Below are 72,089 nucleotides of genomic sequence, written 5' to 3'. Positions count from 1 at the left end.
CACCGGGTCCGCCACCTCCAGATGTTTTTCTCTCGGTCTTCACACTGTGAGGTGGATCTTCATGCCCTCTCAGCGGCGGCCCAGAGGCAAGAGGAAGTGAGGTAGGGTCCCTCCCCCACACCCTGGGCCCAGCCCCCCTCATGCTGCCTTCTCACAGAGCACCCACCTCCACTCTCAGCTCCCAGCCGAGGGGCGTTGCATGTCTTTCCTGAGCAAGCCTGACTTACGCGCTCGGCATTTTGCTGTTCTTAATTCATTGGCTCCCAAACCTAACACACATACTCTTTTATTTCTGGAGACGGGCTATCTTAAAGAAAATCGCAGGTATTTTTACTGCTAATTACTTAGTACACATCTCAAAAAAAGGGAATTCTTTTGACATAATCACCATGCCAATGATCCTTAATAAAATAAAAAATAAATAAAATTTTTTTAAAATAATAAAATAAAAAATATTTCCTTGATAACATCTAATATCTAGACTATTTTCAAGTTTCCTTATTTATCCAAATATGGCATTTTGCAGTTTGTTTGAATCAGGATTTTTTCATGTCTCTTAATTGTACATATTTGTTATATCCCTTAAGTCTCTTTTTCATCTGAAATTGTCCCGTTTCTCCCATGCTGTTATCTTTCTGGAGTCACTGGGCCTATAAAGTGCCACGTTCTGGCCTTACCTGACTGCTCTCTTGGTGTCTGTCCAAGAACCCGTAACTCCATCCTCTGTCCGGTCCACAGACTGGAGGTCGAATGCAAAGACCTCATTAAATGTATGTTACTTTTTCTTTTCTTTTTGCAGGAATATTTCATTCCTTGTGCTGTGTACTTCACATTACATCATGCCAGAATTTATATAATACCCACGTGTGACACTTTCGTGGATCCTGATCTTGATCTGTGGGTTCGAGTGAGAGTTTATGCTTGGAAGGGTCCGGGCCTTGGTGGCTTTTATATTTTAGGAAAGAAAATGGATATACTTTCCCACGTCAACATTTGAAACTTTGTAATGACACATATCTCCTTAAATAAAATTAAGACAAATGACATACAGGGAGAAAATGTTTTCAAAATATAGACAAACTAATTACCTAGCATGTAAATAACTACCACAAAAAGACAAAGAAACACAAGTAATGACCAGCAACTAAAAAGAAAGAAAAACAACTAATAGAAAAATAAGCAGAGGATCCAACGGTATATTCATAGAAAGGAAAAAAAATCAATAAAAATATGAAAAGGGCTCAATGTCAATAATAATCAGCAAACGAATTAAAGTATTAAGATACTATTTTTACCTTATCATATTGGTAAATTGTAATCGTTTGATAATAATCATTCATTCATTTATTTAACAAATATTTTGTGTCCCAAACCTGTGCCAGGCCTAATTTTAGGCATAGCTGAGAACAAAGTAAGTATCCTATCCTTGAGAAAATTGTATTACTGAGCAGGCAATAGTCAATAAGTAAGTAAACAAATAAGAGAACAACTTAATTTCAGATGGTGACATCCCTACAAATAAATAAACAGCATCCCTTAGTAGATGGAGTGGGGATCAGGTGAAGTGTTCAGGGAAGCCCTCTCAGGACAAAGATGAGCGACTCAGACATCCCTGGTCCAGTGAGTGTCTGCAGGTGGGGATGGGGTTGGCTGGGCAGAGCTTTCCAGAGTAAAGAGCTGGACAAAGATCCAAGGACTAGAAGGAGTTTGCCTTTTTGGAGGAGTAAGAGGCCGGTGTGTCTGGAGCATTGTGAATGGTGCAGTGTGCACCGTATTAAATCATGTCACAATTTACATAATACATCTGTTTGTCAATAGCAAGGTTAAAAGTAAAGTTCCAAAAGCAGGATGGGATGTAATTAGGTAAGGATTAAGACTGCCATTTTGAGAAGATTGGGTTTGACTCCAGGCAGGCACTACGAGAATCCCAGAGAACTCTGAAACAGAGGAGAGAGACGATATGATCTGATTTTTTTTTTTTTAAGTTTCTTCTGTGATTTCAGGAGAAGGCATTGTGGATGAAAGAAGAATGGAAGCAGGAAGACCATTCAGGAGCTGATGAAGAGCAGATGGGCAGAGGTCGAAATTTGGAGGTAGAGTCTCAGGTCTTGCCAATAGACTGGATAAATAAGTGAAATAAAAGGAGGAACTGAAGATGGCTCTGGGTTTTGGCTTGAGCACCTTGGTGGATGGTGGTGCCATTGACTAAAATAAGGACAAAAAGGGGGAGGGGAGCAAATCTCCTCGGAGTGGTTCGAACGTGACTGCTGGCTGATAGGAGCCCGTGAAGACATCTTCAGGGGAGGGAAATAATCAGATTGGCATTTTTGAAGGATGGTTTGGAGAAGGATGATCTTAGGATGGGCTTGGAGGTGAGTGTAGGGGCTCTTGCAACAGTCCAAGGGCTTCAATAGTGAGACTCAAAGCCAAGGTCAAGGGAATGGTGGAGAAGAAGGGACAGTTTCTAGAGAAATGAATAAGGTAGAACATAGAAGTCCATGTGGACTAGTTGGATGGTGGGGGGAAGGGGACAGGAGGTAAGTAAAGTATCTACGAAGACTCCCAGATTTTTAACTTGAGTGAAAGTGTGAAAAGGGTATCATCCAACTAATAGAAACATTAAGGAGAATGGAGAACAAATGTCTTGCTCTCGACGAAGCTGTAAGTTCCTCAAGGATTGGGCCCAAGTCCCAGTGGTGTCCAGTATGTGACCCAGGGCTAGTCTCACAGAAGGTGAGTTGAAATAGCAAATTAAAACAACGACGGTCACAGCAAGAGCATTGAAACCACTGGATCATTTCCTGATAATAAACTTTATTAACGTGCTTCCATATTCCCACTTGCTACTTGAAAAACACTGAAAAAGAAATTTGATTTATTGAGGGTGAAGTGGAAGATGAGAGCAGCAGGGTAGAACTGCTTTACTTTTGTTCATAAACAATGGTTATAAAAATAAGGACAGTGGCCGGCCCGGTGTCGCAGCGGTTAAGTGTGCACGTTCTGCTTCTCCGTGGCCCGCGCTTCGCCGGTTCAGATCCCGGGTGCGGACATGGCACCGCTTGGCACGCCATGCTGTGGTAGGCATCCCACATATAAAGTGGAGGAAGATGGGCACGGATGTTAGCTCAGGGCCAGGCTTCCTCAGCAAAAAAAGGGAAGGACTGGCAGTAGTTAGCTCAGGGCTAATTTTCCTCAAGAAAAAAAAAACTTAAAAAATGAGGACATACTTGCAAAGAACTGTGGATGTGTAAGATGAAGAATATATGGTTCGGCAAGCGGCTGGGTCAGAAAGTAAAAGAGGGTCCTCTACAACAGCCCATCCTTGGTGCTGGCTTGAAGACACATAGATGAGTTTCAATAAGCTAAGCCCAGTCATTTGTTAATAACATCAAAATACCAGCATTTACAAAGAATATGCATTGGGGATGTTCAGGCACACAGGTATTCAACCCATAATACTGCAAGCAACATTATTGAATTGAATACAAGTTATATTCATTTCCATTCTTTTTTAGCATTACTAAGAGTATTTTTAATAGACTGATGTGTTTTGTTTTTTATAATTCTTATCCAAAACTTCTATCTGGGGAATTACTTAATTTCCTTTTACTCTAATAAGTGGATGAATGAAACTCAGATTGTCATTTCCCTCCAGCAATTCTTCCTTACAGATTGCTGAGAAATATTTCAGAAAGTCACGCTTACACAATCTTGAATACCAGCTTTAGAAATTATTAATTCAACAAATCCAAATAAACTTCCAATCAGGAGGAATTGAAGTGATTTCATAATGTGTCGAAATATTGACCCTTGTTCTTCAACTTTTGGGTTGAAGCAAGATAAGGAAATTCCAACCAGGAATTAAAATCCCAGCGCTGTGACCATTACACGTTGTGACTTACATAATAGTACAGATGGACGTGGAAATCGTGAGCATCATTAATCTGTCTTGTAATAGTCCTCCTCTCTTACACCTCAGCTGGGGGAATCTGTCTTACTCTCTATTACCAGTGACTATTCTTTCCCTCTTTGTAGTCAGGAGTATTAATTATATGATACTCTGTTTTCACTCTCATTTGTATTCTGACGACATTAAAAATCGGATGCTGCAATTCTTAGTGACAAACCACATAGCTCAGTGTGCCACCCCATCCCACAGAGAGGCTCCACCAGATGCCAAAACACTGCCAGTGTGGCTTTCTTTTGTGACTGGGGTAGATGTTTAACAGGTGGTGTATTTTTTCTTGAACTTGCATTCCTGCCTTCTACACCTCCTGGGTATAAGAGGATTTATACAGCAGTGTTTCTCTATGCTGTATTCTAAGATCAGATTGAGCAGAATCACCTGGATTTCTCCTTTGTTTTCTGCGGGACTTTCCAGGTCCTAACAATAAGCTGCTGCTCCTTTGTCTCTCTGACATTTAGACTTACAGGTTGTAGCATTTCCCAAATGTGTTTTGCTTGTTTTAACCCAGAATTTCATGTGACCAGTACCTATTTTTTTCTCTAATACCTGACACGTCCCAGGAAGCACACTTTCTCCAGTATGAACAAGATCTAGATAAGGAATAGCCATATCTTTATTAAGAAAAAGTCATGGGTTTACTTGTTTTGCTTTCTGAAATGTAAGTATCAATCATTAATCAATTGATCCATCCATAGAGAGACACACATTTCCTACAAAGGGTCCCTGCGAGTTCACTTATTCATGTCTGTATCTCCTGAGACAAGGCAAGGATAGAAAAAAAGGAATGATTTTCTAAAGAAAGGAAATAAGTAGGCAGAAACACTCCAGCATAGTCAAAGCCACCTTTCTGTCACAGTAATAAAGACATTTATTAGAGAGGGCAAGTTCATAGGAGTAAGTACATTAAGAATAAATTATCCAGAGTAAGGCAATTTTTTAGCAATCTCATCCAACTCTCACTGTAAAGATGGGGGAACAGAGGAAAAGAGCAAACGAAGCTAAGAGGCGGCGTTCCTGAGACTGGAGCGCAAGCCTCCTAATTTCTAGCCCATGTTTTTCCCATGCACAGATCTTCCCCCCTCGTAGTTTGACTAGAGCTGACCCTGGTTCAAAAAAAAAAGGTTTTGGTATCAAGATAAAGCCGCGAACCTGAGTGAACAGCCTCAGGAGCAAAGGAGGGGAATGAATGACCACCCTCGGCCAAGAGTAAATGGGAGGGAGGGTGAGGTGACCTGAGCCAAACTGCGCATGTAACACAAGGCGTGTCCTGAATGGCAGCCAAGTCCCCATGAGGCCACCAGGCTTACAGATCATCTGATCATTTTTTTCAAATAATTCAGCTAGTAACCATGTGTCGTTTCTCCTTCCTTCTCCAGTACCTGCCTGTACATTTATTTCAGCAAAAGGCTTTATTCCCCACTTGGAAGTAAATCAGGTACACTTTAAATTCCAAATTCTAATGGCAGATAGTTGTTTAGAAAGATTTGAATCTAGATGTTCCTCACTTGTTGCTGTGGAGAAAGTCAGAAAATGCAGACTTCTTGTCACACAGAGCTGTAGTTGTAGTTTTAGAACTGCTTACAATGCCAGTGTAGGGTCAAAATGATTTTTGGATAAATATGATGAAAGTTCTTCAGAGAAAGTTCTTCGACTGCATATAATGGGTAGCATGGTAAAACGTTTGTACCTCCTAGGCAGCATGTACGAACCACGAAAAAGTTGCAAAGAGAAGTCACAGAAGAAGTAGGAATGTAAGCGAGGCGGGCAGCTCGACTTGTATGAGGTCCAAGACACGTTGCTGCCCCACCACCTAGACCCTTACAGATTCAGTGAATGCCCCTCCACTCCCAACCTGGGCCTGCATCCCATTGCTTGAGGACTTTGGTTGCCGGAGTGAGTTAGTGCTTCCCGAAGGTGCTAAGTCTGGAATTGCTGGGGAGTTAATACTCCTTGGAGCAGCCCTTGACCAATCACTGAGGGAGCTGGTGGGTAAAAACACCCAGCCCCCTAGCTCCTTGGTGGGATGACTTTTAGACGGGTTTTCTACAATGGCTCTTAGGGGTTCCCAGCAGGATTAAGCTCCGGTTGCCCACAGCAGTGACTGGCTTGATGACACGCCCTTTCCTAACTGCCTTCCTGTCTCACTGCCCCCACTCCCTCACCGGTGTTTCCTGGGACCACGCCCCCACCTCCCAAATAAACTATTGCACTTGAATCCTTGCTTTTGGTCTGCTTCTAGGGGAACCCAAATCAGACCATATGACTTGACCCACATTTCTCCTTAGATCAGCTCAGAGCAGGGTGAGTAGGAAGGGGTGGGGCGCACCATGAAGGACAGAGTTCTTGCCCAGCACGCTCTCACTAATGAGTTTTCTGAGTTCCAGTGGGTGAATGTGACCCACTTCTGCATCCCTTCCAACTCGGCCCATCCGCTGCCAGGAGCAGAGAGCTTCGGGGTAAACATGACATTTTCCTCATGCTCAGCAAGACAGGAAGTTCATTAAATTTGGTATAAATCTTTGCCTTTAAAGTGCCAGTTCGTGATTTATTTTCTCCTTCTGTTTAGATGTTTTAGAGCGTAGGTGCCAACCTCTGGAATCCAATCCAAAACCCCAAGCGAAGTCCTGTTGATAAATCAACAAAAGCCCTGTTTGCACAACGCAAGCCAAATGCAAATCCCCTCTCCTTGAGAGCGAGGCTAATGATCATTTTTCAGTGTTATAAAAGGTGCCATGTCAAAGCATCTTACTAATTCTCACCTTGGCTTCTAAAAAACATCCTCTGCTGCCTTCCTTCAAAGAAAATCCACAGATAAATAAAACTTCTGAAGGCACACCATGGCGGCAAACACATCTGAGGGGAAGAAAAATTGCTTCAGGATGCAGCTGGCGGGCATATTCCCCACTTATCTCCATACTGCATTGGGGCGGCACAGTTCATCCGTATGTGCTTCTTCACCTACCAAGGAGTTTTAACATGCTTCTTAACACGGGATCTTAGAGAAACCTAAATAGCATTGCTTAGACATTGTTAACTTCTGTTTCTTATTAGCTGAGGCTTGAGCGTATGAATGAATCCATCTGATCCTTTATTTCCTCATCTTTGGATTGCTAAAAGGATTAAATGCATTCGCTTGTTGGTTCCTTCATCCAAGAAATGTTTGTTGAGCATCTACTCTGTGCCAGACATGGACTAGGCTTGGGAATATACAGGTGAACCAAACAGTTATGGCCAACAGAAAGAAGGCCAGTGGCAATGAAGCAGTGAAAACGGAGAGACGGAGGAAAAAATGAGGCTGACAATTTGGCATGAGCCAAACTACATCAGGTCTCAAAGCCTGTGAAAGAGAGTTTGGTCTTTGTAAAAAGAGCTGTTGGAAACCATGAAAGGGTTTTAAACAGAGGAATGAGTGGCGTCAGAATAAATTAGGAAACAGGAGGAGAATGGATGAGACAGGAGATGACAACATAAGGCACCTAGACGGGGATCTGGCCCAGCCCAGGGGTCAACAGATGTCCATTCCTGCCACTCCGCTCTGCTCAGAGGCGAGAGTTGACATCCTGCCCTCAGCCTCCTCCTCTAAGGCGATACTACCTGGTAACTGTTAAGCTGTCACCTACCTCCATGATCCAATTACCCACAGGGGGCAAAGGTCATTTATTCTTTGGGAGGAGGAAATTGGGAATTAAGTTTTATGAGCTAACGTAGAAAAGGCCTCTGTTTGACAAGAATCATCATAAAGTTGTTACACCTTTCATATCAATGCAGGTAGTGAAGCGCAAAAGAGGTTATGGGATTCTAGAAGTCATATTATATGATCAAAGACAGCTCACATGGCTGGGCAAGAGTGAAAGATATACACCTTCATAATATAAGGCATGTGTCCTTGAAAAGTTCTTGGTAAGTTGGTTACATCCATTTTTGGTAAACAGAATTAAGTACTTGAAAGAACAAGGGCAGTTAATTAGGTAAAGGTATTGTTTATCAAATTTTGCGATTATGTAAGTTATAAGAATTGGTTATAAGAGTTTAGCTTGGAAAACGTTGGAATATAGAAATTTGTAAAGATAAAAGCATCTAAAAAATTGAATGTGGCTGAACAAAGAGATTTCTGTTGAGCTCATATCTTTAAAATACACAAAACGTGGACAGAGACAAAAACAGAACTATGTCACCATCAAAGGATTTCAAGGAAACCAGAAGACTAACTATCGATGATACTTTCAAACACAAGAATTCTAAGGGCTGCCGGAGGCTTTATGTGCTATATTTAGATTAAGAACAAGGAAGTGATGAGACTGTTACTGGGTACAGATTTAATAATCTATCAAGAAGAACGATCTCACAATTGGAAATATGAAAGAGAGAATCAAAATCTAGAATTGACAAAGCACTAAGAAATTATCCGGTCTTTAAAATGGGAAATGAACGAACCGGCAGATGAAACCACAGAGCTAACCTTGGTAATGGAAGAAACAAAACAAAACGTCAACCATGAGAATTGTCAGAAGGCTAGAGAGAAGCAAATGTTGCCATATTTTTTGAAGACGTATTAGGCTGTATTCTGGAAATGATGAACAAGGGAATTTGTGGTTGATCCCTAGGAAAATTCTAGAATGAAAATTTAAACTCTTAATAAGGAGTGAGACTTAGGGGCCAAAATAAGTTCACTACAAACATGTCCTTCCACATGGCTACTGATTCCGTTTCTCGTTGTGTCACCAAAGAGGGAGATGAGGACCACACAGTTGAGCCACTGGGTTCCTATCAGGGCGACATGGACAATCACCGACAAAAAGAGAATTGTGCCAGGTACCTCTAAATCAGAAAGGTTCGTTGCTGATGTAAAATGAAGGTGAATTCCTCATGTGTCCAATCACGGTCAGGTACTCCATCCACTCTGCATGCAGGTTTTCATCCTGGATTTTCTTTGAGTGTGAGTGCAAAAATCTGCTTATAAGGTCCTTCTGCAAATTAGATAGTGCGTAGTAAGGAGTTGCTAATCTGTGACTTGTTAGACAAATGCCATTTCATATCATTATTCTTATTAACGTTTGGTGCTATCCTTTCTAATAGGTGGACTGTAAGTTACTATCATTTTCTGGCTAGAGGTAAAGGTTTAGTGACGTGTAGGAGAGCAGTTGTGTTTGGAACTAGCTAAGTGATGATCATCCCATAGTCCCAGACCCATCCTGCCAGGGGAATGCAGTTAAAGCTCCGCAAGGGACGTGAAGGAAAGCACCCATCCCTTTTGCAAGAGTTTTAGCTTGGCCAGGAAACTGGCAAGTTTGGCTTTGACATGGACAGTGGAGCCTGCATTCTTATCCAGCGAGCTCCATTCCAACATGGCCCCGGAGAAGCTCTGCACGGCAGAGCCCTTACATCATCCGTACCATATGTACACTTGGTCAGGCTGTGTAAACTTTGACATGTGGGTGTCAATCTTTCTCATATTTGCAGATGGCTTTATCAGAGCGTGATTAGTTTCCAGAACAAATTTGAGCAAAAGAAAACATTACCTACAGTATGTAAGCCAACAGACCAGCTAGTTTTCAGCTTTGTCTATTTACATGGGCACTGGATGTTTTGCTAAGGCTCTCTAAAACTGATGGTAATTGAACAGTGCCAGTGTGTTAGTGGAAGCTGATGAGTTGTAAAGGTTTTATAAACAACCAGGGTGGATTTGGCCACAGCCTTTCTAGTAATGTTTGTTAATCTCCCTGAGCAAGTGTGCACCTAACACAATGTAAATACTCCAGAATTTGGAGGTGTCAATAGTGTAACTTTTACTGTTTGTAAAATCATTCTTTGATATCATCAGTAAGTTTACTGAATGTCCCATAGCCAAATATAATAAAACCTTAAGTAAGCGCTTGAAGAGAAATAAGGGAAAACATGTGTTTTATTTTTACCCCACTGCATGTTTGTTAAAGGATCACTGTAGACCGATAAATACAGTGGTGATTGTGCCTGTGTGTAGATTTCTGTTTGGCTTCCCGTGAAAGGTAGTTTTATTCCACCCTGAAAAGGAAAAGTATCTGTTTAAAATTATTAGATGACTTAGTTTATGTATTTTGCTGAGAAAGACTTATTGCAGAACCTCCAGGGAAAATCTTTATTGTCCTCAAATTATTAACATGTAAGAGAAAGTTTCTCTAAGATTTATCTCAGGTAGAATTGAGGGTGTGGGTTTAACCAGCAATAGCTTTGTTCAGGTAATGAAATTCCCATGCATATACCTGTTTGTGGGCGTGGCTGTGCTTTCAAATTATGCCAGATAATGTCTGATGAGGCCTCCCATTATTTCTGAGCACCTTTGTGAACCGCTAGAGGGCCTAGCCATTTGCAAGGGTTTCCTGGACAAGGAGGAAAAATCCTTCTGAATATCAGAGAAAAATCTTTGAAAGATTTTTCCCTTTTGTTTTTTTTTTTAGCTGAAAAAGCTTATTGACGCCCCCCACTCCCTGTTGTTGATATCCATGAAAACTTTGGGAGTAAGCAATGCCCCAGGGTGCATTGGACAAGACCATAGGCCTTGGGGTTAACAACCAGCCCCTCTGGCCGCAGTATTGATGGATGGCAGAGGAAATGAAGCGGCGGTGACATTTTAAAGAGGAATTTGTGAACCACGGATATGAGCATGACTGGCGCAGCGTAGCGGCACATAAAATCAATACAAATAACCCAAACCTTAATACCTTGATCCAGGGAAGAGGCTAGCTTTCTCAGACACTCAGAGGGGAGCGGCCCTAGGCCACCTGCGCTGGGCATGCTATTGACTTGCTCGGGAGAGGCATTAAGCCAACCACAATTAGGAGGCCTTTCTTTTTTTTTTAGGTATTTCTTTTTCCAGAGATAATTTTCTGGGGAAATGTGTGTCAGAGTAAAAAACATCTTTAAAAAGCATCCTTCCAGCAACATTGATCTTGCCACGTTGTCATTGCAAAGACTAGGCGTGCTTCTCTCCACATTTTACAAGTTGTCTCTGGTTTTGAATCTGCTGACATAATCTGAAGACTTCCAGTGCCTTCCCCTCATGTGGTTCCTAAAGGCTAGAATGAGCCTCCCACTTTGTGAGCTCACAATTGCGCTCTTATCTTTCACTGTGGGAAGGAAGTCATTTTCCTTTCTTTGAGATGCAAAATTCTTACGTGCATAACTAAGTTTGTGCAGCTAGCCAAAATATCAGTGGGAGATAAAACTCGGTGTTATAAAAGGTAGGACTCTATTGATTTCGATGTTAAATTTTCCCTCTTTGCATAATTACATTTATGGGAATGGGCTAAAAAGAGCCCTGTGGCCAATTTATTTTGAAAAAGCTATTTAGAAGAATATCCTTTCTATTTCTTGTTTTACTTCCTTTTGATATACTATGGCAAAGAATGACTTCATTTTTCAAAAATATGAAAATTCAGAGTTAACAGTGTTTTAGATTTCTGAAAGTGTGTGGGATGAGCACATGAAATATGAGTGGGGGCAAGCACATCTTTTTAGTTGTTTTTCTTGTGTGTAGCCCTTGTTAGGTTCTGTTTGGAGGGAATTAGAAGACACAGTAGGCTCTAGATATCCGTGTGTAGACGACTCCTAATGTCAGAGTGGAAAACTGAATATCCCCCGAAATCATTCCATCCGTTGTTTCTCACTAGATGTCTGAGTGACTGAGCAGCCTCATTTACAATAAGCAAAGAAGTGGCTGAGTAAAATAGGGTGATCTTTAAATAGTAGGGTACTAAATCTCTCACAAAATAGAAAAAATGAAACTCTGAGAATTTGTTTTCTTGATCATGTTATTTAACGCTTGGAAGGAAAGCAAATAACTGATTTCCTTGGCCTGTGTGAGTAAAAGGATAAGATGGCAGATTCCTCTCCCATTATTAATTATTTACTTTTTTAAAGGGTAACGCTCTGCCTTTTAATTACGTGGGATGTGGGGTGCCTGGGCACAAGAGGCATCTGTCCGTGACACGTCTCCCTGAACTGCGAGGAGATGGAAGACAAATGGTCCACACCCTTGGGTATGGCTTGGTCTTAGGGACAAGTGCCTCCCAGCCCCAGCCTGAATTGGAGCTCCTCCCCTGCCCCTGTCAGCCCTAGACAGGCAAGTGTGAAAGTCTTAAAACTGAAAGCTCTGGGGAGAAAAAGCACCTGGGTTCTGACACCTGCTGATCCTGTGCAAAGGCGCGTGTGAACCCGGAGCCCTGCAAAGTGAAAGTCACTGTGGCGCGGAGCCGCGTTTCTTAATGTGTGTACAGAGTAACTCTGCTTGTTTGTAGGTCCTTAGTAGAAGGGTGTCTCATGTTGACTTTTTGAGGCTAAAATTGTTTGAATTTTCTATCCCGACTCTAAGCCACCTTACAGAGGGCTCTTTTTTCTGTGCTGTTTGTACATTCATTACCTTTCAGAATGTCTTGGAGTAGTCAACAGGTCAACGGTTCTCCCTTCATCCACCCATTGTCAAGTAGAGTGGGGCCAGGATGCCCCGGGGGCAGCATAGGCAGTGGCCTGCAGCTTGCCCTGGTCATAAATATTCGGAGCCTGGGGGCAATTATCCCCACACATTGTGCAGCCCCACAAATCCTTAGTTAAAGCCAAATCAGATACCCGGAGGAAAACACATGGCCCAAGACGTGTGTATGAGAGTGCATTCCAGTAAGATAAATGGCATAAGGCTCTGATGTTCTGGTGGATAAATTGTTGTGAAGAAAGAAAGGAATAGAAATAGAAATAAAAAGAAATAGAGCCTCTCCGTATTTGTATGAATGTGCATGTGGATGTGGGTTTTCTGGAGCCTGAACAAAACTCCTAAAAGCCACGCTGTGCTTTTCTTTAGTTCAAGCTACAGTGAAGGGATTTGTGATTCTCTTCTCAGGGGAAGAAGAAAATCATTTCATTCCAGCCACCTTGTTTCCAGTCTTCGTGCATGAAGAAATGAAGCCATGTCTCGGTTCCTTTTGCTCAGGATGCAGGTGGGAAAGGCGCGGGGACAGCGGGTGTATCCACCTGCTCCTTGACACAAGGGGAATGGTGCCTTGTTCCTGCAGGCAAGTGAGTTAGAGAAGGCTCGGAATGACGATGTTGCCGGCTTACATTGAGCGAGTGCCCTCCTGGTAGCTGTGACCTTAAGGAGCATCCCCTTCTCTCAGCGCTCTTGCTCTTGACGAGGCTCCTGAGAGCCCCTTGCTGCATCAGTTAAAAGGCCAAGTGAGTTTCAGCCTATTTCTTCATAGAAACATTCTGGAACAAGGTCCCGGTGCATTTCAGCCTTTGTTTTGTGTGGGAGAGAGTGTGTCTCTTCGTGAGGGTTTTCAGTTTGAAACTAGACTGGCTTATCTTTTATGCTCTCTTGACACAGAAGTATGTCTGGCAAAGAAATAGTTTCTCTGTGGAGGATGTCAAGCCCCCTAGCGGTGCATGGAGTAGAGTCTGCATGCCCCAGGATAAGAGACATTAGACACAGGAGCCAGGGGAGGGAGGCAACCTAAGGAGCACCAAGGAGCTAAGGAGCTGTCTCCAGGATGAAGGCAGAAACCCGAGCCATCGCTAGAACCCTTTCTTCAGGAGGGAGACCTTCCTTGTGGGCAGGAGGCAGAGCACAGCCTTGGAAGCAGGGGCTGTGTGGGGCACCCTGTCAGCCCACAGCTGGAGCTTACGGTATTCGGGGCAAGATCCACAAGACCCATCTGGACACAGACTTTGAGGCTCAGGATTTGGTGTTGAAAGAACTGGGTTTGAATCCCCAGCCTCAAACGTCCCGTGAGCAAGGACTTGGACAAGTCACGTGGGCTCCATGAATCTCCTCCCTGAAACCTCCTTCCTTATCAGGCAGCGGCCACTGTCAGCGAGCTAAAGGGTGTGAAAGCAAATTATGAATTTCCAAGTTCAGGAAAAAGCATAAAGATTTGATATTTAGGCAAGAAGACCAGCTATCAAATATGTTATCTGCTATTGGAAGGAGTTAAAAAGAAAATATTTGGTTAAGAAAAGGTACAAGGTAAGAAGGACCAAAGCCATTTTTCCCAGAAGTTTTTCTGCGTCTCATTATGGAGTCTCTCACTGAGAAAGAGCTCCCTGTGGCTGGAGGAAACTGCGGGCACTTGCTGCAGCTTCTAGATCAGCCAGTCTCTCAAGGCAGTTTGGGGTAGCAGAAAGGAGCACCTGCCCCCCGCCTCGTAAACAACGCTGGGACTAGTGTCACTTGTGCTGGCTGGGTTCTCAGGGAAGTAGACATGGAAAGGAAGTTAGGAATGCAAAACATGGGGGACAACAGTGTAAAAGGAAAAGAAGAGGAAGCCAGGTTGGGGCCACCAGACCTGGCTGCAGACCTGGAAGAGACTGCGCCGTTAGCAGACTCGCACAGTGCACAGGAGTGGCTAGGCCTCTTGCTCTGGCATTGGCCAACAGCCACCCTGCAGGAGCTCGAAAGCTGAGGTGTATCTGCAAGCTGTGAGCTACCCCAACCCTCCGAGCTGGACAGAGAGCCCTGACCTGAAGGGGAACCTGAGCGGCCATCTCTGTATCTGCCGCGCTGGCAAACACGCCCTCCTTGATCATCATCCCTTGAGACTCACAGAGATGAGCACTCCGGAGAAGAACTTCTGCTGAGGACGTGATTCGTTACTATGTTTTCACTGCCTTGTGTATTAGCATGTGCATGACAGGAGGCTTTTTAAGAGTCGGATCAGATGGATCTGATGAACTCTGGAAAAACTGTCAGGATTCTTTTCTACCCTGTGAGGATTATGTAATCTATTGTGCAGTTTCCTTTTTCGCCTGGATGCCTGCAATCTGAGAACCACAGGGAATGCTAGCCTGGTTTTGATAAAGAATATCCATGACCTCTTTATTCTGCGTGACTTTTGAACTCGTGTTTAATGTTTTATTCCCTATGTTTTGTGTTTAGCAACCATAAATGCTTTCTTGGAAGTATAGAGATATAAAATATAAATACAGATGAGCATATAGATATCTGTTGTTCCCACAAATCATCAAGGTAATTCTGCTCTGTTTGAATACATTTTCTGGTCCGGTCAATTCTGCCTTTTGTTTTGCTTTCCCCATCTCCCCCTCCCCCTTGCACACTCTGTCAGGCAGTGTCTGCCTTGTCGTCCTCACTCTCACTTTACGCCATCCCACTCTGTGAAGTTTAGTTCAGTTCTTGGATGCACCACCACACAGGGAAACAGCAGCCCTTCTCAGCACGTTCTGTGCACAGTGTCTCTCTGGACCCGCCGCCATAGCACACACGGGCTCTGCCGCGGAGACGCAGCTTCTCCTTCGGGCCCCACCACACACGAGCGGGCCCTCAGGGCAATCAGAACCTCGATTTCTTGTCTGTGAAATGAGGCTGAGAACACCTTCCTCTCAGAGTGGTAAGAGAGCATAGGCAGAGCTCTGTGTGCCCAGGAGACCCTCACTTCCCATTCTCAGGAACTCCATGGTAGTTAGGGCCACATTACGACAGAACACACGAAACCAGCATCTCCCCGGGGTGTTCCTAGAGACCAGGCATATAGGTATGTGCTGTTTCCTATCTCCCAGCTCCTTGAATGATGGGCGGTGGTTTTTCCACTTTGCTTATATGTCCCTTGGTACCTGACAGTGCTAACAAGAGCTTTATGTCATTGATCATAATGACGATTAAACCCCATTGAGGTTGTCCTTTCATCAAAACCTTTGTCTGAGCAGAAAGAGTCGCGTGCTGCTCTTAGCCCTCAGATGTCCACCCAGATAGATGTCTTAAGGAAGCCAAACTAACAATTATCACTGTCACCTCTTACCTTATTAACAGCAAAGTTAAAGTCAGTATAGTCATGCTACGGAGGACCTCCCTTTTCTAAACAATGTGGCCGTGGGGCCACATCATGGTGTCCCCAGAGGTACATGGTTGGGAGACATCTCTGTTCTCCTTTATTGATGGAAGACGGTAAACTGGTCTTTTAGGCACAGAGAAAGATCCACCCACCTCTGTGGCTGGCCCGGCTGAGTGGTAACACTGAACTAGAAAACCGGCTTCCCAGGGCGACATACTTGACCCACGTTTTCAGCACGTAGATACACACACCCCCAGACGCTTCACTGGAACATTTGCTGGCAATATGTGCACGGCACCAAAGATACCCCCAACTCCCTGCCGCTCACCCCTCAACCCTACCTGGCCCTCCTGGCCCGCTCCAAATACCCCTGCGACAATCCACGTGTCTGCTCCAAAGACAGATCCTGTGGCTCCTTGGAGTATCGCAAGTGGCTTGTGCACCCCAGGGAGCACGCAAGCAGATCCACTGGAGTGGGAAGAAATATTAACACTTATATTCATAATTATGTTTGTCTCATTAAAAATCAAATTTGTATGCATTTTATACTATTCCTGATATAATGATATACTTGTATATGTATATAGTACATGCAATAGATAAATAAATGCATTTACGTGTGTTTGGAAGCATGCTTTTCTTGCAACTTATGGAGTACTTGGCCAAAAACTGTTTGAGACAAGCACCACGCCGAAGACCTCCTCTGGATACAAATTTCCATCACTCATTCATGCACAAACTCAGTGATTCTCAAATTTGTACTTTGGAAAGGGGCAAACAGTGCTGCCGCTTTGCAAAGTGCAAGGCTAGGCTTAACTCACCAGCTTGATATAATCAAAGCTGACTTTTGCTTGGCTCTGTGTGCATTTGGGTTTCTTCTCGCCTCTGCTCTACCTGCACAAATAACGTTGGTTTGGATGAGGCATGGATATTGGCTTTGATCTTCAGGAGGAGCACGTTTCACTTCCAATTGATTACCTCGTTCTGGAATGTATGCCACACGCTGCTGCTACCCACACTCTGAGCTGCAGCGATCACATAGGCTAAGGTCAGTAGTGTCTCCAAACCCCAGAACATAGGTCAAATCATGTTAAATCCCTATCTGACACCCCAGGGAGTCCAGAGCCCTCCTGATAGTTCCAGAGGCTCCTGAAAGGCTCGCGCTCTTAAGGGTGATTGCCTCCAGGCTCCAGCTCCAACTCCTCCTGTTTGTTTTCAGATTTCTAGCCAACGTTGTGATAAGTCTCCTTTGTCTATGTCCATTTTTCAAAACTCAGTCACATAGAGCATTTGTTACTGAATTAGACTGCAGTGAATATCTGAGCATCTAAATGAAGGGGGGTCATACTGTGCCCAACACCAGGCAAATTACAGTAATATTTTAGCCATTCCTCCTCTACTATCACTGATTTTCATGGTCCTGTCCGCCATATGGTAGCCAGCTTGCTGCCATCTTATTATTCAACATCATCTTATTCTTCTCTTGTATGTTGTCCTGGAAATCCACATTCTCCTCATTCTATTATAAGGAAGTATAATAGTATAAGGAAATGGAATAGTTTCCAGCTGTGAACTGCACATGCCATCAAATTTGGCAGAAGAGAACCAGTAGAATTTCCATTTAATCCAATGAACTTAACTGGAGATAGTTGTGGGATGAATGACCATTTCTCCTATTCTACGAGTACTTAACATAGATAATCATACTACTTGATTTGAAAGCCCTTCTTGTCCTGAAATATACCCCTTCCTACACCACCCTCAAGCTGAGTTAGCCAATATGCAAATTCAGCACGTGCTTAGGTACCAGCAATGGTGGGGTATCAACATTTAAAAAAATGATTTGATATTTGACAGTATTTAAAAGCATCTGTGGATGCTTTCCAGGCCCCAGGGGGGTTGGAGTTGGGCACATTTGTGCTATTACACAAGGGGCTCTTTGGATTTGCAAACACCCACTCCCGCACTCCCAGGGCCAAAGGAAGCCCAGTGGAGTCCGTGGTCCCAGAATGCCCCTGAGCAGGCAGGACAGGGTGAAGTCCAGTGGCTCATCTCTGCTCAGGTGTGTGTCGTCCACCCACACCCTCCCCAATGTCCCTCACACACACGGCTCCCTTACCTTCCTCTTTACCTCAGAAGAGGTTTATGACTTTTTGTTTTATTCTATTTTTGTCTATGTGAATTTTCTACAAGGAAATTTTCCTGCGAGAACATTTCTTTTCTTGGTCAAAATGAAATGAAGCAATAAGTTATGTTTAAAGTGAGACTACATTGAGAGGTCACATGGCAGGCTTTCCCAGGTCCGGGGTTGGAGGCCTGTTGATTTCTCTGTTAGCTTGTATATGATTTTTAAAAATTGAATTAGTTGTTGCATTTAGCAATCAAGACATTTTGCCCATGTAGCTGACGTGCCAGCTTCTCCTGAAAGCTCCTGGGAGGTCGGTCAGCCCCACCCAGCTCTCCAGGTCCAGCAGCCAGGCCTGGGTGGGTCGACTGTGCGGTGACACTGTCACCTGGCGTGGGGGCATTTCGGATATGTAACAAAGGGTATGGGGCCGATTTCATCATCCACCTCCTTAGGGCAGGGGACCACCTGCCCTTCTGCAAGATGCCCCCGTGGGAGCGAGAGGGAGGCTCACGGTGGACCCGGCAGGCCTGCTTGCTTTCCAGCGAGCAGGAGGCTGTTGCAGGGAGGAGGGAGCTCGCTGGGCCAGCGCAAGGGGACAGACAGACAGCGGGATGGTAAAGGAGTTTTGCCAGATCCCTTAGGAGCAGGCCTGGTGGGTGGGCCTGATCCGTTTAAATAAGAATCCAACGCCTCAGTGCCTATCAAAAGCCAAGCCAGCCTCAAGGCCCTTTTCAGGTCTGTGGATCTCCAGTCCGAATCCAGGACCCTCCTCAGGATTAGATGAAACTGAAACCTGCTGCATAAACACAGGCACAAAAAATCAGTGGGCGTCGTTCACCTGGCGTCAATCAGCAAGTGTTTCTCGTCTGGACAGCTTACTGTAGGGAGGGAGCCTGAGCGCTCTGGAACAAAGGCAAGGAGAGAAGGAAAGAAAATCGCAACAGAAAAGAGAATCTTCACCTTGCAAGCTCAGGAAGGAAATTAAACGAAGGGAAACAGTTCTCAACAGGAAGATAAATCCAAAGTCAGGCCAGAGGGTCAGAGGGTCTTGTGGTGGCGTTCACAGTAGGCTCTCCTTTTAATCCAACGTGACAAGATGCTCCACTTACTGAGCTGTCTCTGTGGCACACGCTGTGCTGAACATGCCATTCATTCATTCACTCTTTCCTTCACCTATCCGTTCATTCATTCAACCACCTATTCCAAGTGCTAGGGAGACAATGATGAACAAGGCAAAGCCCCTGCTAACTGACAGAGAACACAAACAAGCGAACCCAGGAATAGATCATGCTAGAGAGTGATCATGCTATGGGGAAAATCAAACCCAGAGAGGGGACAAAGGCTGCTGCAGGTCAGCAGGTCGGAGGAGTCCGGTCTGAGCAGAAGGCACTGGGGCCGCACTCTGAAAGCAGGAGCCATCAGGGGATGACCTGGGACAGGATGCTCCAGAGGAAGGAACAGTAGGTGCAAAGGCCCTGTGGTGAACCTCCACTTGGTGCATTTGAGGGGCAGGTTGGAGGCCAGTGGGCTGACCTGCACATGGAGTTCTGCCCATGAAAATCTAGTGCACAGGAGCACCGAGTGGTCAGGATGCCAACCCTTCATCTGAAACCAGAGTACTGTTTTGCTCTAGACCAAAAGACTGCTGGTTTTTAAGCCAAGTCCCTGTTGCTCCTAAAATGCCCATCACTTTTCCCAGGGTTTTGACAGATAAAGACACATATAAACCCTGAGCCAGGTGCGCGTGCATGGATGGGGGACGCTAAAGAAATACTAGACTGAGTTCTCACCTGAAACCAGTCACAGAGCTTTCCCCAGCAGCCCAGGAGAGCTGTCGGTGGAAGACTGAGTTCAGGAAGACGAGAGTGGCGCTCTGCTGTCCAGATCAGGTATCATCCAGCTTTGTTGTTGTCATCCTAGCGAACCATCTGAGTCCCTAAGCCCGTGCTCTCTAAACTGCCCCCTCTGCCAGGGATGCTCTGCGGAAGGCATCCTCTGAGTCCCTCTGGGATGTGCCAGGGCCAGGGAGTATCCCTTCTTGCATGCTTGTGCGACATCTTCCAACTCCAACAACCTGGGAGACTCGGGGTCTCAGATCTCAGGCCCCCCACGGAGCAGTCTGAGTTCCAGGAAGTCAGCACCTCAGGATCAGTCTCAGGCATGACCAATGGCTGTTGGAGGATGGAGACCACAACTGCAGCTCCCCAGGTGGGACTACTCTGAGGCCCTCCACAGGATGGGAGCCCAGGTTATCCAGTGCGTCATGAGCTGGTGATGACAAACCCCCTGTGGGCTGCCTTCCCTTCCCTTCCCTGTCTCATTTCCCTACCCTTCCTGGCACTTCCCAGGATCACCTCTCAAATAAACATCTTGCCCTCATTTCCATGTTCTAGAGTTTAGTTCTAGGGAAACCAAACCTCGGGCTCTGCATAAAGTGCTAACCAACATTCATTCTTTGGGACTCAACTTAGAAGTTCCCTCTTCCCAAGGAAAGAATCCTCCCAGGGAAAGAATCTTTCCTTGATCTTCTCGCCCCCACCTCCTTCCCACAAGATGCAAGTTTAAGTCAGGAGTCTTTTTGACAGGATCTCTTTTATTTTGAGGAAGATTAGCCCTGAGCTAACATCTGCCTCCACTCCTCTTCTTTTTGCTGAGGAAGATTGGCCCTTAGTTAACATCCATGTCCATCTTCCTCTATTTTATATGTGGGACGCCTGCCACAGCATGGCTTGATAAGTGGTAAATAGGTCCACACCCAGGATCCGAACCGGTAGACCCTGGGCTGCCAAAGCGCAATGTGTGAACTTAATCACTGAGCCACCAGGCCAGCCCCTGACAGGCTCTCTTAAGCCAGGGAAGAAGCTCAATGTTGCTCATTAACAAATTAAAATGACGCATCTCTAGATAACAAGCAAATGGCCTGAATGAGGCCTGAGACCACCCCTCCACGCTCCCAGGATCTCCTGCAAAAGCATCTCTCCAGCTCCGACCTGCCCTGCCCTCACCTTCTGATCAGGATTGTCCTTCCTTTGGAGGACATATTGATTAGTGCTCTCTGGGGACAATTCTATTGACAATTTGGCTCTTCTCAGAAAAGCACAGCAAAAACAAATTTTCAGATTTACGCCAGCCTCCATTGCTCAATACTAGCTGTTTTTCCTGGAAATATCTGTTGAGGAGGGGATGTTAATTACCAACAGGGATCATTTCCCCAACGACAGCAGACACATGGACCCCAGCACATGATGGACAGTGAACTCCAACCTGTAAGGGTCAACCCCTGTGTTTCAGCATTTGGCCCTGTCCAAGATGAAGATGTTTCCCTTCCTGCAGGGACTTCTGCTGGCTAAGCGGCCTCCCCACATTTAAAGTTTCTAAGCAAAGCAGCAGTAAGTAACATTTCTACAATTCAAAGAACAAAAGTACTTAAAATAGATCTTCATTGGTCTGAACTTGAAGTTATTTCACCTGCAAATAACTCAGATTAATTTCGTGGCCTGAACCCAAAGTAAATGGACTTGTGTTCACTGTATTTTGAGGTAAATGTGTCTCCTGCAAATACGCACTAGTTCTGTGGTTGCAAAGAGCTAATAAGCTGTTCAGGGATTTATTAGTCATTTTCTGAAAACATCACTGCTGGGAGGTCCATCTACTGAGCAGTGCAAGCCTGCTTCCCCGGAAACAAAACCACATGAACAGACAGACCTAGTTCCTGGAAACAAACTAGAACAAGAAAAAGTGTTCCACAATGAAAATCTGAAGTATAGCTTCCGGGGTCTTTGGGAAAAAAAGATGCCCCACAGCCAGATTGCTCAAGACCATTGGAAAAGCACTGTTAGCGTTCTGCTAAATGTTGACGGGGGTACAGACACTCTAGGCGAGAAAAGAACTGGAAAAGTAACTTGCCAAGTCCTTTCAATGAGTAGTAACTCCATACGGAACTTCCTACGTCAATGAAGACGTGAGATGAAGCCAACAGGAGCCTGAGCAGACGGAGGTTTGCTGGTTTCATGGCACACAGATGCATGCGATGAGACGCCAGTGTTCCGAGGCAGGATGGATGGACCGCCCATGAATTTGGTTCTCTTTAGCTTCATGACGCTACTTCAGACAAATCTCAATAGTGGGGTTGGTAATTGAGCCCTGTGCGCTGTGAGCACACACGTCTACACACAGTCACAAAAGTTGAGAAACAATAGTCCAAAGATGGGAGGGAGAGCAAATGTAAAGGAGAGGAACGGGCGTATAGTGCTGGGCCCATTGTGTGGGGCCAGGGCTGGGCCAAAGCTGCAGACCGCTGTACATGAGTCCCCGGCAGCTGCTCAGAGAGCAGCTGTCTCACACAAAGCAAGCTCATATTAAAGGCACTGTGTTTACAGTACAATTATATTTACCTTTAATGTCTTCTGGGCACTATTCATTTGCTCCATTGTTGCCCAGCAAACATTTTATTTTGTATAGCGAGGGGCTGATTCTTCATTCTGTCCATGCTGAGCCTCGATAAACTCTTTCTGAATTATGAAAACTGGCACAGGTACTGGGTCAACTTCTGACAGACTTTGCCCTGACATTTTATAAACTGTTGGGTAAATGAGGTGAGAAGGCTAACGAACTTGGGCTCTTTCCCATCTGATTCCATGTCTCATTTTAGTAAATAAAGCACCAAGCAGAGTTCAAGTTTTGTGTGGTAGAAAGAGAAACTGAGCCAAGCAGTGGTAGAGAGATCTTCACAGCTCCAGGCTGCCTAGCCCTGCCCTTAGGAAGGATCACAACGGAATAAACCCTCCCTTATCTAACAAGGGAATTTTATAAGCATTTTATAAGCATAAAAATATGACAGGTTTTCTGCAACTATCCTCTAAGAAACTACCATTTATTGGGCTTTGGTGTAGCATCAGAAAAGAATATCCACAATTATCTGAAAAGGCTGTTGAAACACCCCTTCCTTCCCCAACAACAATCTGTAGAAGAGCAACTTTTCTTCATTTACTTCAACCCAAATAACACCACACGACAGACTGCAGAGGCAGACACGAGCATCAAGGTGTCTTTATTAAGCCAGACATCAAGGAGGTCTGCAAAAATGTAAAAAATGCCATTCTTCTCCTTAAGTGTTTTTGTTCAGGAAAATTTATTTTTACTGAAAATATGTCACTCATGTTAACATTTAATGAGTTTATTATTGTTATTTCAAGACTAATCAATCAATAAATATTTTTATATTTTCCCAATTTCAATAGATGTAGCCCACATAAATAAAAGATCTTGGGGTCTTTAATAACTTTTAAGAATGTAGAGAGTCTCCAAGATTAGAGTTCAAGAACTGCTGATATCTAAGTTCTCATGCAACTTAGCTGTATGGTGAAAGGTGGAACCTTTGGTCTACCAAGATGTCTTTGTCGGTTCCACTCACAGAAAACTCAAGATCTTTTTTTTTTTAATGCTTTTTGGTGAGGGAGATTGGCCCTGAGCTAACATCTGTTGCCAATCTTCCTCTTTTCTTTTTTTTTTCTCCCCAAAGCACAGGTACATAGTTGTATATCCTAGTGTGAGTCATTCTAGTCCTCCTATGTGGGTTGCCACCAGAGAATGACATGATGACTCATGTCTAGGTCAGCACCCAGGACTGGAACCAGTGAACCCGAGGCTGCTGAGGTGGAGTATGTGAACTTAACCACTCAGCCACGGGGCTGGCCCCAAGAGTCAAGATGTTAAAGGCATCTTTGAGGAGTCCTGAAAAGGTTTCCACACCAGTCTGTCAGCCGAGTTCCAAGCTTAGTCCCTTGACTGAAAGCTCGTCCATGGGCTCAGCCAAGTCTGCACAGTGGTGCAAACGCTTGGTCTTACTAACACTTCTCCTAAGCAGCCCCCTCTCCTTTTAAGGAAGGGACTTCTAAGATTAGGTGTTTGCATCAGGGAGGGGCAGGTACATGTCAAGTCCCAAGGACATGCTTCTTGTGTGGTCCATCTCTTCACACAGGATTTCTCTAACACCACAGACAGACAAGAGCTACCCAAAGAAGCAGACACAAAGCAAGTCAAACAGCCCCCAGCCCCGCTCTGCAGGAACTAATGAAGAAACGAAACCATGGCAAGATTTGCCTCTTAGATGCTATCTGCGTCTCTTTGGATTCCTTGAGTTGGGTGATCCAGAGCTGGAGGACGGCTGGCAGGATGCGCCATGCCCGCTACTGTCACATCCTGCAGGATGCAGCACCCTATCTGTTCGCTCATCTACAAAGACTAGAGTGATCACACCACTTACTCCCCCCACTGACTCCCAAATTATTAAAGGACCAGTGCTTTCAATCCATCTATCATCTTCTAGGCCTGTTGCTGCTGCTTCCTGGAGTACGACAAAGTTTCCACATATCATTTTCTATGTCTAATGTGGATAAAGAGCAGAGGTTCTTGAGAGATCCCCCAATGCAGAAGAGATGCTCGACCTTAGAAACTCCAGAGCAGTTAATAATCATAACCTGAAAACACAGGCTTGTCAACGGTGGCTGTTGGAGTTGGTCAACTTTGCCAAGACCAAGTATTCCATTCCTCAAACTTGGTAATGCCAAGCAGCTTCTTCCCTGAGGCAGTCTCACTTCAAAACGCTCACCTAGAAAACGGCTAAAGAACACTGTCGAGTAGAAGATGACACCCACCGTACCTTATGATTCCCGCAGCATCCCCGGCAGTCTCTTTGGCATCAGATCATAAGCAACATCTTCAGAGCACTTTGCTGCCTGGATTCTCAACCAAAGTCTGCATGCTACTATCTACAGGATGTTTTATTGTATTTCAGGTTTGCATGTTTATAAAGCATTTAAATTACGTAAAATGATACAGATGATTTGCTGATTTCTTAAAAAGATAAAACTAAAAAGACAGCATTTCTCTTCCTCATACCACAATGCTTCACCAATCATACCTTTTTTCTTTTTTAATTTAGTCAGGCTTTTATGTATCACTTCAACAAAATTCAAAGGATCTTCCAAGTGATGGGATGGAGGAATTTCAAAGAAATATGTCAAAGTGCAAGTCATGGAAAACATCACAATCAATAAATATAAAAAGATGTTATGTGAGGTGGCTAGTTTCTTTTTAATGCATCGACCTTTTGCAGATGATTTTTAAAAAAGAGATTCAGTAACGTATCCAATGTCATACTTAATTTTTCCAAGAACCACACAAAAAAACTATTGGAAGATGTCTCCCCCCTGCTAGGCCCCAAATGGATATTCTAAAATATTAACTTCTTTCTCTTTTCTCTGAACTCAGATCCTGGTCATCTTCCACCAAATTTCCCTTTCTTTCCTTCTGTCCTTGGTTGTCACGTAGAATTGAGTATTTATGATGAAATAGACCCGCTGACTCAGTCACAGAGAAGAAGGCTGAAGAGCACTTCTGGCTCCAAGTGAGCGCAGTGGACGGACGCACCCCAGCTCCTGGGGATTGTGCTTAAAGGGGCACACCTGCCTCAGGTGGGTAAGGAGAACTCCATTTCTCTGCAGGGAACTGCCATAAATCAGAAAAAGATAAAAGCATTTAAAAACAACAAAGCAGGCAACAGTTTTTCAGTAATTGAGCCCAGTTTTAGAAAACAAGAAATGTCTGTGTCAGTCCCTGTCTTTCAAACATTATTCTCTGTTTGGTTAAGCTATACAAACACCAGGACTCTGATGTAAGGAAGGCTTTTCTTTTGGTACGTTGTACATAAATGTCTTTAATCTTTTGAGTTAGGAATTTATTGGCTGAGTCTTCATGGGTAAATTCAGTAAAGCTCTGAACTGTTTCCTCTGAAAAAAAAAAAAAACAGAGCAGGGAGAAGGCAGAGAAGGTCAGCGAGGCTCAAACCAGAAAACCAGCCCCCCACACCAGAAAAGAAAAAAAAAAAGGCATTTTCCTGGCACAGAAGAATAGGTGAGAGTCCTGCTGACCTTTAGCCAGCTTAACTTTGGGGCCCAGGTGACTGCCTGGGGTCAGGTCAGGGCAAAGGGACCTCAGGTGAGCTTAGCAGTTGCAACTGAAGGTTCTTGGAATTTCAACAGCAACACAAACAAAACAAACCACAACACCATGGGTAAGCTTCACAGTTGTGCTCTGGCCACTTGCTCTGGTTCTTCTTGCCTTTTGCCCTTTCTACAGTGCCTTGGCCAAGCCCGCTCCCCAGCCCAGCAGTTCCCCCAAGGTCAACCCATGAACTGGGATCAGCTGACTCTGCACATTCGTGGGCTGTGGAGAACAGGCAAAAGTGCTTTCTTTGTGAGCTGCTTGGGAGACAGAGGGCGTCAGGAGCAGAGAGGCTGCTGCCTCTGGCTTCACTTCTGCTGCCTCTGCCCCATTCCTGCTCACAGCCCGTCCCTACATCGGTGTTTCCAGGTCCTGGAAAAGATTTCCCGCAGAACGGTTGCAGAAGGCAGTTGGATCTGTGACAGTTTTACTTGCTTTAACAAGGAGGGTGCGATTCTACAGCTGAAAGCATATAAAAAGGTCTTACTCTCATCTCCCAGGACTCTTCGGATTTACATTTTTTCTGGGAATTTTCAAAGGGTTAACTCTCTGAGAGAAACCAAAGGATTTTTAGAAAGTGGGTACATTAGTTTGCTAGGGCTGCTGTAACAAGAGCCACACACTGGGGCTTAAACAATAGAAATTTAGCGCCCCACCCTTTGGAGGCCAGAGGCCTGAGACCCGGGGGCGGCAGGGCCGGTCCTTCTGAGGGCCGGCAGGGGCGTACCGATTCCTCGCCTCCCTCCTGACTTATGTAGCTCGCTCGCTGGCCGTCTTTGGCGTTCCTTAGCTTGTAGGGGGGTGCCCCTTCTCCACCTCCGTGCGAACACGGGGATCTCCCAGTGTGTTGTCATATTGGATTAGCCCTCAGCTCACCTTAACAAAATACGTCTGCAATGACCCATTTCCGAGTAAGATCACATTCTGAGGTCCTGGGCGTTAGGACACCAACATATGAACTTGAGGGACACAATCCAACCCTTCAGCCCACAACAGTGGGTATGCCGGTGCGTTGGCGTGTGTGCACAGTGACTCGGCTCCCTTACCAGACGGCCAATTATAGATGGAACCGGAGCAGGGACTCCGTGTGCATCGGTGAACGGGGTGTTGGCTGGGGACCGCAGTGACAGCTGTCCCGGTTTGCCTCAGACCCAGAGGGCTCCGGAACGTGTCACTTCCAGCGCTAAAGCCGTGGAAGCCCCGCCCGCAGCAGGCCGCGCTCATCACCCCGGCAGTGCCTGGAACGAAAACACCCACGAAAATCAGCCATTCCGGCCGTATTCACAGTTCCACCGTCAAACCTGGGCCTGGGGCTGCAGAAAGACTCGCAACTCCTCGGGCTGAGAGGCCCCTGGAAGGCAGGCCTAGGGCCTGGAGAGGGCGGCTCGCGTCTACGCAGTCCCTCCCACAGGACACGTCGGGCACGCGCACACGCTGCTCAGCGGAACCGGTGAACAGAAAGATTCCTCCCTGGGCGCTTTCAGAGAAAGGGACAAGAGGTTTTTTTTAAAGAGTCATAATTTAGAAAAAAATGAATTATGTTTAAAGAGAGTTAAACATTCATAGAGTGATGTATAGAAAATAGAGAGGAAAGTACAGACAGACTGATGTAAAGTTATTTCAACGTTTATCAAGGTAGAGAATTATGCAGGACTTATCAGGAATTACATGTAAAGAAAGACCTTCCCGTTTGTATGGAGAGGATCATAGAAACATATACGGGGGATTTAGAAAATGATGTTGACAACTGCATAAATTGTACACAGGCAATCACAGAGCAGCACAGAGATAAAGGCGCCCTGAAAGCTAAGGGGCCTTGCGGGAGAGAGTTATGTCAGGCTTCGTAAATGTTGACGAGGTCGAGTGAACGAACGAGCGGAGGAGGGAAGGAATGGCTAACTCCATTCACATGCCCGTTCAGGACGGTGGGTCTGATTTACCCGGGGCCTGGGCCGCTTGAACCCTGGAGGTAGGAAGCCTGGGTCTGAACCCTCCCCTGTGGCCAGCTGGGGCTTGGACCCAGGACCCTCGGAGGCGCTGGGTAGCATGTGCCTCTGCCACTGAGGACAGGAGCGGTGCTCACCCGACTGGCGCTGTGCTGGCCGAGCTGCTCTGCCGGCAGGGAGGTTGACTGTTACCGCCCCCTCTTCCAGGTTCTACGTTCAGGGGTCATTAGAAGCTTCCTCAGAGCTGAGCCTGAGACAAGGACTCCGTGCCTGTAACTATTCGAGAGGTGACCCCAGGAAGCTGGAGTGTGGGCGTGAGCCCAGAGAGACAGAAAAGGAGGAAAAGTAATAAAAGGTATGCCACTGAGCTGGGACTGCTGCGGGCTGCCAGGCTCAGCCCACAGGGACCCCAGGAGGAACCCTGTGGATTGTGCCCCAGATCCATCCTGCCAAGACGGGGAGGCTGGGCCCTTTCCCACAGATCCTCCTCCATTGTTAGAGGGCTGTCTGCAGCACTAGCTCCCCCAGACTTGGGGCTTCCTGCCCATGGCTGAGTGAAAAAGTCCCCGGGACCCCCAAACAGCCAAGCCCTAGGGAGACGGGCCTAGTTCCAAGGGCCCCTCCAGCCCTCTCCCATCCCTGCAGCCCTGATTCCAGTTCCACGTCTCTGGGGAAGGACTGTGCCACTCCTCCACCTTCTCCATCCCTTGTGCTCCCCCGTGGCCCTCCGCCCCCTCGCTTGCCTGGAGCATGTATCTCTCTCAGGTTCTCAGATGCTCCCCTTAGGATGAGGCTGCACTCCTGCCTGTCAGCGGAAGCCCTTCACCCTGCACAGCCAGCTCTTCTCCCTGACTCCCCAGCTCCTTCCCCGGCATCTGTGTGGTGTGGCCTCCCCCCGGCAGGCCTTGCTGATTTGAGGGCACTGCCAAAGTGGCCACCCTCCCCCACAGCCTTTCCCCGCTGCCTCCTTCTCAGAGAAATCCCACCTAGTTTTCCAACTCTACCTCCCCCATTAGGCCTTCTGTGATCCTGGTCCCACCCCACAGACACACACACACCACCTGCCACGCACTCCACCACCATCATCACCACCACAACCTGCGCACACAGATACCACACTATGCACACACACACACCACCTCCTTCCGGTGTGTTCTCATGGTATTTTAGTTAGCACTCTACTATTGGTCACCACATTTGACTTTGTGTTGTAGTTATTTCTCTTCCCTCCCAACTTTTTCTTATTTGGACCTTAAGCAAGTTCTTAAGCCTGGTTAATTTTTGTTCCCCACAAACAAATCAGTATCACGTGTAGCAGCCTCAGTGAACATTAGGTGAATTAAACTGAATACGATAAAATTGGAGTTAGTTTAACAGGGGGAGGACACAGCAGGAAGAAATGCACAGCTGTGAGAACTCCAGGGTCCGTTAGGGGAAGTTGAGCTGCGCATTCTCCTAACACTAAGATGGCAGAGACTCAGGACCTTCCTGACTGCGCGCCGACTGAGATGCACATCCCAACTTCAGCACTATTTCAGCAGGAAGTGAATGTCCGTGTTGGGTCCAGAGGCTCAAAGCTCCCCTCTGATGGCAGCATTAGAGGACCTGGAGGGGTGGTTCAACCAAATGAAGGGGGGCTGCGGTGGCTGATGGTGGGACAAGCCAGGCCGGGGCTTGAATGTCAATCGGAAGGTCCCATGGAGCTGCTACAGGTCTTGGAGCTGAGATGCAATATGATTGAGGTTGCACTTTAATAATGGACCATTAGGTATATTTATGTGGAAAAGTCTTCACATTTTGCAAATAAGCCAGGTGTGCATTGTCTGCCTCATTTGGAATTCCACACACAGCTTGATGCTCTCACAAATTCACAATTCAAAATTAATTGGTTTTTAGGCCATGCATTTAGGTCAGATCACCCAGACACTCCATTTCATGTGGTGAAAAGAAATTAAGTCAATTTTCCCCCTGCCAGACCCTCAGCTCTCATCTCGCAGGCCTGGAGAGCAGTCCCTCTGCACGCATGGGAGGAAGACAACCTTTAAAGGCATTCTCATTATTTCTCAGAGAGATGTCATTAAGTACTGTAAACATGTCCTGAATGAGTCCATGTCACAAAGACTGCCAAGTGTTTATAGAATAAAAGCCTATAAGCGCCAAAGTGAGATAAAACAGGGGAGGGGGAGAGAAAGAGGGAAAGAGAGAGAGAGATCTGAAAATAAAAAGGAAAAGGAAACTTCTTCTTGACCAACAAGTTGAGTAAAGGTGTGGACTATAAGGTAAATTTGCCCTGAGGAGCTTCGACCACAGAGGAAAGCAGGGATGGAGCATACCTGGTCCAAGGCCCAGCCTCCCTGGTCCCAGGCTCCTAGGAGGCTTGGCTAATGGATCACACCCATCCTGTCCTCTGAATTCACACCCGGCAGACATCACTAATTGATCACACCCATTTTGTCCTCTGGATTCACACCTGGCAGACATCACTAAGTGATCACATCCATCTTGTCCTATGAATTCACACCTGGCAGACATCACTAATCAATCACACCCTTCTTGTTCTCAGAATTCTTGGCAACAAAGCAGTCCAATCAAGCAATCTAAACTACAATTTAAACTTACAGAAGTTTCTGTTTTGGAGGGGTTCAGGTATTCTTATTTTGAGTCTATGATACTGCACTGTAACAAGGAGGATGATTGGCCATGATGAGATGAGCACACTGTCTTATTTGGACATTTTCTTATTTGTTATTTGACTCTGCATTGTTGTTTACAATTGAGTTAAGGAGACAAGATGTTCAGAGGCCTGTGTCAATTTTAATCCCCAAGAACTGCCACTGCGTGCACGCACAGGCCTGAGGACAATGCCTGGAATAGATGGTACATGGAATTGAGGAGGATCAGTGTGTTCACTTCCAAGGAGGAAAGGCAGCATCAAGGCCTTCCTTTGGGGCTCTGCCCACAGCTAGCAGAAACCCTGAATCCTGTCATGCAGACAGCAGAAGTGCCTGGGAGTTCAGGTTCCTCCTGGGCAGGTCTTGGCCATTGATTGGCAGTGTTCAAGTGCAGCTGCCTTGCCTTAGGAGAGGAAAATTCTGAGGTGCACCTGAGGCTCCAGAGGCCCTGCAGTCAGGAAAGCTACCTTCTGCGCGACTTTGAGAGCACACACCTGCTTGGCTTCCTCCCTTCCTACCATGCTTCTCCACTTCCTCACTAGCCCTGGGAAGACTTTCTTAATACATTGTCACCTGCACATGAATTTTCCATCTTGGGCACAGAAAGAGAAGGAGATAATAAGCTCTTAGAGGGCACAGTGCAAGCCCCACCTGTGTTTTGTCACTCTAAGGTGGGCCAGACAGCCTCCGAGATTCCACTTGACTTCTTCTCCCATGGTGTGCCAGCCATGTCTACACCCTGGAGAACCAGGGACTGGAGCAGTGGGGGCAGACCTGACGGGCTGTACAGGTGTCCTTCCGTGGTGAGAGTGTACATCATCTGCCTCACAAGCAAGAACTATGTGGAGCCCTAGGAAAAATGTCACCACATCAGCTGATATCAAACCACTCAAGACCCCCAGATCCACCCGGGAAGATGGATGAGAAGAAACTATCAGGGACCACCAATCTCTGGTAGGGGGTTTTGGAAAAAGTTTTAGGTGTATAAAAATATTTGCTGAAGAAACCGAGGAATTGCAAAGAAAAACAACAAAATAAAAATCATACCACCGCTCAGAAATGCTTCCTACTAACATTTCAATATATGTTTTTAGACTTTTATGCACACACGTGCAAATTTAAATTTAAAATTTACAATAGACTTTTTGTGGAATCTGTTTTTATTTGATCATAAATGCTAACCACAGAGTTAGCATTTGTGAAGCTGTTGAGAACTTCAGAAGGTAGTTTTACTTTTTTACTTATTGTATTTCTTGTATTTCACAGGTATAATAATTTGTTCTGCTTTTAAATTAGCAGGAAGAACTTGTGCGCTAGGCTGGGTGTTCATTCTTTCAAATCAATAACCCGAGGGCACGATGCTCTATTCAAACAGAGTCAGTACTGTTCAAAACAACCTTCAGTTGTGAACTTTACCCTAAGGCCTGTGATACTTCTTTTAAAAAACCAGAGTGACGGGGCTCTTCATTTGTTTAAAACAATTTGAAGTCTACCAGAGCCAACTGTTTGGGAAGGCAGATGAGAGAAGCGGGTAAAAGTATATGCAGCGAAAATGACAACGTGCCAAGAGGGCAAAAGGACTGGATGCTCTGAAGCCTGTGCAGGGCGGACACGCAAGTTTCATGGGACCACACACAGGGGAGGTGAGTGGAAACACACACTAGCCTTGAAAGGATGTCATCTACTTAGATTTACATTTTGTTACATTCGTTTTTTAAATAGTGGTCTCATCCACAGGATATTATTTATATATTCACAAGATATTATTTAGATTTTCATTTCTTTCCTACTCTGGGCCTCTGCTCCAGCTGTGGTCTGTGCCTGCAATACCCCATGACCCAATTCAAGACTTCTCAGACCCTCCAGTCTGAATCAGTCTCCCCCTTGCCCACTCTGGACAGAATGCAGTGCCCTCGCTGCATGGGGCCCCATCAGAGCGTCAGACAGCGAGAAAACCTACCTTTTCCATCTTTGCCAGCCTCATAGTGCCCCGCATAGTGTTCTTCTCAGAGGTGAAACTTCAAATTCTGACCCGAAAAGATCTGTCCCCATATTTGCACATGAGAGAAACTGGAGTTTATACAACTGGTCCTGCTCCCCCCAGCCAGCACTCTGATGCTGGACCGCGATGCCTCAAGTCAAGGCATGAGGCATTCACCCCAGGCTCCTGCTTTTGAAAACTTCAGTGCACGCACAGTAGTCCCGAGTTCTGAGGTCATCAACGTTCAGTCTCTCGTGGAGTTTGCTCTGTCTTGTTTTCCATCTGGAACATAGCTCTCAATGCCAGAGCTGAGATTCTTCACCTGGGGTCCATCCTCCGGGAACTCCTAAAACTGAATGCATTTTTTTTCTTTTCAAGAAGTATGTGTGACTTTCAGCAGATTCTGAAAGGGGTCTGTATTAGTTTTCTGTTGCTACTGTAACAAATTACCACACACTTAGTAGCTTAAAACACAAATTTCTTTTCTGATATTTCTGTAAGTTAGAGATCCAGCACGGGTCTCAAGGGGCTAACATCAAGATGTGGGCAGAGTTCTTCTCCCTTCTGGAGGCTCTTGGACGTGATTTCCTTAGGAGACTCTATTTCTTTACCCATTCCAGCTTCCAGAGGCAGCTATGTTCCTTGGCTCATGGCCCTCTTCATCCATCTTCAGAGCCAGCAAGGGAGGGGCGGGGGTTGTGTCCTTCCTCTGTGCCTTTCTTTTGTAGTCATGTCTTTCTCTGACTTCTCCTTTTCTGCTTCCTTCTTCCACTTTTTAAAATTTTTTTTAATTTTTTTGCTGAGGAAGATTCACCCTGAGCTAACAGCCATTGCCAATCTTCCTCTTTTTTTGCTTGAGAAGGATTCATCCTGAGCTAACATCTGTACCAATCTTCCTTTACTTTGTATGTGGGTCACCAACACAGCGTGGCTGATGAGTGGAGTAGGTCTGCACCCTGGATACAAACCCACAAACCTGGGCCACTGAAGGGGAGCACGCGGAACTTTAACCACTCGGCCATGGGGCTGGGCCCCCCTTCCACTTTTAAGGACCCTCATGATTACAATGGGCCCCCATGGACATTTTCCTAGAGAAAGCAGACCAAAAAACATGTCATAAAATGTCATGTGTCCTCATTTGCTAATACACCATTCATCAAGTATTCATTGAGCATCTACTCTATGCCAGTCCATGTGCTGAGATGGTCAGATACAGTTACAGCCATATCCTGTTTTATCGCACTTTGCTTTATTGTGCTTCACAGATATTGCTTTTTTATAAATTGAAGGTTTGTGGCAACCCTGCATCAAATGAGTCTATTGGTGCCATTTTTCCGACAGTATTTGCTTACTTTGGTCTCTGTGTCACATTTTCATAATTCCCACATCTACGGACAGCTAATTTTCAACAAAGGAGCCAAGAACATACAATGCAGAATGGAAAGCCTCTTCAAAAAATGGTGCTGGGAAAAATGGACATCCACATGCAAAAGAATGGAAGTAGACCATTATCTTTCTCCATACACAAAAGTAGACTCAAAATGGACCAAAGACTTGAAGGTAAGACCCGAAACCATAAAACTTCTGGAAGAAATTATAGGAAGTACACTCTTTGACATCAGCCTTAAAAGGATCTTTTCAAATATGATGTCCACTCAGACAAGGGAAACAAAAGAAAAAATAAACAAGAGGGGCTTCATCAGACTAAAGAGCTTCTGCAAGGCAAAGGAAACCAGGAACAAAATGAAAAAACAACCCACCAACTGGGAGAAAATATTTGCAAATCATATATCCGACAAGGGGTTAATCTTCATAATATATAAAGAACTCACACAACTGAGTTAGAAAAAACAAACAACCCGATCAAAAAATGGGCAGAGGATATGAACAGACATTTTTCCAAAGAAGATATACAGATGGCCAATAGGCACATGAAAGATGCTCAACATCACCAATCATCATGGAAATGCAAATCAAAACTACACTTAGATGTCACCTTATGCCCATTAGAATGGCTATAATGACCAAGACAAAAAATAACAAATTTTGGAGAGGTTTTGGAGAAAAGGGAACCCTCATACACTGCTGGTGGGAATGCAAACTCGTGCAGCCGCTATGGAAAACATTATGGAGATTTCTCAAAAAATTAAAAGTAGAAATGCCATATGACCCAGCTATCCCACTACTGGGTATTTATCCAGAGACCTTGAAATCAACAATACAAAGAGACTTATGCACCCCTATGCTCATTGCAGAATTATTCATAATAAACCAAGACATGGAAGCAACGCAAGTGCCCATTGACTGATGATTGGATAAAGAAGATGTGATATATATATATATATATATATATATATATATATATATATATACACAATGGAATACTACTCAGCCATAAAAAAGACAAAATCATCCCATTTACAACCACATAGTTGGACCTTGAAGATATTAAGTTAAGTGAAATAAGCCAGACAGAGAAAGACAAACATCGTATGATTTCATTCATTTGTGGAAGATAAACTTACGGACAAAGAGAACATTTCAGTGGTCACCAGGGGGAAGAGGGATGGAGGGTGGGCACAAAGAGTGAAGGGGAGCACATATGGTGACTGATAAATAATAATATACAACTGAAATTTCACAATGTTATACACTATTATGACCACAATAAAAAAAAAAAGTGGAGCCTGAAGATGTGACTGAATTGCTGCAATCTCATGACAAAACTTTAACAGATGAGGAGCTGCTTGCTATAGATGAGCAAAGAAAGTGTTTCCTTGAGACGGAATCTATTCCTGGTGAAGATGCTGTAAAGACTGTTGAAATGACGACAAAAGATTTAGAATACGACATAAACTTAGATGATTAAGCAGTGGCCGGGTATGAGAGGATTGATTCCAATTTTGAAAGAAGTTCTGCTGTGGGTAAAATGCTATCAAACAGCATCGCATGCTACAGAGAAATCCATGAAAGGAAGAGTCAGTTGCTGCAGCAAATTTCATCATCGTCTTATTTTAAGAAATTGCCGAGCCAGCCCTGATGGTCTAGTGGTTAAAGTTTAGTGCTTGCACCACTTCGGTGGCCTGGGTTCATTTCCCTGTCACAGAACCACACCACCCGTCTGTCAGTTGCCATGCTGTGGTGGCAGCTCACATAAAAGAACTAGAAGTGCTTACAACTAGGATATCCAACCATGCACTGGGACTTTGGGAAAAAAACAAAAAAACAGGAAGATTGGCAATAGATGTTAGCTCAGGGCGAATCATTCCCTGCAAAAAAAAAAGAAAAGAAAAGAAAAAAGAAATTGCCACAGCCATGCCCACATTCCGCAGCCACCACCCTGATCAGTCAGCAGCCATTAACATTGAGGCGAGACCCTCCACCAGCAGCATGATTATAACTCCTGGAGGCTCACATGATGGCTAGCACTTTTTAGCAATAAATTATGTTTTAATGAAGATCTGTACATTCTTGTTTTAGACATAATGCTATTGCACACTTAATAGACTACACTGTAGCGTAAACATAACTTTCATATGTATAAGGAAACCAACAAATTTGTGACTCGCTTTATTGCAGTATTGGCTTTATTGTGGTGGTCTGGAACCAAACCTGCAGTATCTGCAAGGTCTGCCTGTGTAAACAAGAGAAACATAGGCTGATAACCATCTTGATTTGCCCATGACAGGAGTTTCCAAGACTCAGCATTCTCATAGCTAAAGATGAGACAGTCCCAAGCAAACTGGGAATGTTGGTCACTGCACGTGTGGTCTCTGCCACAAGGCATTTATAACCCAGTCAGGGACGTGAACAAAACAGAGTCAAGACTTCACAAGTTGCCATATATGCTTTAAAGGGAAGAGAAAAAGGGCTGAGACAGAGAAGAACAAAAGAGGTGGCACACCATCCTCTGTGAGCACCCCTTTGGGATAACATTGACTGCACTCCAAATGCATGCCAGACGCTGGCTAAGTGCTACATACCTGATCTTGCTTAAAACTTGCGACAGCCACATGAAGTGAGGACAGTTATTGCCTGCAGTTTGCAGAGGAGGAACAGGGAAAGAGAAAGAACTTGCCTAATATCGCAGAACTACTGTCTTAGGTCGGGTTCCCCAGTAACAGACCCTGACACAGGAATCATGAGCAAGAAATTTGTGAAGGAAATGCTCCCAGGAGAAACCTGTAAGGGAGTGGGGGAAGCAGGATAAGAGGGGAAGAAGACAGCAGGGATGAGATTCAGGAAAAGTTCCACAGAGGGTGGCTTTGTTCTGATCCAGCAGAGGAACTCTAGGGTGTGAGTTACCCCTCAGTTTCTCCCCACAGGAAGTGGGATTCATTCTTCCGCACCTTTAGTTGGCCGGCTAGGGCGGCTGAAGGTATGGAAAACTCCCAGGCATTTCTGGCTGTCTCTCTGCTATGTGGGCAAAGTGGCTCCTGCTCAAGGACAGGCTGCCAAAGAAGAGTCCCAGGTGTGGGCTGTTGGGAGCAGAAGCACCAAGGCTGGGAAAAGGAAGGCAGAAACGGAGGAGGTGGCAGAGGTGGTCTGAGTGGGGCATCAGCAGTGACCACTACAGCTAGTAAGTGGTAAAGCAGAATGTGAGCCCAGTCTGGGAAGTTTCAGAGAGGTTGCTCAACTTATCTTCCATACCAATACTTTCGCATTCTTACAAATTTTCTTAAAACCTAAGATTTATGTATTTTTTCATAATTTTTCTTTTGCCAGAATACTTCTTATCTGCCAGGATTGTTGATACAAGTATTAAAACTCAGTGTGCTGCCATTCCAAATTGACAGTGTAGCACTGTGAGACACAGGTCATTTACTCTTGTTTCCTTCTGACAGTTGACTCACTAGGAACCGAGAACTAATTTGCATGTCACGGCTAAGATTATGAAGATTAAATACAACTTTCTGGATCTCAGTGACTGTTCAAATGACTATAAAAGCGCCGTACCCATCTTAGACTTTCCCTACCTACACAGGTTGTAATCATATCAGTGCCTTTGCGTAGACGGGAGACCAGGAGGCAGTATTGTGTCTTCTCAGAATTACTGTAGGAGTGGTGACTCCTAATTTCACACATCAGAAGCCCTTCTTATTCCCTGAAAGTGTGATGTTCTAGCGTGACCTTGGCTCTTTACTATCTTGGAGAACAGCTTCTTTATGGGCTCCAGATGGAAAGCGTAAAGTGAATCACCCCTTGTAGATTAGCACCCGTGTGTTTCCCACAGGCTGCAGAGATATACTTTGTGCATAGTGTCATTTATTTAAATAAAATTAACATATAAATGATGATTGATTGCTGTTTCTGAATTTTATGCTAGATATAGCAAAAAAAAAAAGTATTTAATATTGGCACCAAAAAGTCTGAAAGAAGAAATCGGTTGTCCAAACCAACCTCTCCTGTAATTGTGTGTGTGCGCGCATGCATGCATATGTGGGCACGCATGCGTGTGTGTGTGTGCGTGTCCTATGTATATTGGGAATGAACCATCCTCATGCCCAAAAGTAACCAAACACAAAAACCACTGTCCAAACCTGTTGAACATTTATGCATTTGTATTACTTAGGACTAGATTTGACTGTAAGTAACAGAGATCCACAAAATGGGTGACTGAAACAAGAAAGAAGTTAATTTCTCTCAGACATAAAACCCAGATTCTGCTCCATGAATTCCTTACTGCCCACTAGTCAACTGTCTCTAAGCTAAGGCCCTGGTCTTCATGATTCAAGATGGCAACCACATTCCCTTTTCAGGCAGGAGACTGGATCCATTGTCTTTGAAAGAAGGATCCACAATGCAGCCACACACTTCTGCTTATATCTTGTTGGCCTGACCTTGGTCCCATGGCCATACCCAGCCCCAGGGGAGGCTGGGAAATGTAGTCCTCTACATGAGTGGCCAAGGGCCCAGCTAAAAACTGGGGATATATCACTGTGGACAGGGGTGAACAGATCTCAAGGAATAAAAACAGCCTCTGCCACCAGCATTTATGGTAATTTCTAAAGATATTAATATGGCTAATTTCAATAAGGACTATTCCTGTTGCTTTATTAATGTCAGAGGGGACTTTTTTAGCCCTCAACTTGTTATTCTGGGGTAAAAATTAAATCTAAGGTCAATTCTGATTGTAACATTGACCGACGCCCTTTTGGAACATGTGAAATCAGTCCTTGGCAACACCAGATCCCATTAGCAGGACCAGATTCTATATTGGTTACTTTTATTGCTTTACAGGCAGAGAGCCTCCTCACCCGAGGCCGTGCCTTCTCTTCCCACGAGGCCCATATCCAGTAACTTATCCCTGGGGGCCTCTCTCACCCCACCCGGGGTCAGCACTGAAGGGCCGTCCCTCCTTCAGAGCTCCCCAGGGGTTGACTGAGGCTTCCTTGGGGCTGCATCACAGCTCAGTGCCCCTCTCTGCCTGACCCTGCCTCGCTGCCATACCCCTCCAAAAGCACTTCTCAATAAACCCCTGCACCCTAGGCTGCATCTCAGAAGCTCCTCTTCAGGGAGAGGAACAAGCCAAATGACGAGCTGAAATCTGTGCTGGATCACCTTCCAGTCACATCTCCTGCTCTTGTCAACTGTCTTTACAGTTCTCAGCCCACCACGCCAGTCAATAAGCATCTGTCTGCTTTCTAACAGAGATTGGCTCTGCTCAGCTTCCTCTCCCATCCTGGGGATCCCTCCAGGTTCCCCAAGACTTCTCTTTGTCAGAGCAGATGCCCATTGGGTGATTATAATCTTTAGGGAGGATGTGCTATAGTAAGAATCTGACAGTCTGAGTTCTATCTCTTCTCTGCCTTATCTAGGCAGTGTGATGCTGGCTGAGTCCATTTCCTCCTCTCTAACCTGAGGATAACACCTCTGCTTCAAAGGGTTATTGAATTAAATAAGCTAATATGGTTTAAAGCGCCAGCTTTTCAATGCCCTCCTGCCCACTTTTTGTATACCCCTGGCTAAGGCAGAATTTACTTGCTCAAATAGTCGAGGGCATTATTGAACCTTGCAAAGTTCAAGAAATCTTCAAAAGGAGTATTCAAAATGACCTCACTACATTCAGGCCTCTTATTTTCCGGGTAGTGACAGCCTTTTCCTCTAGTTCATGGCCACTCTGCCCGCAGTTTGCATCTGTTCTAGTTTAGTTTTTGACCTTGTGCGGCTACTCCAATTGCTGCCAAGTGCTGGATCATTCTCCCACCTTTTCTTCCAGGCCCAGAAATTCTTCTTAGCTCAGAAGAACATGGAGATTTAATGTGTTCAGTCTCAGAACATCAACCGAACCACTGATGCAGAATCTGTTCAACTGGATGACCTGAGAATAGTAGGTTAAAGCAGTGGTTCTCAAAGGACGGTCCCGCGACCAGGAGCATCAGCATCAGCTGGAAACTTGGCAGAAATGCAAATTCTTGGGCCCCAACCCAGAATTACTGAGTCAGAAACTGTGAGAGCGGGACTCAACTATATGTGTTTTAAACAGCCTTCAATAGGAGTCCTGCAAAGTTTGAGAATCATTGCTTGAGAGGGCGCCCAAAGGGTATAGAGAGGAGAGCTTTTCTGGAGAATCTTGCACTAGTCTTAAATCCCTCCCCTCCCCATATGCGAGTGGCTATTTGGGGCTTAACTTAACGTGAACAGGTTTTCCAATATTCGTCCTAAGCCTTCGGGAAAAAAACCCAAAATTAGACATTCGAGAAATTTTTAAAGTGAATAAATAGCAACTTGGCAAAGCTTTTCCTATGTGTCCTCAACACTCCAGCAAAAAAAAAAAAAAATGGTCGTTAAACTTTTAAGCCACATGACCTGGAAAAGACTGCAGCTGCTGACGGTGGATCTGACCAGCGCGCTGCAGGCGGTAAAGGGCTGGCTAACCTGCCTTTATTTGCTTTCTGCTCAAGATAAACATTTATCACCGGGTGTATTGATTAACACCATATCACTTCCCTCCTTACACTTTCACAAAGGGAGCAGGCTCCCCTTGGAAACTCAAACCTTTGAGGGGCTCAAGAGACCCCAAATGCTCCTGTGGCTGAGAAGCTCTGTGATCTACGATAAGGTGTGGGACCCCTCTGCCAAAGGGAGGCCAGTCACCATAGTCCAGAGCTGGTTTGAGTATCAGCAGATGCTCTCCGGGGGGAGCCAATCAGAGAACAAAATGGTTGCAGGAGAGTGACATGTGGAGTCCACAGTGGGATGCATAAGGGCTTTAGAAAGTGGCATTGCCCAAGTACGGAACCCTACTAAAAATGTCTGCATTATTCATGGCCCGAAAAATAGGCTGCAAATAAACCTTTCAGTTCTTGAAAATTTGCTTCATTCTTTGGAGTTCTTTGCTTTGGTTTTCTTTTTTCTCTTTTTGTCCATGATGGAAAGGCAGGGCTAGAGAGAAACCAACAATATTGGCTTCATTTACAATTTACAAAAGACATTAATGAGTAACTATGGTCCATGAGTGTTTTATTTATTTGAGGCTGCCTCAGTTCCTGTCTACAAGTGGATGAGGTATAAATTATAAATAAATGGATAAATACATATTGATTCCCCACCAACTCTGTCTCTGATCTTTTGTTTTCATCAATAACCATTCCCACAGATAACAATGTGGTTTTTGAGTCTATACAACTGATGGATTAAATTATCTATATCTTAAAATCCTGATTATACATCCTGAGAAGAGTATTTTTATTAGGTAAACATAGTTGAAAGGGGTTAATTCCTGGTTAGTTACATACTGTGACTAACCTAAACTGTGGTTTGTAAAACAAATTATTGTGACATTAAACTTAACAGTTCCCTATTTTGCTATCTACTTTGGTTCTGGAGAGAACGTTTGTTACCTGTCCTTGAAGGAAATCAAGGTGGAAAAAGGCACTGGGACTGCATTTCCAAGTCGGCGGGAGTCAGTGGGCGCCATTAGGATCATTGGCCACAATTGTTTCCTCATGTTCTTCAGCAGATATTTTCTGGCTTAAAACTTAAAAGTCATCCTTCTTAAAAACTTGGAAAAGCCTTTTCTTTAAGCTTTTATTTTGAGCTTGAGATAATTTTAGATTCACATGCAGTTGTAAGAAATAATACAAAGAGATTCCATGTACCCTTTAGCCAATGGTAACACCTTGTAAAATTATTGTACAATATTACAACCAGGATAATGACACGATGGAGTCAAGGCGTAAGACATCTCCATCACTCAAGTTGTCCTTTTACAGCCAAACCTCTGTCTTTCTCATCCTCTCCTCTCCTTCACCCCTGGCAACCACTAATCTGTTCTCCATTCTATAATTTTGCTGTTTCAAGAATGTTTTATAAATGGAGTCACACATGAAGCAATCTGTGGAGATTGAATTTTTTTCCCTTCAGCATAATTCTCTGAAATTCATCCAGGTTATTGCACGTATTAATATTTTGCTCCTTTTTATTGCTGAGTAGAATTCTGGTGTATGGATGTACCACTTTTAATTTAATAATTCACTCACTGAAGGACGTCTAAGTTGTTTCACTTTGGGGCTGTTATGAATAAAGCTGCCATAAATATTTGTGCGTAGATTTTTGTGTGAACAGAAGTCTTCATTTCTCTAGGATAAATGTCCAGGAGTGCAATTGCTGGGTCATAGGATATTGGCATGTTTAGTCTTTAAAGAAACTGCTGAATTGTTTTCCAGAGCGACCGTGGCATTTTACCCTCCCATCAGAAATCTAAGAGTGATTCAGTTTCTCTGTGTTCTAGCCAGTATTTGGTATTGTCACTATTCCTCATTGTTGTTTTAATTTGCATTTCTCTAATGGCTAATGATTTCCCTAATCCCTAATTAATTTTCATGTGCTTATTTGCAATCTGTATATCCTCTTCCATGAAATGTCTCTTCATGCCCATTTTTAATAGGATTGTTTGTTTTTTCACTGTTGAGTTTTGAGAGTTCTTTACGTATTTTATATACTCATCTTCTTTGGATAAGCGGTTTGCAAGTATTTTCTCCCAGTCTGTAGCTTTTCATTTCATCCTCTTAATAGGGTCTTTCACAAGGCAAAAGTCTTTAATTTTCACAGTACAATTTATAAATTTCTTCTTTTATGGCTCATGCCTTTGGTGTCAAGTCTTAGAAGCCTTTGTCTCATCCTAAATCTCTAAGATTTTATCTTACGTTTTCTTCTAAAAGTTTTATAGTTTTACATTTACATTTAAGCCCATAATCCATTTTGAGTTAATTTTTGTCTAAGATTTGACTTAGGTCAAGGTTCATATTTTGAATATGGATGTCCAATTACTTTGCTACTATTTGTTGAAAAGGCTGTTTTTCCTCCATTGAATGACTTTTGCAACTTTGTCAAAAACATTTGGGGCATCTTTGTGTGGGTCTGTGTTCAGGTTCTTTACTTTGTTCCATTGGTTTATGATGTGTTTATCCCTCTGCCAACTGCCCAGAGTTTCAATTACTGTGGCTACAAAGAAGTCCTGAAACTTGATAAACTGATTCCTCCTACTTTATTCTTCTCTTTCAAAAATTTTTTCTTCTCTATAAAAAATCTTGTGGAACTTTGATAGGAATTTTATTAAACCTGTATGTGGATTTGGGGAGAATCGACATCGTTACTCTGTCAGGTCTTCCAATCCATGAACACAGCGTGCATTCTCCATTCTTTTAGATCTTTGTCAGTTTCTTTCATCAGCATTACGTAGTTGACAGCATTCAAGTCTTGTATATTTCGTTAGATTATATTTAAGCATTTCTCTTTTTTTGAACAATTGTAAACAGTATTGCATTTGGACTTTGGCATTCATGTGCTCATTACTAATATACAGAAATACAATTAATTTTTATATGTTTGTCTTGTAGCCTGCAAACTTGCTGAACTAATTTATTATTTCTAGGAGAAACTTTACAGATTCCTTAGGATTTTCTATGTAGATAATCATGTCATCTGCAAATAGAGACAGTTTTATTTCTGCCTTTCTTATCTGTATGCCTTTTATTTTCTCTTCTTGCCTGATTGTACATGCTAGAAGTTCCAGCACTATATTGAATAAGAGTGGTGGAAGTGGACATCCTTATCCTGCTCCTACTCTTAGGGGAAAGCATTCAGTATTTCACCGTATACAATGTTAGATGTAGATCTCTGTAAATGGTCTTTGTGAAGTTGAAGGTGTGTTTCCCTATTCCTCTTTTTTTGAGAATTCTTCCCATGAGTGGGTGTTGAATTTCATCAAGTACTTTTTCTGTCTAGATTGATATGATCATGTGATTTTTCTTCTTTAGTGTGTTACTATGATGAATTACATTGATTGATTTTCATATCTTGAACCAGCCTTGCATCTCTGGAATAAATCTCATTTGGTCATGGTATGTAATTCTTTTCATATATTACTATATTCTATTTGCTAATATTCTCTTAAGGATTTTTTTTTGTCTATATTCATGAGGGATATTGATCTGTAGTTTTGTTTTTGAAATGTCTTTGTCTGGTTTTGGTATCAGGGTATTATTAGTTTCATAAAATGAATTAGGAAGTGTTTCCTCTCTTCTATTTCCCAGAATAGATTGTATAGAATTAGCGTTAATTCTTCTTTACATATTTGGTTTTCCTGTCATCTTTCTGTCGTTGACTTCTACTTTGTTCTATTGTGGCCAGAGAACACATTCTGCATGATATCAGTTCTTATAAATTTTTTGAGATTTGTTTTATGGCCCAAATATGGTCGAAATTGGTATATGTTCCACGGCCAGTTGAAAATAACATGTCTTCTGCTTGTTGGTAGGGCGTTCCCTGAGCGTCAGAGATCCCATGGATGTCAGCGGCGTTTGGCTCTCTCTTTTCTTGGTCAGTCTAGCTGAAGCCTTGTCAATTTTGTTGATCTTTTAGTAGAACCAACTTCGGATTTTGCTTCTTTTCTCTATTGTTTTTCTATTCTCTATTTCATTTATCCTCACTGTAATCCTGACTTTTTCCTTCATTCTGATTGCTTTGGATTTAGTTTGCTATTGTTGATTTGAGATCTTTTTCTTTTTTTAATATAGACAAACACTAATAATTTTTAAAATTTTTCCAAATCATTTAAAATCTCTCGTAAAGTACCGAGGTGAAGGTCTCGTCCTACCCCGTCTTGGATTTCTGTTCTCTTCTACCTTCCCACATTTTTCTGGCCCTTTTCTTCCCAGTACTGACTAGTCACCCAGTGTTTATTTGTTCATTCAAATGTTCACTCATTCATAAATTCACTCACTCATCCACTGAACAAACTTACAAAGTGCATACTATAAGCAGGTCCTGGTGGGTGAAGACAACCCGAAACTTGACCCTGACAAACTCATGCTCCATGAGCGTCCCGTACGCCCACTTGTTAGGAGCCAGTCCCAGGAGCATAGGCGTCTCACCCTTATATGTTAGCTACTCCTCAGCCATAGGTACCATACGTTTAAGGTTTCCTGGACTACAGGGCATAAAAATAAAGTCTTTGATTTTTTAAGGAACTAACCAGAACACATCTATGTAAATGAATGTAGAATCCTTCAGAACAGTCACTTTGAATGGCTAAGCTCTTCTTCTACTGATGTTCCGAGTGGTTCAGGAACTTGTAGTACACCCTGTCAGTGACCCTGCATCCCCGTGTCCCCTTGGCCCATCCCAGGGGCCACATGCCTAAGAATCCAAACTGCATGAGGCTTGCGCTCTCTCTGCTGGGAGGAGTCCTCTGGCCACAGCAGTGCGTTTGGTGCATTTGGGGCAGGTTGCATGCTCTGAGGGGCTAAGAGCCTAGAAGTGGCCACTAATCAAACAGGCAGGGGGACGCCCTGGTGGCGCAGTGGTTAAGTGAGCACTTTCTGCTTCAGTGGCCTGGGGTTCACTGGTTCAGATCCCAGGTGTGGACATGGCACTGCTTGGCAAGCCATGGTAGGTGTCCCACATATAAAGTAGAGGAAGATGGGCACAGATGTTAACTAAGAGCCAGTCTTCCTCAGCCAAAAGAGGAGGATTGGCAGCAGATATTAGCTCAGGGCCAGTCTTCCTCAAAAAAAAAAAAGAAAAAGAAAAATAGCCAGGGATTTAGTGGACCAGCATCCAGCTTCTCCATCTAGGTAGGATGATTCTGAGGCATGGTCTACGGACTCTCTCAGAAACTCCTCAGTTGATTTGAATCCTAATTACCTGCAGTTTGAGTTTTAAAATAACACATATATGTGTCATATGTGCATATTTATGGATGCATATATTATTAACTAGAAAATTATCCTGGTGATCAATCGGGGATTGGGACACAGAAGTAGGAGGGAGACCAACTTTTATCTTTTTTGGGAACTAGATTGCCTGGGTTTCAGTCCCAACCCTGCAACTGGCTGTGTGACCTTGGCCAAGCTACTTACACTCTCTGTAAACTGGGGATAATGACAGCATTTATCTTACTGTTCATTGTGAGGATCACACTAGTAAATATATGAAAAGTGCTTAGAACAGGGTCGGATGCATAGTCAGCATCACATAAACGCGAGGGGTCACCATTATCATCAGCATTATCATTATGATCATGTACTTTGTTTCTTTTTGTTATTTTGAGATTTGTACCATATCTGTGAATTGAATTTTTCAAAAAATAAATAACTTGAATGCTTCAATGGACATATGAAAGAACAGTTTCCTGACAAAAATCAGTGAGGAATTATTTAAGCCACCATTGCTTTTTATCAGCGGATGCTATAGGATACCTTATCTGTACCTGTACCTTTAAAAAATTTAAGGAATGCGATTACCTTATTTTAGATTGTTAAATAACATAAAGGGGAGGAAACGCCTTGGGAATATACCTATGGCTGATTTTTCACTTCAGCCCAGGAAAAATGTTCCTCTGGGCCAGTTTCACAATCGTGCTCCTCCTAATCACTTATTTCTGGTTCGGCTACTGGAAGCTTTTTATTTAACTACGATTCTTGTGTTCTAAGTCATTCCGGCGACAGTGGTATCACCTCTCTGCCAGTCTTTGCAAGGGAAAGCCAATTATTTATCAGCTGAAAAGAATGAATCGTTTGCTAAAATTGTTTGGCGACATTGAAACTCACACTGAGTGGTAAGCAAGGCCCCTGCAGCTGGGACCTGTAATCACATCGTCTTCTGAAAAATATCAGTTTAGGGACGACAGGAAAGTACGCAGATTAAACATGCCCAAACCCCCAACAAACCCCGCCCATGGATTTCAGCCGCCCCGGCAGGCCTGGGGCTAGAGGTGGCTCACTTTATTCCGGGGTCGTCAGCAGCCCCGGGCTGAGGAAGGCGACCCCGTCCCCGCCCCGACCCAGCACCGCAGCTGTGCGGGAGCCACGTCCTCCCTTCGAGGAGAAAGACCTCACAGGGCTGGGGGAGTTTTTTCTTTTCCTTTAACCGGAATCTGGCAGAATGTTATATTTAAATAACAAACATTGGCAATCATTTCAGCAGTACTGTTAGTTTGGATAAAATGTCTTTCCTATTGTAGCTAATTGCTTGAATATCTGCAAACTGATATACTCTTTGTAGACATTTATGCCGTCGTCTTTTTATAACTTTATTTCATTTTCTGTTCATTTCTGGTGTTGACTCAAAGGGCCTTTATCACCTCGCGCTGATAATCTGCGCTTTATGGCTGCTGGTGTGATCGGGAGCAGTTGAAGCAGGGTGCAATAATACACGCATATAAATATTTGAACAGGAAAAAGAAAGTCTGTCCGAGGCAGGCCAAGGAAGAAATGCATTTAAACAAATAATGCCACTAGAGGGACCGTGACTCTAAGCCAGGCCTAGGCAAGGTCGCCCTATCCTTGCACTACGCGGACGGTGGGTAGAATGCCATGGCTGATTTCAAAGAGCCAGGTCATTGCAGGCTCCACCGCCGACGGTGCCCAGCCGGGGTCCACGCTGGCAGGCTTGTGACGTCACTGTCGTGGCTTGCGTCTTTGGGGAGGATCCCTACAATAATTCCTCTGAGAAGAGTAAATTTGCTCTTGCCCGGAGTTAAAGACCTGAGAGGTTTTAATTAGTTTGCCGGCCTTTGCCTTCGGACATGAAAGGTTATTGCGGGATTCAAAGAACGTGCTGCCCGCGGTCTCCCTTTCCCAATTTTGCCTGGGGGCTTCCCCCCGTTTTTTGCACCTCTTGTGGACAGTCGAAAATGAGTGCAAAATGACATTCGCCTTAGAAAGTGCCAGCACCAGGAAGCAAACCTGGAGACAAACAGGCGGCTCGCTGGGCCAGGCATAGCTGGTGCTGTCCGCGGTTGTCCCTGACAGCGGGCGGCCCGAACCACCTGTGTTTGCTCACTAGCTTTCCCCAATCTGCGAGAAAAGGGCCCGGCGGTCACATGGCAGCCAGATAGGCCAGGCACCATGGGAATACAAAAGCCGGAGCTTTTAGCGGAGTTAATCATTAATGCGCCTTTTCTTTGTCCCATTCAGGAGTGCTGACAGGGCTTTGATGGCCCGTATTTGCCATCGGCGGCTGCAGGCAGCGCCAGGTACTAAGGAGCCTGTGGGTCCGGGCTCCTCGCAGCGGCGCAGAGCCGGGTCTGGACCGGGACCCCTGAGTCGTGCCCCTGCACACGTATCCGCTCCCGGGGCGCCCCCACCCTTTGCGGCTTGTTAGTGAGCACCCCCCGCTGAGGCCTGGGTGCTCCCGCGGACTATCCGCCGGGGTCCAGCGAGGCAGGGCTGGGAGACCCGTGTTTAGAGCCCGTGAGCCTCCCTCTCCGTGTGTTAGCTTTCCCGAAACCAGAAAACAAAGCTCCACTGAATGTGTTTTTCCTTTGTTTTAATCTGGACCTGGGATGGACTATTTTGGCATAACAGCAACGGGGCCTTATCTTACCGAAACTTAGCTTAGAAATTTACTCATGAGCATATTCTGACATTTCCACCTCAGCAACTAAAGTGCAGGTGTACTGACAGCTTTTTTGCAAAAAGATGGAAAACTTCACTGTAACAGTCTTAACAGTAAGTAGCTCGTGTGTCAACAGACTGGAGTTAGGGTGAATGTGAGCCACATTAAAAGCCCCTTGTTCCTTGTCCTCTTATCTGACTCTGTGAAGCTGCCCCCCTCCCAGGACCACGACAGGCAAACCCCCAAACCTGTGCTCTGCTCTCCAGCTGCTGCAGCCCTCCTGAGCCCGCCCCCTGGAAGACAGACACCACCGGCGGCCGGCTATAAACCGTGCGTGCCTCATTGTCCTTTAAGAGTAGTTGAAAACAAGCGAATAAAAAGTATGTCTTTGAAACCTGGCCGATAAAGGGACAGAGATTTTAAAGTTTTGGTCATTAAAAAGCAGAGCTTTCTTTAGGAATTGAGCACACGAAAATTTTGCTGATCACTGTTGATCGTGTGTGAAAACATTGTCAGGAAAGATATCACACTCAAAACATGGTACCACCATGTGTTCATATAGCTCCCCTTGGCCAGAGTCAAAACACTTTTAAAGATTTTATGCAATTAATCTTTACAGCATCTAGGGCATACTGGATGATGACAAATTTTATTGCCATTTTTTTTTAACAGATGAGGAAGTGAAAGTTGACTGACTTGCCTCGTCATCTTGGAATTGTAACGACAGACAGATGATTAGAATCCCCGAGGGATTAGAATGTGGTTTAGGGCGGACTCGCTGTGTGTTATTGTCTGCTGCATCCTGTGCCTTGCAGACTGGTTTTATTTTTAAGGAAATTGCTTAAGCTCTCTCAAGTGTATTGGTCATCCACTATGTACTACAGAGTACTTAGCTCTAGAGGGAATAAAAATGGAGACAATATGGTTCCTGCCATCGAGAAGCAGCTCTGGAGATAAGACACGCACCAGAAATAAATAAAAGGAAATGTGTGCAGTGTTTCTCTGCTGCAGGATGAAATGCCCAAGTCCTTACATCCTAGGAGAGCTTTGCCCCAGATCTGAAAACTCTCGACAGGGAGGAAAAGCGATTTCAGAATGCCTGGGTATTAGTATGTGGAAAGCATCCAATTCAAATAACGTTATCAGTTTTAACATAATGAGCAGGGTCTGTGGTATAATCAGCCTTTATTTTTTAAAATGCTCTTCGTATAGGGAGCCTGACCAAATCTTATACCCTACATTGTCCATTTCATCACAGGCTCATCAACCCCAGATTTGTGTATAAGGTTAGAGTCAACTCTACTATAAAAAAAAAAAAAAATCCATCTTTTTTCCTCTACATGTGCAGTTGTTCTAGAATATGATCTTTGACTTTGAAAGGGGGCAAAGCTGTTGGCTAAATATGCATTCAATTAAATCTATTGTAAGGCATACAAGGGGCATAAGGAAAAAAATTCTGGTATTTTGTGGGCAAAATTATCTGACTTACTCCTTAAGATATAAACAAAAATTTAGCCATTTGGGGCAGGTAAAGGAGGTCAAATTGATGTATTGATAAAGATGTACTGATATTAATTGATACTGACGTTCTCCTGTAATTGTTAAAGTGATTTGAATCAAGAGAGAAGGATGGATCTGTGTTATGCATAGTCTGATTTCCTGGGGGGAAGATAGAAGGCTTAGTTTAGGATACCCAAAACGCCACCCCTAAGTCAAGAATTTGAGTGCAGATTGTTTATTTGGAATGTGGTCCCAGGAAACAGAGTGACAGAGAAGAGCAGTGAGGCAGCGAAGGGGAGACAGCCAATAAAGGGTATGCTAATGGTCAGGTCACCACTCTGGATGCCTGGAGCTTAACTCTATAGGGCACCACTGAGAAACTGTGCAGAACCCAGTCCAGGGTTGTCCCACTAAGGGGAAGGGAACCTGGGCTATTTTGCCCACCAACTCCTGTCCTTCCTTGGTGAAGGGTCCCACCTGGAGGTGTGAACTCTCCAGCACTCTGACCACTCCACCCACTGGGGAACACCCACCTCTGTTCTGAGAATACCCTCGCACAGAGGAAGCCTCCAATACGTAGGGGAATGTCTGCAAGTGACCTCTGATGGCCCCAGGGAATACGGCATGGCTTCTACAGCATCAGCCACAACGGACTTCACTGAAGCAGAAGGGGAGGAAAGAGAAAGGAGGCTGGCACTTGGGGCCGACTGAGGTCAACACAGCTTATAAGCAGAACCCTAGTCATGGAGATCTCTAAACACAGGATAAGAAGTGCTGCTTCTGAGGTCAACCACAGGTCTCTCTGGTGCCTTCTGTTTGCAATACAAGCATACTCTAGCATGGGGAGACAGGCTCCAAAAGACCTAGAGGCTGCACGCATCCACTGGGTTTGCTTTAAAAGCATAAGAAAGCCATCGTCAGCTCTAGGAGGTTCCACTGCAAAGGTTTGCGTGTGCCCATGTGGGCTGTATGCTTCCTCATTGGAACTCATCTTCCCAATAGCTTGGAGGAGCGTATTTGGCTTGGCTGTGGTCGTACTGGAACGAAGAACCAGGAAGTGGAGTATGTGCATTTACTTATTCACGTTCATAGCATGTTAAGGTCCTGATGCTTCTCTCTCTGCATAGTCATTTTTGTGTGTTCCATTCAGTGAAGCCGTGCCCCTTGAGGCAACGCATGCCTTCGATCAGTGATTCTCAGTGTGGTCCCTGGACCCGCATCATCAACAGCACCTAGATTCTTATTAGAAATGCGAATTCTCAGAGCCTACCCAACTTATCCAGAAACTCTTGCAGTGGGGCCAAGGAATCCGTGTTTTACAAGCCCTCTGGGAGGTCCCGAAGCGTGCTAACGTGTAAGAACCACCGGTGGGACTGCTCCAGAGGACTCCACTTCGAGAACCTCTGCGCCCACCTCCTGCCTCTCCACTAGCCTCAGTTTTATATATTTTTTCCAACCATATTCCTCCATTTTAAATGATATTCAAAGATACAATATCAAATTTAATAACAGCTTTCCAGAGGAAGGGAGACGATCCTGACTATATGGTACACATCCCGAATTTAAAAAAATGAAAATATGAAATACATCCATCTGGGAAACATGGGAACACAGGCATCTTGGATGCCCCATAGCTGACCCTAAAGACCCTAAAGGCTTCTGAAACACTGGTTCCTTCCAGGTCTGTTTCTCACAGGATGCTATTTTTTTCCCTGTGTCCTCTCCGGACCAATCTTGAGCTCAGGAGAAGAAGAGTCAGGGAAAGTTGTTCTTTGCATGGAATAGCATGGAATTTGAGTGAATTCAGTAATATGCTCAGCACAGGGAGGGGAGGGGATGTCAAAATTGCAGGCACTGACCCTGCCATTCTACCCCCTAGGCATTCTACCCTCTCAGGGAGCCAGGGGAAGGACCTGCATTTCCCTACCACCCTCCACAGGCCTGTATGCCTCTCAAGATGTGAGTATCTCTCCCCTGGGTTTCAGAAAGGTGTCTTTGTCTACACTATGGCACCTAATGCAAGCCCACTGCTTCTCCTCGTGCTCCAGTTCAAGTGACCACCCTGTTTGTTATCTATCCCAACTGAGGGCATTGCTGGTCCCTTGGGTCTATGGAGAGGAGCAATGTCAGGCTCCAGTGTGTCCCCTTCTGATGAGACTTTTAAGGATAAATTCAATGACACAGATGTTGCAGGTTGGCTTCTGTGGGAAGCAGACACTGCAATGGAAACTAAGGATGTTTATAGGGGGTGAGATCTCTACCTGGGAGAGGGAAGGGAAGGAAGTGGATTAGGCAGAGGAGTCCCAAGAAAGCCTTAGCTGTTGCCATGGAGAATTCTGGAGCTGGGCTGGCCTTCAGAGTGGTTCCTTCTATGGGAAGGTTGGGCCTTTACCTCAGTGTTGACCAGGCACTGGGTGGGAGATGCCCTTGGAGAGGCGCATGGCCTTGTGCTGGCAGTGTTCTTCAGCAGCTGGGAAATAAGGCCTCCGCCCAGAAAAGGAGCCACTGCGACACATTCCAGGGTCCACCACGATGGAGTCTGCATGGTTTGTTGACTTTGGGACTGACCCCCACAGAAGAGGAACTCTGCAGTATTCTGATCTCTGTTTACAGTTTTGGACAAGCTATTGGAAAATCATCTGATTTTCTATTTTTATTGCAAAAGAAATTTAGCTAAAAAGCAAGACTTCATTTTCCCTGGTTTTTAAAAAAGCACAAAGAACATATGGTTTTGTGCCTATTGTTGTTGTAATTACCTTCACCACAAAAGGACTTATTTTATAAGAACAAAAATTTTCTCCCCCAGTAGTCAAGGGGAGGATAACTTCTCATTCCCTATCCCACTCAATCCCTAGAGTGAGGTTTCCAATGTAAAACATACATTCTGGAGAATTTCATGCCACATCCAGATTGGAAAGTTTAGCTGTGATGGGCTTGAGGGATGTTTGCCAACCATTTAGGACGCTTGAGATAAACTGAAAACCATTAACCCATTCATAACACCAAACTGGAAACAGCCCAAGTGTCCATCAACAAGTGAAAGATAAACTATGGCACATCCGCATAATGGAACACACTCAGCAACGAAAGAGAATGAACTAGCGATGCATGTAGCAACAAGGATGAGGCTCAGAAACATTATGCTGAGTGAAAGAAACCAGGTTCAAAAGACTACGTACTATTTGATTCCACTGATACAAAATTCTGAGATAGAAAGACTAACCTGTGGTAAAAACTTAAAGAACAATTGTAGCCTTGAGAAAGAGGCACCACAAGATACACTGGAAGGGACAGGAGAGAACTTTCTGGAGTGACAGAACTGTTCAATCTTGACAGGGACTTGGTTTACCCAGATGTCTACATTTATCAAAATTCAGCGAATGGTAAATGCAAGGTTAGTGCATTTCACTAGATGTGCATTTTACCTTTAAAAACTGCAAACAAACATTGAACTGCAAACAAATATTGAACTCTAGTCTTAATAAGATGCATACTGACGTGTTGAGGAGTAAAATGCAAAGATGTGGACAACTTACTTTGAAATGCGTCAGAAACAATAACGGATGGGTAGACTGGTGTGGTGAGGCGGTGAGTAAAGGGGATTAAACAGTTACAGACCCGGGTGATGGGCACATGGGTGTTCCCTGAACAATTCATCCAACTTTTCTTTGTGTTTGAAATTTCTCATTGTATAATCCTGGGGAAAAATCATTAAAAACAAGTTTACCCCTCTCCCATTCCGGAGCCTCCCCCCTGCTTAGGGGTCACTCTCTGCGAGCCGTGATGCCTCCCCCCTGCTTAGGATCGCCCTCTGAGCCGTGATGCGAGCATCCTGTGCTTCTGCACAAGGCTCTCTGGGGGCTTTCACAGGAGCTGGGAGAGTCCTCCTGGATCCTTCAGAAGTGCGTAAATGGCGCCGTTGGTTTATACGGGAACTAAGTTTTGCATCTATTTAGAATGTGTTGGCTTACTCCCTCAGGATCAATCATTGCGAGCCCGGTACAAATAGGGAGGTTCTTCCATAATCTCTGGACATGTGCTGAGTGTGCATCTCTCTGCCTGCAATGATGAGAATGCACATGTGCCATGTTCCATATCTGGAATTAAAATAATCCTCATTTGTTATGGACTCAATATTTATGTTCCCCTAAAATTCATATTTTGACACCCCAATCCCTAAGGTGATGCTATTTAGAGGTGGGGCTTTGGGGAGGTAATTAGAGTTAGATGAGATCTGAGGGCGGGGCCCCTGAGATGGAATTAGTGTCCATCTAAGAAGAGATCAGAGAGCTTGCTTGCTTTCTCTGTCTTGTCTCTGTCTCTCTCTGCCATGTGAGTATACTGCAAGTCAGGAAGAGAGCTCTCACCAGACAGAGAGTCTGCCAACACCTTGATCTTGGACTTCCAAGCCTCCAGAACTGTGAGAAATATCTCTGTTGTTTAAGCTGCTCAAGCAGCCTGAGACATCATTGTTCTGAATGAACTGCCAAGATTCAGGCTCATTCTAAAGACTGGGCTTCACTAACTGGCTTTAAAGTTCTCACTGTTTAGCCCCATTAGTAAGTCACCCAGCCTCTTCCTTCTGTGCTCTAAGGTGGTGATGTAAACACAAGCCTCAAGATGGCATCCCCCGTGGACAGGGCAGGGCCCAGGAACAAAGAGATAGGAGGGACAAAAGGATCCAGGCCCAGTATCATGGGGGTGATGCTGATTGGTTGGTTCCCAGAGATGCTGTAAGAGTAACTTGCAAAGACTGCAAGCTGCAACAAGTGATTAGGGAGGAAGGCCAGGGCTGAGAGCGCCTTAGACACACGTTTACATGAGTCAGAAGGGGGGAGGGAACACAATGGAGACCTCGGTGTCCTTGGAAAGCTGGATAGGGCAGAGTAAAGGAGCTCTTATTTATTGCGCTCTTGTCAGTGCCAAGCACGTCTCTACAAATTTTACACTTAATTCTTCAAGGTCACAAAGCCTCTGTGACATAGCTGTGGTTATCACCTTGATTTGACAGACAAGGAAACTGAGACCCACAGAGGCCAGAGCTGCTCAGTGGCACATGTGAGTTGAGGGAACTCTAACTTTGGGGTCACTTCTCCCCAGCCCTCCACACAGGAGCTCAGCGGGCATCTCTGAACCTCAGCTTCTCATGTGTTCAGTGGTGCTAATATGGGCTTCTGAATAGGGGTGCTGTGAGGATTGAATGAAATGGGGTAACGGATATGAATGTGTTTTGGAAAATGAAAATCCACAAACATCGGAAATGGTTGTAGTTATTTTTCTCATCTGTTCTAGAGAAGAGAGGTTGCTCTTTCTTCAACTGATAGGGTATCCCAGACGTGACACAGTGGAAGTTCCTCCACAGCAAAGGGGAATAGATGGCTGTTGGTCACACAAGTGGAGTTAAAGCCTCAGACTCTCTCGCTGGCATGAGTAATGATTTCACAGGCAGATGGCACTGGTGAGAGGATGCTGAGAGGCTCTACAAGAAACACCTGCTTGCATTTAGAGCCCCCCTCACCCCCGCCCGCCCTCCCACACCCCCAGCCACTCATCCTACCCTATCTGTTCCCTCAGCTGCAGGGAGCTCCCAAAGATGATGCTTCACAACCTTGTTCATCTTTAGAGCAAGGTCCCGGGTGCCGTGTGTGGCTAATCTGATGGGTACCTCACCCGTCTCATTGCAGCAGCTGCCCTTCCCTTGCGGCCTCCTTGTCCTCGTTTAGAATGTGAGCTGTGTGAGCAGGGACTAGAGACAGCACAGCCACTTGGGCCACACCTGCTCCAGGTCTTGTTTACAGACGTCCTCGTCCCCCATTGCCACCAGGAACTGGGGGCCCTCCGTGTGCTCGGCAGATGTTTTGCCAGGGCTGTTTTCACAGGCAAAGCTTTGTTCTTTCACTTTTTTAATATCAAGGACCCCCAAACAGCTGTCCAATAGGCTGCTTGTTTCTAAGAACATTTTTCCTCTGCAAACAACAGCTTGCATCTGGAACTGCCCTCAAACCTGATGCCCCCTCCCTCAGTGCCCCATCCCCAGCCTCTTCACTTGCCAAAAGTTTCCCCAGGAGAACACCAGAGGAAGTGAAGCTGAAGTTGCATTTTTGACCAAGTTCTGTAGCTTCCTGCAGCTCAACAATAACCTTCATGAAGCCCCAGGTGACCCAGCACGGGGAGCCTCTGCCTTCCCCTGCATATGGTGCCTGAAAGGGCCATCCTTGTCAGTGAAGAAAACCAAGATAAATTCTAGAAAACTTGAATCACCTCGGTGTAACATCTTTGTCCTATACCTATAATTGTCTTTTCCACCCACCAAAACTCTGCCTGTCTCTGAGGCCTTGGCATGAAAGTGTTTCCTCTGTTATGAGAGAGGTCAGTAAAGCAAGAGCACACAGGATACCCAGACAGGGAATATTTCAGAAAAGGAGGAATGTAAAGAGGCTGGGAAGGTGTGTAGAGATGATGTTGAGATGCTCAAAACCATAACTCTTCTTATACTATCGAAATGGCCACCATTTTCCTCCAGCACCATGACCAAGTCATCCCCTCCATTCTCTCTTGGGAGTCCTTGCTGATTCTCTCCATCACTGTCCATCAACCACTAACCCTGGGCCTTGATGCTCCCTTCTTAGGTTCAGTTAGCCCAGGAGGCTGGGCTATAGGCTTGGGCTTGACAGTTTACTCAGCCCAAGGAAGCTTTCTTTCACTTGGATGGATACAACCACGGGGCAATTTGCAAAGGGCATTATGAGAAAAATATGGACAGGATCACAATAATCCATTCTCAACACTGGAATACCAACTCCAAAATTATGCTGTATAAATGAAGTGACTATATTGTTGCTCTCGGATGCAACAGACAGAACGTGACAATTGCTGTCACCCTTTTTACCTGATGAAACAGACAGAGCACTGGACTTTGAATCAGGACACATGGGTTTGAGTTCCAGCTTTGCTAGTGGCCACTGTTTTAGGAAAGTCACTGACGTTTTCTCTTTAACTACCTCAAAAATAATAGGCATAACCGTAATAGCCACCACTAACGCTACTTGGTTAATCTTCACAAGTTGGGAGGTGGGTGTCTAAGGTTTAGGTGTGGAAACCAAGGGCACAAAGTAAGGGAGTAGAGGAATGGGATATCTAGGGATCTGCCCTTCCTAGGGGAGTCTTTTCTGTAGCCACACCCCAGGACAGCACTGATTTGTCTCACAGTAGAAACCACCTGTGGTCAACGCAAGCTGTCACCCTCATCAGCAACCTTCAACCGGCTCCACTCAGCAAAGGCGGAGACGCACTCACAGCCTTGGCTTTGCAATGCTCTCCCAGACCCCGTCTCCCTCCTGTTTCCATCCCGATTTGCTGCTGCCCAGCTGGTGCTCTGCACGGTGTCCCTGCCTTTTCCGGCGGCTCCTTTCGGCAATGGCCCAGTTCTCCACTCTACTCTGCTGTTGGAGGTAAGCAAATCTCCCGGTTCAACTCATCTGTGGTGACTGGTGCCGTGTCAACTTGGTTTACCTGGGAATTATATTTTCCAGAATCCCCTCTCCCATATTATTGTGAATTAGAGTTGGCCAAAAGAGGAATTTCACAAGGTTTGGGCTGCAGAAGCAAAGCAATGACCATTACTCTCAGTAGATTGCCAAGGGGTTGGATGGACAGAAGTAGAAGTGCGTGGTGGGGTTCAGCTTGTCCTGGTTCCCCTCCACTCTGTGTCCAGCTCATTTTCCAGACTTCCAGCCCTGTGATCAAGAATAGAAACCGACAGCCAGAGTGGTAGCTATGCAGAGGAAATGGCTTCCCAAGCACCTTTCCCGAACTCCTCCGTCCCGGTCCCCTCTGTGGCAGGCTGTGCTTCTCTTCTCAGATGGACTGGCTGGGGACGCTTCTCGATCTGCCAACTCTCCCTTCCAAATCTGCGCTTCCCCAACTGCTCCCAGAAGCATAAAGTGTCCATTTCTTCTCCTACATCCCTTATCGCGTCAACCTTCGCTGAGCCCCGCTTCCCAGCCATGCACCGCCCTTGAGGCACTCTCCCCAAAGGCCTCCCAGGACCCTGAAATGAGGAAAGAGTGAAGAACATCATGGGAGAACATGGGGACAAAAGACTATTTTCTTCTGCTGCCCCATTTTTGTAACAGAGAGCTTCATCTTGTTATTCATCACTACAATTTTCAAAATGCAGAAATCCTTTCACGAGACCGGCAGAGATATTTCTTAGCGCCTTATTTCCTGAAACCTTCAGGGTGATCAACCATGACAAAATTGAACTGATGGCTAAAGCTTAAATCAGTAACTCCCAGCAGAGGCTAATGATTTCCGACACCGGTGCGGGTCTCCAGAAATGTCAAGCAATTGCAAAATTCTAAAATGATAATGACTGTAAATCCACTCTAAACATAAAGGTTGGGAAAAGAGAGGGCCAATGGGAAATGAAGAAAGAGGAAATGCAAAATCAAAGGGTCAAAGACTCCACCCCCCCCCCCAAACCCCCCCTTAAGGAAGCGGGTTATGAGAGGAGAGATGGCCTTACTCTCCTGAAGTGGGGCATGAAGCAATGCCAGGGTCTGGGTCGGCAGCGCCCAACCTGTCCTGGCTGTAGAGAGAGTGTGTCAGGTGACAGATGGGCTCCAACACTCCTGGGTGACGTTACCTGGTACGTGGAGAGGGACCTGCACTGAGGGGCCTTGAGCAAGGATCAGCAAACAGGAAGGAAATAAAATGTCTCCTACCAGCAGCAAAGATAAGCCTTTTATAGGGGGCAGGCACAGCAAGATTTTTTTTAAAAGTATGCACGAGAAGAACAAAGAAGTCATTCTTTTCTTTTGTTGTGCGGTGGGGGTGGGGCAGAATGAGGAAATTTTTACTCAAAGCTTTCAGGAAACTTAGGCAGCCTTTGACATTCCCGTTTTAAATTTAACAACCAAGGTTTGTTGTGTATCTGCTCAGTGTGAAGGCTGGAGAGAGAGAGAAACCTAAAAGTGGCTCATGGGCTAGAGCCACAAGTTACCCCTCATGGGGCAGTGTGTGTGATCCAGGGAGCAGATGCTGGGGGGTTTGTACACAAGGTTCTGAAGGAAGAGGAGGCACCGAGGCAGGGGAGGGAGCCCGAGGCCCAGGGCATGACACCAGAGGCACACAAAGTGAAGAAGGGCGCAGCGTGCTTGGGTGAAAACGAGTTTGTTTTGCCCAGCTCATACGGGAAGAGTGGAGGAAGATGAGACAAGCTGAGAAGGCAGGGGCCACATGGTAAGGGACTCACACGTCACGCAAAGGAGGTCAGACTTGGTCCTTAGGGCACTGGGCTCTGTCCTGGTACCTTTTGCATCCTTTACACGATCAGGTTTGTTTTAGGAGGCCAGGTTTGCTTAGAACAATACCACGATTATTTTATCCTCAAGCTTTAAAGCACTGAACTGCACCGGAAAACCTCGAGGCTCCAAGCGTCATTCCTGTTTGGAATTTGCTTGGAAGCAAAGGTGCAGTCCTCACAAATCTGTGGACTGTCTCTCCCTGCAGGGTCTGGCAGAGCAGGGGTGCTGGGAGGCCCACCCAAGCCGGGGAGCGGGGGGTTCCAGATTCAAAGCAGCATAGGCCTGTGGGCAAGTCGGAGTCCTAGTGTGACCTAGAGATTGGCCAGGAGCTCAGCTCTGGTTAAAAAAAAAAGAAAAATTCTTTAAAGTAGCAAATTTCAGATATCAATGATTATAAAACCCCACTGCAGAATCTATTGGAGCTCAGGCTTCTAGACCTGTTCTGTGACATGAGCCACATGTCAAGTGCTCAAGCCCACGCGTGGCTAGAGGCTATCTCCCTGGACAGGGCAGATATAGAACATTTCTGCCATCACAGAAAGTTCTATTGGACAACACTGCCCGAGACACTGACATTTTACATCATTACAAACAATATTAAACAAATATTTGAAATCAGCTCCCTACACCCCACACTGCCTGTTGTTTTGCAATAAGCGGAAATTTAGAAGTAGGGAATCCTGGAAATATTCTGGTATCTGGGAAGCTTCTTATAATTGGCCAGTTTCATCTCCAGGTCTCCTTTTCTTACCTGGTCCCTATTTGTGTATTACCGGTTTATCGAATCAATGCAATCAAGCAGTGCTCTAAGTCATGCTGCATCCTAGGCACAAGTAAAGCATCTCCGTTAAATGGACCAAAAACCTTCTGGCCTCCAGGGAGGAGATCTACGTCAGCGCCAAGCCACTCATAGCATTGAGCTTGCTGATGATTCTGCTGGGGCCTCTCCAGACATTGTCTTGTTTCTGTTCTGAATACAGTAGAGTCGCAGCTTGTGAATTCTAAAGTACGTGTGTAGGGCACAAGCGTGGTTGAAAGTAACCCCTGGAAAATCTCTGAAATTACCCTGAAAGATGGTGCTATGTTGTGTCTCGGTATCTGTAACCCTTCCTGTTTCTCCTCCAGCACCAGAAAAATGGTTCTCTCTTCACACAACCAGACGGTGAAGTATTGGCTGGAGTTCCAGCATTCATTTGTCCAAAATACAAGAATCTTCACAGTTGGTGCAACAAGATGCTCACGCTAGGAGAGACAGGTGGGGATCTGAACCAAAGGAGCAGGAGGCTCTGCAGGCAGCCCGTCTTCCTCAGTGGATGGCTGCTGAGCGCAGGCAGGACCTGCTCGCTCGCTCTCAACCTCCGGAGCAGGATTCATGGCGTCAGGTGCAGATATGATGTGGTACCACAGTGTTGCCGAGCCAGTAACCTACACATAAACACAGTCACCCCCACACCACACACCCCTGCCTGCCAGAGCCACATTCCTGCCAGGCCAGTGGGCTGAATTTCCAGAGTCTGGACTGTAGGGCTGTCCACGTGGACAGTGTCTGCCCTGCAGAGGTAGGCCGGCCCAATGATGCCTTCCTGCGCTGGCCCCACCCCTTGTCAGGTGGAGACAATGTCTCTCTGTGACAAAGCAGGCAATGACACTCATGGTCTCAAAACGAGATGACGCCCTTTGTTCCAAGTAACTGGAAATAGAAGTGTCACCAGGCAGGCAGCACAGGGAGCAAGGAAAGTGGCCACAGCGCTGAGCCAGGCACTCGGGGTCGAGGCACACAGTTCCAGGCCCTCGCGGGTGAGAATGCTCAACCAAGCTATTTGCTTAAAAGTTTTCTTTTCCTGATAGCATGAGGGCGGAGAGTGAGGATCCAGAGGAAGGTGGTGGAGAATGGATCCGTTTCTGCTCTGATTCGTTGTAGACCGGGAGTTTCTCATCAGAACTGGATCCACAGGGCGACATGACATGACCCTAAGCAACGCAGGATTAAAAACACCAGTTCGCTGTCTTAATGCTTCATACTCATGTGAAAATACAATACTAATGTCAAAATATTTTCATCCTTCCATCCAGATGTTTGTTGTCTAGACCAGCTAGTGAGGACAGCTCAGGGGTTAATAATTTTCTGTTTAGCGTGTGTTTTAGGGGCCAGAAAACATTTGCTTGGGTTCTTTTTCGCATTTTTATTTTTATATTCTAGAAATGGTTTTGAGATTGGAACTGCAAATAGCACGCACACTTCCCTGAGCTGAAACACACGGGGTCCCCGCAGGTAAAGCCATCTCGGCGGCAGCCGCAGAGCACGGCCTCACCGGCCTTTCCTTCTCACTGGGGAGACCTGGAGGCAGCAGACAGACGTTCTTTCAAAGGTGTCACCTGCAACTGCTCAGTGCTGCAAATCCAGATTGCATACAGACTGTGCAACCAATAAATGGTTTAAAATTGTTTGCCGGAATTGATATGACTTGCAATTGGTGTCTGACTTCCAATTGAAATTCCTATATAAGAAAAGCTACACGTATATACGTTAACTATAAAGTCATCATATTATTCTCTTTGACTTTAGGATAAGTAAAAGTTAATATAAACTAAGAACTAGTAAACCAGCTAGTTATTAAACTAATAAAATATCTCCTTTTCAGGTTTTAAAGATTGAAGTCTGCGCACAAGAATTTATTTGAAAATAGGGCCAATTATTACAAAAGAATAAAAGTTTGAAAGCCACAGGAATAGTCCAACCTCCCCATTTTACAGATGAGAAAAGTGAAGCCCAGAGAGAGGTCCTGGGAAGTCGTGGACCGATTCGTCTGCACGGCTAAGCCCGGGGCTGCCTTCCCTCTCGGGCCACTGAGATTTCTGTTTTCATCTACTGCTTCTCCCCTCTCAGGAAGCTCAGAAACGAGTTGGGATTTCAAATTTACTTCTGAAGTAAAAGCAGCTGGAGAAATTCTGTGTCATAGCTAACCACAAATAAAATAATAAAAACATTTAAGGCTAAATTAGATACCCGCTCTTCAAATGGCATGGAGACCAGCTGGCTGCGGCCTGGCCCCTGCCGGCCCGACACCACGTCTCTACAGCACACATGGACCGCCACGGGGCAGCCACCCCGCAGGCTCAGGGTACACAGTCTGGCTGTGCTCCCCCAAGGAAGGGGTCCAGGCTGGCAGGCAGGGGTCAACACTCTCACGCACCCCAGTTTTGTCACCAACTCACCAGCCACCTAAGGCCACCCAAACATATTTTGATGTCGATTTATTTTTAAAAAAGCAGAATGAGCCATGAGGGAAAAGGCCGTTTTCTGTCTGAACAGGAGGGATGGGTCCCTAGGAGTGACAGAGGGAAGAAAGAGGAGAAATTGAAATAGCTCAGACGCTAATAAAGCTGTGTGTATAAACGGTTCTTTGGGAACCTTGTGGAAATCTAGTACCTACTGGCTCCTGGCAGCTGCCCGCTTCCCCCACCATGGGAGAGGCAGCAGGGGGTGGTGACCACAGCCCGGCCGGAGTCAGTTCATCAGGCCTCTGCGCTGGCTCTGGGACAGAGGGATCTGTGGACCCCCAGCCCTGTAAGAAGCAGGAGGCTAAAAACATGGAAGGATTAAGGGTGCCTTTTAGATCAGTAATTCCATCACAGTGAATTTGTACAACCGCCAGGCGAGGAAAGCAGGACAGAAACTGCTGCCTGCTTTGCAGATCAGAGAAGTTATGGAACTTTCCTCAGGTCATATAGATAGTTAACAATAAAACAAGACAGGCTCCCCGCTCTCCTACATCCTGTGAGTGCTGTTTCCACCACAACTATCATTTCGCAGGAGGAAGCTCTGATTGACAAGGAGCTCCTGGCTGATCAACTTCATCCATCTGCAGGCTAGAGAGTTTGGGGACTTCTGCCAAACAAGCAAAGGCGCAAACAATCAGCGGAATAACTCCATATCCTAGAGGTGGTATTTTCTCGACTCTCACTGACCTCTGTGTGACCACCCAGGTGGGCTCTGGGTGCCACTGGCCATCCGCCTCATTGGCTTTTGCTCTGCTCCTGTTTACCTGTTTTATCAAGAGCGGGCAGTGTGTCAGTGCCTTGCAGGGCATTAATAAAGATAAGAGAGGCCATGGCTACCAAACAGAGTTTTCAAAAACCCTCCCCTGGTTTCCCTGGCTGCAGGGCTGCATGCATAGACACACAGAGCCACTGATGCAGGAACTATTATTGCCATCCGATTATTGTCATTGTAATGCCTATTCAACTGCTCCTTTGTAAGTTCCTAGAGGGCAGGGACCGTGTCTTGGGCTGCTTTTCATGAGTTCATGCCTTCCTGCTTCCATTCACTCATCCTACAAACATTTATTGAGTGCAGCCCTCACAGTGCCCACCGCAGTGGTGGAGACACAGAAGATACGTCACATCTTGTGTGTCCCCAGCAGCACAGTCCTGCCCTGGGTGCCAGCCCTCACCCACCCTTCTAGGAACGGAACCCCAAATCGGGCACAGGCTGCATCACGAACAACAGGTGGCATCTTCTCCTTTCAACATCTTTGTTCCATCCAAATGTCTATAACATGCCCATATTTCTTTTATAATAAAAACAACAATCTAACAAGGTCTACTTTTTAAACCTACTATTTTAAACCTAAAATTCTATTTTTCTCATCCTTGGTGGCCCAGTTGAATCACCTTGGGAATGTTAAAATACTGACGCTGGGTCCCATGCACAGTGAGTCTGATTTCATTGGCCTGAGCGTTGGGAGTTTTCAAAGCTCCGCAGGTGATTCTAACATGTGTCCAAGTGACAGAGGCGCTGTTCAAACCCAAGACAGAGGACAGCAAGCTGCGGGCTCGGGAGCAGGCATCGCTCTGGCATTTGTTGCTTTGTGAACCTGCACGTGTATTTTGGACTCCAAATCCTGACTCTCCCTGTCCCGACCCCCACCTCCCACCTGCTCCCCAGTACCCGAGAGCCCACTGCGCTCCGGGCCTTCCTGCCAGCTCTTCGCCTGGGGACTCAGAACACACTTCTGTGCTCTCCAGTCCAATTAAGGCGTCAGGACTAGCCCACCATGGGGTCGGCCGCCACCTCGCAATATGTTCTTTTTTCTGACTTCCCAAAGCTTGGCCGACTCCATTCCCTGGACTGCAGGACTTCACTCCCTCTCTGCTGGAGCGGAGACCTCTTTTCTGTTCTTCTCACTACCGGGGACACGCCACTCCCCCTTTGGTGGCAATGACATCCTTTAAGAAGTGGGACCCTGTTGAGGTATCAGCACCTGCAGCCATATGGGCGTTCCAGGGGATGGCAGCAGGGGCTGTGGAGGGCCCCACAGGTCGTTTGTGACAAACACCAGAGAGTGCGTACCCTTGTCCTTGAAGTTCCTTCTAAAAGTCATGTGGACAAAGATGACTCCTGGAATGTGCAAATCCAAACCACAGTGAGATACCACTTCACACCCACTGGAAGGGCTTAATTCTTTCAGAAAAAGGAACATAAGTGTTGGCGAGGATGAGGAGAAACTGGAACTCTTGTATGTGGCTGGCGGGAAAGTACACCGGTGCAGCCAATGAGGAGGGCACTTTGGTGGTTCCTCAAAAAATTTAACATAGAATTATCATGTGACCCAGCCTGTCCACTCCAAGGTGTACATGCAAAACTGAAAACAGGGACTGGAGCAAACACACATCACACATGTCTGTAGCAGCATTATTCCCCATAGCCAAACGGGGAAACAGCCCAGATGGCAGATGGATGGATACATTCAAGGATGAATAAAATATATATAGTATAAATGATTGTATATTATATAAATATATGTTATTGTTTAATGAACAATATATATTGTAATAAAATGTATTAATACAATATGCATTTAATGTTCGATTACCTTACAAAATATATAACATATATCAAAATTGAAATTGAAGGATGAGATTAAAATATGAGGGAATTCCTTTTTCCTCAAGCCCCCAGGGGTGACCAGGTGGCCACCCGTCTGCTAGAACGCTCCCACAGTTGTTTCCTTTGCCCAGAAATTCTGAGAGTTAAAATCTGAAGGGATTCCTCTCCCCTTTCTCTACTTTCTTCCCTGGCTTCGACGAACATTTGGATCTAAGGGCAAAATTTGTTGGGCTGCTATTCTTACAGCTGTTTGTTTTGTTTTCCACATTTGCTCTGGAAGCAGAACATGGGTATTTCAATTCCTTCTGCGAGGTCTGTCTGCTCGAAAGACAAAACTGTGTTAGGACGCGCCACAGAACAACGAAACAAAGACGGACCGTCCGCCGGAGCTGGGGGCTGGCCGTGGGAGCGGCCGCGGGTCCGGAGCGCTCTCCAAGCGCCGGGCTGTCCACGCTCCTCCGAGCCCCGCCCGCGTCTAACTCAGCGCTGCACGCTCCTCAAACCCGGTCCCTTGGATAGACGAGAAGCTCTGTGCTGGGAGTCGCGGCGGGAGCAGGGCGACGCAGCCCGGCGGCCGGGCCCGGCCCCGAGTGACAGTGACGGCGCAGGGCCAGCTTCAAGGGCGGCGCCGGCTGCAGGCGCCGGGCGAGTCCGCGCGGCCGCCACTGTGAAGACGGCCTGAGACGGTGGTAGTTACACTGACCCTGTGAAATCTGGAAAAAGAAGCTGGGGACATTTTACTTCTGAGCATGAAGGGGAGGAGTGGAGAGCAGGGCGGGGCAGAACAGGAGAAATAAATTCTTAAAAGAGAATTTTACTTTATAACTTTTTTTACAAAATTAAAACCATGAATTGTTTTAGTTATCTTCTCACACCTCTACTATAAAGTGGGCAATTTTACAAGAAGTATATATCTTGAACCGTATGAAAATGCCGATATCTGGCTGTTTTAGACCCTTGAAAACAAGTTCAGATGGGTCAACCTAACACCTATGTAACATAATCAGTAAACTCCTGAACGTAGGCTATTTAAGCAGAAAATCTTTTACTGGGCAATAAAAAAATATATCAGAGAGAGAGAAAGCTTTCTAACTTAAGAGCAATTAACCAAGAAAGAAAATAAATTCAGCAATAGTTACATTTGCATGAATATTGAAATTCCTCTTAAAAGAAGAAACATCAGGGAAAAATCAAGTAAGTTAGTGAGGCTTTTACACACGTGGTGACGTGAAAAATAATAGATGGAGGGACACAAAATCCATATCCCCTCTCAAAACTGTTCTCTGGCAGAAGTCCCTCTGTGGAAGGACGAATCATAAGCAAGAGACCCGGGAAATGAATGCAACGCAGCCAGGAGATCTCACTGGCCGGTGAGCGGTGAGCAGACAGCAGACACGCAGGACGGGGCAGGGACCAGACAAAGCTCCTGTTCAGGGGGAACAGGTACAAGACAGATGGGTTGTTAAACATTGCCAGCATACTTGAGCAGTGCCATTCGGCGGTCAGAGCCCAGATAATGGTCACAAGGACATTGTGTAGCAGCGCGGTGGCTAATTTCAACCCCGCTAAAGCTATTGCTTATCTTTGTTGGTTTTGCAAAGATTAAGGTCGTTTCTCTGCTTTGAATGCACCACAGCTGCCTGGCAAAGCATTCCTGAAGTTTTGTCTGAATTCCCGCTGCTAAGAGGGGCCGAGCAGAACTTGGCACATGCAAAGACTTGTTTTGCTTGTAGCTGGAGTTGCTTCTTCTCAAAAGATCTGGACACTCTTTACTCTTACTTTTGGGCGGAGCATTCTGGAGTCAAGGTGGCCTTCTCAGTGAAATCTCCTTTGTGGGCTTCAAAATGCATCTGCTGTGGATTTATATTTCCTATTAGGACTGATTCATTTGCTACTTTTGTGGAAAAGGGTAAACACCACCGTCAATTCCATCCGGTGAATCACGGGGAGGCGGTGGTTCAAATTAAACGTGTTTGCTTTCGGAAGGGGGCCCTTGGCTTCTTATCTTTATGTACAGAAGAAAATAGAGCTCAACTGGCCCCTGCAGCCAATGGAAACGCACCCGGCCCAGTCAGCTGGTGAGGCTGGGGCTCCAGCCTGCTGCGCCTCTGCTGTTTGCACACAAGGGAGAGGGCGTGCAGCTAACGCGGGTGGGGCTGGCCCGCGGCGGGTGCCCACAGGCCCAAAGCAAAAGGAGTCCAGGCCATTATCCCGGTATGTTAGCAAAAATGATGCCTTGATCAGTTGTGTCTCTCTGACAGTTCCGATGCTTTTGTCTCTTTTATAGGCGGTGCATGGCTACCCCACCTCACTGAACAAGTGCTGTGTTTATTTTAGGCAGCCTCCTCTGCGTAAATTAGATCATTTCCAGCTGTAAAATTGAGATACTGTGCCCAGCAGATAAGCCCTAAAATCAGCCTTTTTGATTACATCTACGGAAGCCGAGAAGAAACGAAGACAGGTGATCCCCCCTCCCCCCACCCTAGGCCTCAGCGCCTCCACGCAGCGCCAGGTCCCTGCGGTAGAGTGGCAGCAGCAGCCTTGGCGAGCAGCTAAGCGCTGAGCCTGCATCCCGAGGAAATGACAGCCGTTTCACTTCTAAGGAGCTTTCTACGTAGAAACTGCGGAACAGGAGAAACCAGTGGGAATGACATGCTAAGTTTTTTATCACCATATTTTTGGAATTCAAAAAGAAGGAGGAAAGCATGGGCTAAGTTCACCCCAAAATTCTTTATAACATTTAAAGGGACTTTTTATACATCTCCTCAAGTGCAAAGAATTGAAATAATATTAATAACACTGAGGGCACAGCACTTCATGTTCACACACGGCCCCTCTCTTGATTTATTTGATTATTTCTCCTTGATCCCCACCTGTATTCTGTCTCCCACACCCCGCACTGGCACAGGCCCCTGCGCGGAGCCCCCTGACCCGCTGCAGTTGGGGAGCACGTCGATGCCTGAGGGATTCGTGCAGCCGGCCATGTCTACAGGCATCTTTGCGGGAGCGCGAGCATTTTCTCGATTCCACGCTAACCTCTTTCCTTTGATTCCTCTACTCAGGAACCACTCGTTTTCCTGGTGCTCTTGTCCGTTGAACCTAGTTTTGTGACGTGTTGGTGCACAGAGTTCCACACCACCTTTGCCACCTCACTGTTCAAGGAGTCGGAGTTTCGGGGAGACTAGGGCTGCTGCTTCCATCTCTCCTCCTGTCTCGTTGATGTCCTTCTGCTTTTTGCTTTGGTTTTATTGTTATTCTTTTCTCTTTTTTCCTAATCTGTTTGGTTTTTAGTATGTTTTGTTTACTATTAATGTATACAAAATTATGCAAAGCTTAAGTGCTGCTGCAGCTGTGGGCCACAACATTTGACATTTGCCACTTTCATTCTTGTTAATTTCTAAATATTTTGTAATATCTTTTAAAATTTCCTCTTACCCCAATGACTATATATGTTGTAGTTTGGTTGGTTGTTTTTTGCAGGGAAAGATTCACCGTAAGCTAAAGTCTGTTGCCAATCTTCCTTTTTTTTTTTCTTTCTCCCCAAAACCCCAGTACCTAGTTGTGTATCCTAGTTGTAAGGATCGCTCCAGCTCTTCTGTGTGAGCTGCCGTCACAGCATGGCAACTGACAAACAGGGGGTGTGGCTCCACACCTGAGAGGTGAACCCCGGCCGCTGAAGTGGTGATCACCCAACTTTAACCCCTAGGCCCTCAGGGCCAGCGCTATGTTGTAATTTTTTTTATGTGCCAAGGAGATCTTTGAAACTTTCTTGTTGTTGTTACTGATTTTTTGTTATAGTTCATTATTATCAGAGACCACAATCTGGATATATATCAATTATTTGGTGTTGATTTAACAAGAAGAACAAAGCTTTCTTTGTCCTGTGAGCACTTAAAATGAGTATTCTCCATTTGTAGCTGTACGTTCCATACATATCGATTAGATTGATGCTATCCAGTAGAAATAGAATGTGAGCCACATATATAATTTTGCATATTTTCTAGCAGCCATATTAAAAAATTAAGAGCTAAAAAGACTTTTAAAAAAGTAAAACTAATTATATATTTTACTTAACCCAATATATCCAAAATAGCATAATTTCAGCATATAATCAATACGAAAGTATTAGATACTTTACATTCCTTTTTGTGTATTAAGTACTAGAAATCAGGGGTGAATTTTGTACCTGGAGCGAATCTCAATATATTTAAATAGTAAATTCACAGCAACTAACACCTGATCTGTACTGAGATTTCAGATCACGATTGGAAGAGGAGATTCACGTCCCCAAGTTGTTACAAACGCACTTAAAAGTTTTCCAATACTCGAATCAGGTATTAGCTTTTTAAATTTTAATTTTAAATATTTAAAATTAAATTAAACTAAAATTCATTTCCTCACTTGTGTTAGCCACATTTCAAGTGGTTAAAAAGCCACATGTAGCTCTCAGCTACCATACTGGACAGCACAGCGTGAAATCATGCTTATAATCGTTTTTCAAACGGTCCAAATCTTCACTAATTTCTGTCTCCTTGATCAGACAGTTTTGATTTTAAAGATCCGTTGACATCTCCTGCCACAATTATCTCACCTCTGAGACCTTGCTTTCTGAAGTTGTGTATGTTTTTACTTCTATTTATTTTCTTCTCTTGCTGGGACTCCGCTCATGTGGATGGTGACACTTCTATTCTCCACATTCCTAACTTTTCTTTGTATTTTCCATCTCTTTGTCTTCCTGAGGTCTTCAGAGGTTCTTAATCTACCTACTGCTCACTAATTTGTTCTTCCACTGTATCCATCCTGCTGTTCAGTTCCTCTGTCAAGCTCTTTATTAAACAATTAAAGTTGGTGGCTGTGTCCCTGTGTCGCGCTTCCTGACCTCTTTGAGAATATTCATTAAGCTTCTTTTAATTCACGCCCTGCCTGACCCACCAGCGCTGAGTTATCGTGTAGATCTCTCAGCTCTCCGGCTTGCTCCCAATAGCTTCTCTTTGCCTTGTGAGCCCACATGCACTTGGGAGCACCAGCTGCCTTGGAGGCGGGTGTCCAAGGAAGGAGAAGCTGAGGCCCAGGCTCAGACCTTCCCTGCCTCCTATTGAGGTCAAGAGTCGGGGATGGCCTTCCTTCCTTAGAGTTGGCAGACCATCCCCAGAGTGACCTGCCCCAGTGCCAGATGACTGATCCGTTCTCCAGAGCTCTTGGGGCCTTCCCCTTTTTCCACAGCTGCCTCCTTTGAAATCATCGCTCCTCTGACCTAGGTAGGCACTGGAGAAGGGAGCGTGCTTAGAGGCCAGGCAGTGTGCTGCCTCCTTTTATCACCTCTGCACCTCAGCTGGTCGTGTGTGTGCTAACACCGGGCTGGTGGTATTGGTGCCCCGTCGAGGTGATGGGGCAAGCTGTGATCCTCTCCAGGGAAGCGTGGGGAAAGAAAAGTACTTGCAGGAGACCCCAGGCAGGCTCCCTTTGGTAGCTGGCCTTCTGCCCCTAGGTTGCTGTTTCCTTGACTCCTTGAGTGAGCTAGCAACCTTTTACCTCCCATCAGTGGTTCACCATGTTTGGGTTTAATGAAAGAATCCATCTTCATTTTATTAATTCTCCATCTGGCCAACAGAAGTGAATCTCAGAGAATAATGTTTTAAAATACCATAAAAGTGTGAGCCAAAAGACTAAACTTTATATTATCGCATGGTTTTGCTATATTTCCTTTCACTATGATTTTCAACAAATTCTGGAAACCCGAAGTCAGAACTGGAGAGATCTTGTTAAGTCTTTAACCTTCCAAAACCTCATCAGTGAAATGGGGAAAATAGTGGAATTTCCCTCTTGGGGTTTGGGGAGAGTCATCAAAATAATGTGTTATGGAGCCCAGCACATAGTAAGTCCTCATTAAACACAGAAAAAGGGTCCCAAGCTCTCTGGGTCTCAGATTCTTTGGACCAACAGACTTGTTGAGAAGATTAAATGTCTAGTACCATGCCCAGGTCAATAAACCTTCCCTGAAAAGTCTCAGGCAAACAAGGTATCAAGTTCTTAAAGCCATGATAACACATGACCTCTCAAGGTGCAGCTGTATCGTTCGCAATTTGGCAATGAGGAATAAATATGGAAAAATGGCACAAGTGTTTGACCCAAGCCTATGAAGCATCCTAGAGAAGGTTCACACCAGAGTCCTTAATGGATGAACCATGCACACCAACAAACGGGTAGGAGAGAAGAGTCATCAGAGAAACAAACCACTTCTCCTAATATGTTGTTTCTCAACTTTAGAAATCATGGTGCCCGTGGCCTAGACAGATGTGTTCTTATGCAAAAATAATAAAGGAGCCCAACTCTGCTGACTCAGGCCTGCTACAGGCCCACAATCAAGTGATAGATCCAACAGCATCAAGTCTACAACAGTGGTTGGATGTGATTGGGAACTAGCAGGCAGATTTACGGATGGTTAGCAGGATTTTTGTGGGTTGCCCTAAAAGTAACTCATTTATAGCATAAAATTTGGGGTACATTTCTAGTCACTCACTTATTACAAAGACAAGCAAACAAAATCAATATTTCAGACAAGACCTTTTCCTAAATTGAGAACTGTTTAGACGTGTCATGTCCAATATGGTAGCCATGAGCCACATGTGGCTATTGAGCACTTGAGAGGTTGCTGGTCCAAACTGAGATGTGCTATGAGTATAAAATATGCACTAGATTTTGATGACTTAATATGTAAAAAAGAAAGTAAAATATCTCATTTATATTTTTATATTGAGTACATGCTGACATAATCTTTGGATATATTAGTTAAATCACTCTATACTTATCAAAGATTACTTGTTAATAATATTATTATCATTTTTTTTTTTTCCTGAGGAAGACTCACCCTGAGCTAACATCTACTGCCAATCTTCCTCTTTTTGTATGTGAGCCTCTGCCACAGCATGGCCACTGACAGATGAGTGGTGTAGGTCCAAGCCTAGGAACTGAACCTGGGCCGCACGAAGACACCGGAGCTGGCCCAATAATATTATTAACAAATAATATTTGTTCAATTA

General features: G+C 45.2%; 2 long non-coding RNA genes across 2 annotated transcripts; one reads left to right on the top strand and one right to left on the bottom strand.

The window, feature by feature from the left end:
• Nucleotides 1–23,026: 23,026 nt before the first annotated feature.
• On the bottom strand, nt 23,027–32,705 carry LOC123277401 (uncharacterized). Its single transcript, XR_011494522.1, has 4 exons — nt 32,488–32,705; nt 31,179–31,377; nt 26,956–27,147; nt 23,027–25,414 (listed from the first exon to the last, which is right to left on the bottom strand). It is a non-coding gene; the product is annotated as an uncharacterized lncRNA (long non-coding RNA).
• LOC139040295 (uncharacterized) lies at nt 31,970–64,906 on the top strand. The gene is made up of 5 exons (XR_011494523.1): nt 31,970–32,170; nt 51,731–51,810; nt 57,061–57,302; nt 60,285–60,414; nt 61,802–64,906. It is a non-coding gene; the product is annotated as an uncharacterized lncRNA (long non-coding RNA).
• The last annotated feature ends 7,183 nt before the right edge of the window (nt 64,907–72,089 follow it).

Source organism: Equus asinus, chromosome 15 (genome assembly GCF_041296235.1).
Source record: "Equus asinus isolate D_3611 breed Donkey chromosome 15, EquAss-T2T_v2, whole genome shotgun sequence".
NCBI classification, from domain to species: Eukaryota; Metazoa; Chordata; class Mammalia; order Perissodactyla; family Equidae; genus Equus; species Equus asinus.
This window is presented reverse-complemented; position numbering and strand designations above follow the sequence as displayed.